The 72,089-nt window shown below is 37.0% G+C and overlaps 3 protein-coding genes across 5 annotated transcripts; all 3 read right to left on the bottom strand.

Annotated features, from left to right (window-relative positions):
- Nucleotides 1-23,781: 23,781 nt before the first annotated feature.
- Nucleotides 23,782-24,219, bottom strand: LOC142178928 (uncharacterized). The gene has a single exon (XM_075248745.1). The coding sequence runs from the start codon at nt 24,217-24,219 to the stop codon at nt 23,782-23,784; it is 438 nt and encodes a 145-aa protein (XP_075104846.1).
- Nucleotides 24,220-33,519: 9,300 nt separating this feature from the next.
- LOC107768941 (uncharacterized) lies at nt 33,520-43,665 on the bottom strand. 2 transcript variants are annotated; one of them, XM_016588115.2, is made up of 8 exons: nt 43,331-43,664; nt 37,403-37,515; nt 36,496-36,545; nt 35,831-36,064; nt 35,545-35,697; nt 34,842-34,937; nt 34,575-34,595; nt 33,520-33,925 (listed from the first exon to the last, which is right to left on the bottom strand). In XM_016588115.2, the coding sequence occupies exons 1-8, from the start codon at nt 43,597-43,599 to the stop codon at nt 33,758-33,760; spliced, it is 1,104 nt and encodes a 367-aa protein (XP_016443601.1). In that variant the 5' UTR covers nt 43,600-43,664; the 3' UTR covers nt 33,520-33,757. The 2 variants fall into 2 exon arrangements, with proteins under 2 accessions (XP_016443601.1, XP_016443602.1); XM_016588116.2 differs by lacking the exon at nt 34,575-34,595 and having other exon boundaries at nt 43,331-43,665.
- A 1,968-nt stretch (nt 43,666-45,633) lies between these two features.
- LOC107768942 (14-3-3 protein 9-like) lies at nt 45,634-50,952 on the bottom strand. 2 transcript variants are annotated; one of them, XM_016588118.2, is made up of 7 exons: nt 50,780-50,952; nt 48,810-49,116; nt 48,617-48,704; nt 47,253-47,362; nt 47,012-47,160; nt 46,086-46,138; nt 45,634-45,965 (listed from the first exon to the last, which is right to left on the bottom strand). In XM_016588118.2, exons 1-7 carry the CDS (start codon nt 50,850-50,852, stop codon nt 45,963-45,965), a joined length of 783 nt encoding a protein of 260 aa, XP_016443604.1. In that variant the 5' UTR covers nt 50,853-50,952; the 3' UTR covers nt 45,634-45,962. The 2 variants fall into 2 exon arrangements, with proteins under 2 accessions (XP_016443604.1, XP_016443603.1); XM_016588117.2 differs by having other exon boundaries at nt 46,086-46,141; nt 50,780-50,950.
- Between the last annotated feature and the right edge of the window lie 21,137 nt (nt 50,953-72,089).

Here is a 72,089-nt window from a genome sequence, read left to right as displayed (position 1 = left end):
ATGCTATTGCTTCAGATGTTGTTATTACAGGTATTGTTTCAGTCTTCCATAGAGATGCCTATATATTATTTGATCCCGGTTCCACCTTTTCTTATGTGTCATCATACTTTGCTCGTTATTTGGGTACGCCCCGTGAGTTTCTTGCTTTACCTGTTCATGTATCTACCCCGATGGATGATACTGTTGTTGTAGACCGTGTGTACCGATCATGTGTGGTGACCATTGGGGGTTTGAAGACCCAAGTTGATCTATTACTATTGAGCATGGTGGATTTTGATGTCATTTTGGGCATGGATTGGTTATCTCTGTGTCATGCTATTCTGGACTGTCATGCTAAGATAGTCACATTGGCTATGCCGGGTGTGCCACGGATCGAGTGACGAGGTGTGACTGATTATGTTCCTAGTAGAGTTATCTCATTCTTGAAAGTTGTCTTTCATATCTAGCGTTTGTGAGGGATGTCAGAGCTGAGGCTCCCAATATTGATTTTGTCCCAGTTCTGAGGGATTTTCCCGATGTGTTTCCTGCAGACCTACAGTCATGCCACCGGACAAGGATATTGATTTTGGTATTGACCTAGTGCCGGGCACTCAGTCCATTTCTATTCCGCCGTATCGTATGGTACCAGCGAAGTTGAAAGAATTAAAAGTGCAACTTCGGGAACTCCTAGATAAATGGTTCATTCGGCCTAGTATGTCACCTTTGGGAAGCGTCAGTTCTATTTGTGAAGAAGAAGGATGGCACAATGAGGATGTGTATTAATTATATGCAATTGAACAAGGTAACAATTAAGAACATGTATCCTTTGCCTCGTATTGATGATTTATTCGACTAGCTTCAGGGAGCGAGAGTGTTCTCCAAGATTGATATCTGTTCAGGTTATCACCAGTTGAAGATCAGGGACTCGAATATTCTTAAGACAACTTTCAGGACCCAATATGGTCATTATGAGTTATTGGTAATGTCTTTTGGGCTGACCAATGCCCCAGCAGCGTTCATACATTTGATGAACAATGTGTTCCGACCTTATCTCGATTCATTCGTCATAGTCTTCATTGGTGATATTCTGGTGTATTTGCGTAGTTAGGAGGAGCACGCGGAGCATTTGAGAGTTGTGTTGCAGAGATTGAGGTAGGAGAAGCTTTATGCAAAATTCTCCAAGTGTGAGTTTTGGCTCAGTTCAGTGGCTTTTTTGGGGCACGTGGTGTCCAGCGAGGGTATTTAGGTTGATCCAACGAAGATAAAGGCAGTTCAGAGTTGGCCCAGACCGTCCTCAGCCATAGAGATTCGCAGTTTTCTTGGTTTGGCAGGCTATTATCACCGGTTTGTTCAGGTATTCTCATCTATCACATCGCCCTTGACCAAGTTGACTCAAATGGGTATTTCATTTGTATGGTCGGACGAGTGTGAGGAGAGCTTTCAGAAGCTCAAGACAGCCTTGACCATAGCTCTAGTGTTAGTTTTGCCATCAACTTCAGGTTCATATACCATGTATTGTGATGCTTCAAGAGTTAGTATTGGTTGCGTATTGTTGCAGGAGGGTAGAGTTATTGCTTATGCTTCTCGTCAGTTGAAGCCCCATGAGAAGAACTACCTCGTTCATGATTTGGACATAGTTCACGTGTTGAAGATTTGGAGGCATTACTTGTATGGCGTATCTTGTGAGGTCTTCACTGATCATCGCAGTCTTCAACATTTGTTCAAGCAAAAGGGATCTTAATTTGAGGCAGCGGAGATGGTCGGAGTTGCTTAAGGATTATGATGTCACTATATTGTATCATTCGGGAAAGGCCAACGTGGTGGCTGATGCTTTGAGCTAAAAGGCAATGAGTCTGGGGAGTTTGGCATATATCCCAATTGGGGAGAGACCTCTTGTAGTTGATGTTTAGGCCTTGGCCAATCGGTTTGTGAGGTTAGATATTTCGGAGCCCAGTCGGGTATTGGTTTGTGTGGTTTCTCGGTCTTCCTTATATGATTGCATCAGAGAGTGTCAGTATGATGATCTGCATTTGCTAGTCCTTAGGGACAGAGTTCAACATGATGATGCTAGAGATGTGACCATTGTGGATGATGGGGTGTTGAGGATGCAGGGCCAGATTTGTGTGCCCAATGTAGATGGGCTTCGGGAGTTGATTCTTGAGGAGGCCCATAGCTCGCGGTATTCCATTCATCCGGGTACCGCGAAGATGTATTAGGATTTGACGCAGCACTACTGGTGGAGAAGAATGAAGAAAGATATTGTGGGATTTGTAGCTTGGTGTCTCAATTGTCAGCAGGTGAAATATGAGCATTAGAGACCAGGTGGTTTGCTACAGCAAATGGATATTCCTGAGTGGAAATGGGAGAGGATCACTATGGACTCTGTTGTTGGACTTCCACGGACTTTGAGAAAGTTCGATGCTATTTGGGTGATTGTGGATCGGCTGACCACGTCTACGCACTTCATTCATATATGTACTACCTATTCTTCAGAGCGGTTGGCAGAGATCTATATCCGAGAGATTGTTCGTTTGCGTGGTGTCCTAGTTTTCATCATTTCAGATAGAGGCACTCAGTTTACATCGCAATTTTGGAGGTCTGTGCAGCGAGAGTTAGGTACTCAAGTTAAGTTGAGCATATCTTTTCACCCTCAGATAGACGGGTAGTCCGAGCGCACTATTCAGATATTGGAGGACATGTTACGTGCTTGTGTTATTGATTTTGGAGGGTCCCGGGATAAGTTTCTACCACTTGTAGAGTTTTCTTATAACAACAGCTACCAGTCAAGTATTCAGATGGCTCCATATGAGGCTTTATATGGGAGGCGGTGTAGATCTCCAGTTGGTTGGTTCGAGCACGGTGAAATTAGGCTATTGGGGACAGATTTGGTGCAGGATGCTTTGGAGAAGGTGAAAGTGATTCAAAAGAGGCTTCGTACAGCGCAATTGAGGCAAAAGAGTTATGCTGACAAGAAGGTTCGAGATGTGTCTTTCATGGTGGGCGAGAAGGTTTTACCCATAAAGGGTGTTATAAGATTTGGGAAGAAAGGGAAATTGAGTCCGCGGTTCATTGGACCTTTTGAGGTGCTTCAGAGGATATGGGGAGGTGGCTTATGAGCTTGCTTTGCCACCCAGCTTGTCGAGTGTGCATCCGGTATTTCATGTTTCTATGCTCCGGAAGTATATTGGGGATCCATCTCATGTTTTGGATTTCAGCACGGTTCAGTTGGATGATGATTTGACCTATGATATGGAGCCAGTAGCTATTTTGGGTCGTCAGGTTCGAAAGTTGAGGTCAAAGGATATAGCTTCAATGAAAGTGCAGTGGAGAGGTTGGCCCATAGAGGAGGCTACCTGGGAGACCGAGTGGGAGAAGCGGAGCAGATATACTCACCTGTTTGAGGCTTCAGGTATGTTTCTTGACTCGTTTGAGGACGAACCTTTGTTTAAGTTGGGGAGGATGTGACGACCCGACCAGTCGTCTCATGAGTTACCACTCCATTTCACCCATTTCTGCTTTTTTATGCTTCGTTATCCGTGTTCTATGGTATCGGGTTGGTCGGATCGAGTCTGGAATGAGTTTGGTGAAGTTGAGACACTTAGTCTCTCTTAGGAAGGCTTAAGTTGGAAAAAGTCAACCATATGTTAACTTATGTGTTAGAGGGCTTGGATGTGAGTTCTAATGGTTCGGTTAGCTTTGGGAGGTGATTTGTGGCTTAGGAGCGCGATCAGAATGAATTTTGGAGGTTCGTAGTAGATTTAGGCTTGAATTGGCGAAGTTGATATTTTGGCGATTTCCGGTTGATAGGCGAGATTTTGATATAGGGGTCGGAATGGAATTCCAAGAGTTGCGGTAGCTTTGTTATGTCATTTGGGATGTGTGTGCAAAATTTTAGGTCATTCAGACGTAGTTTGGTTGGGTTTTTTTATCAAAAGCGTATTTCGGAAGATTTTAGAAACTTAGGATTGAATCTGATATGTTTTGGGTGATTTGATGTTGTTTGAGGTGTTTTGATGATTGGAACCAGTTTGAATAAGGTTTTAGGATATGTTGGTGCTTTTGGTTAAGGTATCGGGGGCCTCGAGTGAGTTTTGGGTGGTCAATCAGACCATTTTGGAGTTTGGAAAATTGCAGAAAAACAGTTCCAGCAGTTGCAGACATTTTTGTCTTTGCATTCGCGAGAGGACCCTCGCGTTCGCGAAGAGTCTGCTGAGGGAGGTGAAGGTTTATCCATCACATTTGCGAGGCAGGTGACACGTTCGTGAAGGGTTGTGAGGTTGTTCATCGCGTTCGCAAGTTAGATGTCACGTTCACATAGAAGGAATGGTGAGGCTGAGCTTCAGTGGATTTAACTCATCGCGTTCGCGAGGGTCTGAACGCGTTCGCGGAGGGTTGACTGGGTAAAGCATCGCATTGCGATGATTGTGTCGCGTTTGCGTAAGAAGATTTTTGGTCAAAGTTAGTATTGTGCTTCGCGTTACGTGAGGGTCTGACCGCGTTCGCGAAAAAGAAAATATGCCTGGGCAGAATGTTTAAAAGGTCGTCTTGTCCGCGAAGGTGGGTCTATTTTCCTCCATAGTTGATCGTTTTTAGAGATTTTTGAAGGAGATTAAAGAGAGATTCAAGTGGGAAACGTTTGGAGATAAGAATTTTGGACTTAAAACTCGATTCTATTGTGAAATTTACCTAGAAAATCATGAAAACTAAGCCTAAAATTGAAGAAATAGGGCTTGAGAAATTGGACTTTGATTGGGAATTTGGAGGACCATTTGGGTCGGATTTGAGAACTTTTGACATGTATGAACTCGTGGGTAGATAAGGAATCTAATGATGTGCAAACTTTTGAGTTTCGAGAAGTGGGTCTGAGGCTCGGGTTTTGCTAATTTTGGGATTTGTGCCCTTTATTGATTATTTTTGCTTGAGCTTTGTTCCCTTAGCATATTTTGACGTCTTCGTTCTAATTTTGGATAGATTCGACATGTGTAGAGGCCGATTCGAGGGGCAAAGGCATCGCGAGCTAGAGATTTAGTCGGTTCGAGGTGAGTAATGATTGTAAATGATGATCTGAGGGTATGAAACCCTGGATTGCACATCGTAGTGCTATCTTGAGGTGAGACACACGCTTGATGACGAGCGTGTGGCCGTGCACTATTGGGGATTGTGCCTTGGTCCGTCTCGATTGATGATTTTATCGCGTATTTGATTGAAACTTATTTTCTATCATCATAAGTTGGGTTGATTGCCATATTTGGGCTTCGTGCCAACTATTTGAATCCTTCGGGGATTTTTATTACTATTTCTTCACTGTTTTGACTTATTACTTGAACTCAGTCATGTTATTTTCCTCTATTTTACTACTCAGCCATTTTTACTCAGTTTTGAGACTTAAATGATATTTGAAATGATGTTTTGGGTTAAGAAATACTGTTTTACTATTGCCCAATGGGCTTGTGATGATTTTCGGACTGAGTAAGGCCGAGGGCCTAGTTGTGAGGATACACTAATACTGATATGAGGCCGAGGGCCTGAGATACATATATACACCACGAGGTGGCTTGATTGATATGAGGCTGAGGGCCTAGATTGATGCTATGAGATGGCTTGATATTGCGCTTGGGCTGTAAGGGGCCCCTTCCAGAGTCTGTACACCCCAGTGAGCGCGAGTACCCATTGTGATGTGAGATTGAGCCAGAGGGGCTGATATTCTTCTATGTGATTGCCCGAGGGGCTGGTATTGTTCTATGTGATTGCCCGAGGAACTGGTAACGATATGAGATGTTGCTCGAGGGGCGGATTTATTGATACTGCGCCCGAGGGGCGAACTTCTATTTGTTTACTTTACCTTAATTACCTGTCAATTTCTTGTTTACTGGTTGAAAGAGGATTTTACTTGACTTTTCACTGTCTTACTACTTTATAATAGTTTTACTGCTTCATTATAGAATGCTTTGTGCCTTACGTATTTTCTTAATTTCAGTCTTTATTTACATTTGTTACTCACTGAGTTGGATTACTCAATTTACTCCCTACACCCTATGTGCAGATTCAGGCGTAGCTGGTCCCGCTCCCGAGTGCTGATTCATTCCAGCTTCTGGCGGATCTTCGAGGAGTCTTTAGATAGTTGTTAACTTTTGCAGCCCGGAACTCCTCCCTATCTATTTCCTTATGTTCTTAGTTCAGTATTTAAAATTTTGTAGTTACATTTGAGGATTTGGTATGGTTAGTCGCTCGTGACTTGTGACACCCAAGTTAGGGCTCTGTTGGGTTGTACTTTCGCATTTTATTAGCATTATTCACTACTTGGTATTTCTATATCATGTTTTAGACAGCTTTTATGTTATTTAACTGTTTAAAAGGTGAATTGGGTTTAATTGGTTGGCCTTGTCTTCACGAGAGGCGCCATCACGACCGGGTTCGGGTTTAGGGTCATGACACCTTCGATGGTTCTCAGAGGTCCACCATTGGAGAGATTGCCCTATGCTTTCAAATGGGACCAACATGGTTCGATGTTGATTTCCAGGTAATAGATGTGCCAACATCTTACAACTTACTGTTGGGACAGCCATGGATTCATGTTGCTGGGGCTGTAGCATCAACACTGCACCAGGCGGTAAAATTTGAATGGAACCACCAAGAGGTGATCATTCACGGCGACAGTAGCAACCCTATTTACAATCGCCAGACCATTCCGGCAATCGAGGGAAGAAAGAAGCTAGGTGGAGAGACTTACCATCACATTGAACGGGTAAATGCTATTGACAAGGACAAATTGTGGGATAACAAAATCGAGAGTATGTTGAATTAGAGTGGGTACGAACCTGGCAAGGGGCTCGGCAAGAACCTCCAAAGAATCGCTAAGCCCATAAAACTCAAGAAGTATGGCACTACCTTCGGTTTGGGATATGATTACACCTGGAAAGGATTCAACAATTGGTCGCCACCATGGCATGGTCCTTATTATCCACTAGAGCAGCCAATACCGCATCTGGAGCAGACTTTCCAACAGGTTGACATTGTTTATGGGTCAGACAAAGAAGAAGCACTTGCAGCGGTGAAGAATTTATTCCTAGAAGACAATGATATGGACTGTTGTGTTGTTCTCAAGGAGGAGGGGGGAAGGCCCTTCCATACAGGCTGTGAGCAAAGAGGCACGCCTCAACAATTGGACCATTAGGACAACCAGAGCCCACGAGCCTCGGATAGCAAGGCTAAAACAAGCATCATTCACTGTTTTATTTACTAAATGATTTTCTTTTCGGATATTTTCAATTCCCGCAATAAGATCTTCAATGTTCAAAATAGTTATGCAATTTATCAAAGCATTTTGACTTTTCTTATGAATCAACACTCATTATCATTTTCTCTCATTACTTTACTTATACAGCATTACTATTACTTATCTTGATGAACCAATGATCGTGGCATGCAATGAGACAACATAACAAACAGACATAAATTCAAAGGAAGATGACATACTTGACGAGATTGTTAGAGAAGTTGAGAGTTTTGAAAACAGACCTAAGACCAACCTGGACGAGACCAAAACTGTTAACCTGGGAGATGCAGAAAACGTCAAGGAAACACGAATCAGCATTCACCTATCGCCATCAGAAAAGAAAGAACACATAGAATTTCTAAATGAATATGAGGACATATTCGCCTGGTCGTATGATGACATGACTGGTCTGAGTACGTCTATTGTGGCTCACAAATTGCCGACCGATCCGACAGTCCGCCGGTAAAGCAAAAGCTCAAAAAGTTCAAGCCTGATATGAGTTTGAAAATCAAGGAAGAAGTCACCAAGCAGATCAACGCTAAGGTTCTCAAGGTAGTAGAATACCTGACATGGTTAGCCAACATCGTGCCAGTGCCAAAGAAAGATGGGAAGGTCAGAGTCTGTGTCGACTACCGGTATCTCAACTGAGCCAGTCCAAAAGACGACTTCCCTTTGCCAAATATACACATCCTGATTGACAATTGCGCCAAGCATGAGTTACAGTCATTCGTAGATTGCTTCGCTGGTTATCATCAGATCTGGATAGATGAGGAAAATGATAGAGAATCACAGACAGTGGCACGAGAAGTTATCATTTGCTCTATTGGGGTATCGCACCACAGTCCGCACATCAACCGGGGCAACCCCTTATATGCTGGTTTATGGTACAAAGGCTGTCATTCCCGCTGAAGTAGAAATTCCTTCCCTAAGGATCATACAAAAAGCTGAGCTCGACGATATAGAGTGGGTAAAAAGTCGTTATGAGCAACTAGCTCTTATAGACGGAAAGAGAATGAATGCAGTTTGCCATGGTCAACTCTATCAAAACAGAATGTGCAGAGCCTTCAACAAAAGAGTCAAGCCAAAACAGTTCACACCGGGTCAGCCAGTGTTAAAGAAATTTTTCCCGCATCAAGATGAAGCCAAAGGGAAGTTCTCTCCCAACTAGCATGGTCCATACATGGTTCATCGGGTTCTGACAAAAGTAGCCCTCATACTTGCGGAAATGGACGGAGAAGTCTGGCCAAAGCCAATCAATTCAGATGCAGTCAAGCGTTACAATGTGTAATCATTATGCTTCCATTTTATGATGTAAATTGAACTACGCCTGATCCGATTCCCATTTAAGATGGGACACGTAGGCAGCCCTATGGGTTCGGTCACAATTCAATAAAAAATTTATTTCCCCCGCAATTGGAAACTGGGGCAGAATTTTGAGGAGGACCCTCAAAATTCCGAAGTAATTTCAGCCGATCGTCGCAAGCAGCCGTCAGAAACGTCAACCCATCAAACTGGTACAGAATTTTGAGGAGTACACTCAAAATTCCATAGCGAGAGAGGTTGCAATATCCTGAACCACGTCACAGTCGTCAGTTCACTAAAAGCTATTCTTAATTATATACTTATATCATATTTTTACAAAATCATGCGTGTTTATTGTCAAAACTGCTTTGTTTAGCAATGCTACCCCAATGACACATACAGTATCACCACATCAAAGCCGAGCAGGCCAAGAAAAGCCAGCCGGGATACAAACTAACCTTCCCCCTTACAAAACTCACAATTTTTCTTATGAGTACGACGTTTTGAACCATTGCACTTGCCAACATTTGCTATCAGCATGCACAAGTAATGATCCACAGTCACAATTCTCCCAGTAACCACAACGCCACAATCTGCTATCAGCTAAGAAAACTCTATTGCCATTTGTTATTTTATTTCTTCCATAAGGCTACCTTTCTGCCTTCTGAGATTAAATGCTATCTCCATCTGCATTTGCATAGGGCTACCTTTCTGCCTTCTGAGACTAAACGCTGTCTCCATCTACATTTGCATAAGGCTACCTTTCTGCCTTCCGAGATTAAACGCTGTCTCCATCTGCATTTCTGGATAAGGCTACCTTTCTGCCTTCCGAGACTAAACGTTGCCTCTATCTGCATTTCTGCATAAGGCTACCTTTCTGCCTTTTGAGACTAAACGTTGTCTCCATCTGCATTTGCATTTCTACATAAGGCTACCTTTCTGCCTTCCGAGACTAAACGATGTCTCCATCTGCATTTGCATTTATATACTATTCTGCCTTCCAATCCGCATAAGGCTACCATTCTATCTTCCGAGGTTAAGCTCTACCTCTCTCTACATTTGCATCTTGCATAAGGCTATCATTTTGCCTTCCGAGGCTAAGCTCTGCCTCCTATATTCTTCGAAACTAAGCACTATTCCAAGCACTATTTACTTTGCTTTTCTTACAGGCTAAGCTCTGCCCTTCAAATTGCAAGACTAAGCTCTGTCTTGTCCGCATCATGCTACTGCATCCTTCATGGGCAGAAATATCTCCAACTCATCCGAAGACGTCATCGTTCGGAGGCACCATCTTCATAGCTTGAGAACACCATGTCATGGTTTAAGGATCCCTTTCAATCTTTTGCATATCATTATTCAAAGGCATCATGGTTTGGAGGCACCATCCTCATAGCTCGAGAGCATTATTTCACGGCCTGCGAATCCTTTATCATACGCTCCATGGCCCAGGACGTCATGGTCTAAAGACGTCATCGTAACCGTCCAAAGACAACATTCATGGTCCGACGAGAATTTGCATCATGTTTAAATTTATGCACAGAATATGCTTGTATTGTTTCATTGCAGGTGAACTGACAAACAACGACCATCCTAGCAGGAGCAATCCCGCTCCAGTTCCCGCGGCCATATCAAACCTAACCATTCTCGTAAACCTTTCACTCACTCAGCCCTAGATATTGAGTACGTTCTTAAAAAGTCTCCATCAGCATACTCCGCCGACAAATCCTGAACTACATATGGCATGATTCCTATAAAGCCACGGATATATAGGTAGCTAAGAAGCCATAGTGCGACCTAAACCTCTTCAAACCGTTTCGCTTGGTCCAAATTGGCCATCATATCTTTACCCGACAATTCTTTCATCCTTTCCGGTAAAAGAGGGGTAGTTGTTGATACCCAATTTTTTCCTATATATTTTCAATCTGTAAAATATCTTCATATATAAGCATATCCAAATGTTTTATTATTTTTTCATAATTTTTGAAGGTTTTTAAATCAATCTATTTCCCTTTTTCATCCGTAAAATCTCAATAATTATTTTCAAAATTAATATATTTTGATGATTCATAATTGGATTCTTATATTTATGCCAAAATATGGCTAAGGTAATTTTTACATATTTTTACAATTTTATTTAGTATTTTTTAAAGTTAATTGCACACAATTGCAATATTAGCCATTTTTTAGGTTTAAATTTGTCTCATTTTTATAAAATAGGATCCTATATTTTTAAATTTTTAATTATATATTATAAATTAATTTAGTACTTTCAATTTATTTCCAGAATTTATTTACTATTTTTTATAAATTTAAAAGGGAAAAATTGGCTATTTAAATTGTAGCCTAAATTTGACCCCAAATTAGACCCAATTTCCCCGGCCAATTTTATTTAAACCCGACCCCTAATCCAGTTTAACCGGCCCAACCAGGATTCCCCACCTACCCTTTTAAATCTAGGTCGTTGATCATTTAGATCAACGACCACCGTTCCCCCTTAAAAATCATTTTAGTGCTTTCAATATATTCTCAGAAATTTATTTACTATTTTACAATTTAAAAAAAGGGAAAATTGGCTATTTAAATAATAGCCCAATTGTATTTAATTTTTAACCTAAAATCAACCCCAAATCAGACCCAATTTCCCCTGCCCATTTTCAATGTAAACCCGACCCCTAACCCGATTAACCAGACCAACCCGAATCCCCTAAAATAAACCTAAACGACCCCTTACCCTAATTCACTTTTCACCAAATGCCGCCTCTGAATCCCTTCCCTCTCAATTCTTTCTGCAATCTCACATGAACCCTAGCCGCCGCCATCTAATTCCACCCAAATCCACCTCAACCCCTGCCTAATCCATGCCATCTCATGGCCATTTGAGATGTGTACCGGCCTCCTATGGCTCCTGGGTGTTTGTTTCCGTGATTTCATCGCCAGACCTCAAAGAGATCTGGTCCAGTCCTAGCTCAATCTTTATCTCTGGTCTTTCTCCGGCCAGCCATGGCCGTTCAAGTCAGATCCTTAACCTTTCCGGCTAGATCGGTAACTTTTCAAGGTCTTTCTCACCTTTTCTAGGTTCTGTGAAACCCTAACTTTAAGATCTTTTGATTTTCTTTCAAATCTATCTCAGATTTGTGCTTACTACAAACTTCTTAAGTGTTTTTTCTGAAGGTTCTTCGATTTCCTTTCAAAATGACTCTTCATTTTTTTAACGATTAGGGTTTCTCTTAACTTCTTTTAAAGATCTCTTCTCTGATTTTTGGTGTTGTTTTAAGATTTTACTATGTTTAAACAACTTGTTATGCTTTCCTTCTACTTGATTCAGCATGATAAAAACCCTAGTTCCTTTTTGGAATCATCCGAGTTCTGAAACTGTTTGTTTAAATGTGTACTTGTTCGATTAAGTTCTTTGTTTCTAACTCTACTCTCCTTTTTTGACTTATCTGATGTGAGTTCTTATCATCTCTTAAACTTGACTACTGTCGAAGCCCTAATTTCTTAAAAGGGATTTTCCTCACTTATTACCACTATGAGACCTTTACTTGTTTTTGACTCTCTTACCTATTACTATGTTCTTCTTCACTGTTGATTCTATGTGATTACTTTACCTACTTGACTACTGTACTTCGAATATTTTTCTTACTGCTAAATCCTAGCTTACCCTACTACTACTGTATGTTTGTGTTGCTTTTTTTTGTCAACATATTTGACCTTACATGCCTGGTCATTCCTTGCTATTTATATGTTGAGGTGCAAAATCATGGCCCTTTCTTGATTGATTCTCACTCCCTCAATCTTACGACTGATTGCAAAGGGTTCCCTTATAAACCCTAATTTTTTACTCATTGTTTTAAAATTAATTGATTCCTTTTCTTTACTGTGATGTTTGATCTTGCTGAATCTTCTCCCAAAACTAAGCATATTTTGTACTTAGACTTGATTATTTACTTCATGCTTTTACTGCCCCATATATGGTAATAATCAATCTGTCTCAAGCTGATTTCTTGCCTTAATTAAACTTGTTAGTATTCGTTAAGCAGTGATTCCTTAATTAAAGAGAATCACTTATGTTAATTGATTATGATTGTAATTATTTCCATGTTTGTGTTAAGACTTTACTTATTTACTTATTCTCCACTTGTTTTCAAAGCTATAAATACCCACACTCTCTTCTTTAAAAAAATACAAACAATTAGAGTTTAGTACACACACTTACACTCAAAAATTTTCTCTTTCTTTACTGCTACTTGTTCGGCTGCTCTGTCTAGCCAGCTGAAAGTCAAGGCTAGACTGTGGAATCTTGCTTACCTTTCCTTTCTGCACTTTGCTTCTCTACTGGTATGTCCTAATTAGTTTTCAAGCCTCAACAACAACATGCTTTCTTTAATTGCTCCAATTTCTTTCATTCTTGTCTACTCCTGTTTATGTTTCTGTAGTCAAGCTATATTACTAGCATGCTTTAATATGCTCACTTCCCTTTTTAAATTAATGTCTTCCTATGTGTGTACTCTGTTAGTCACTTGTTATGTGTTTGCTGACTCATGAATCCCAAACCCCATATCCCCTCTATGTGTTTGTATTCTCCGGCTGGTTTATGGGCATGCCAGCATCAGCTATTGCTTTGCATGACCAAACCTGACCCCTACTGGGGTTATATGCTTCATTCAATGTATTCCTAAAACCCCTTGACCCCCTTGGTGTGATTACTAATTCTGTGTGTTTGAGTTTGCTCATCACCCCAACTGATTTCAAACACTTCTGCTATTGATTACTTTCAAAAAATGGATTTGCCAGTCCAGTTTTAAACACACTCCTTTTCAACTATGTTCTGCACTTCCACTATACTCCTAGAACTTAGGTTCTGCCCCTCTTGTGTGAGCCTTGCCTTGGGACCCTTGAGCTTCCTCTAAACTTGGACACATAAGGGATGGCCCTTCCACACTGCACTCATTTATGTCTGGTTAAGCAAACCTGGGTGTAAGCACTGTCCGGGATCCCATGAGGTCCTTAGGGAACTTTGTCACACCCAAGTATGAGAAAGGCTTTGAAATTCTAGCACTGAAGTGGTTCATTACATAACTCAAAGAGGAAGTCAAGATCAGGCTTTCCTTTGGTTGTAATTTTCTTATTTTTGCACTTCTTTTGTAATTCAATCATTTGGGATGTAATAATTTGTAAACAATATTAGGGTTGGCTATTGAAAAGGGATGGGGTCATTCTGCATGCTTCAGCTATTAGAAAGGTAGATAACATGTCTATAGGGTGTATTTCGATATGATCTGTTAGAAATCATGCCCATAGGATCTGCTTTGGTTTAATAAAATTTTGCATGCTTCACATAATTCTGTTACTTCTAAATAGACTTTTAATAGAAATCCTGCCTATAGGAACTTCGCTTTGATCAAATAAATCCCGCCTACTCCATTTTATGTTCAAATTAGATATCATGCATGTAGGACTAAAATCAGCCTTTAATACTTAGATACCATGTCTGTAGGAATTAAAATTAGCTATAATAGAGATCATGCCTATAGGATATAAAACTAGTTTAGTTAAAAATCAGTTTGGCTTGTCCTTATCTGTTCTGAATCAGTTTGAATAACCTGCTCTTTTTTAAATTAATACGGGTAGAAAGCATGCCTATAGGATCCAAACCGCTCGTTTAAAAATTGTTTACTGTTTTACTACACTCTCAATCAGTAATAGACATCATGCTCATAGGACATCACTACTACACCTAGGCAAGCCTTAGGTAATTATTTAAATAAAAACTGGAACTGCCTTTATTAACTATCAACTGCTACAATCAGCAGGCAGGCCTGATTCGGACTTTTTTTCTGAGTTATATAATGAATCTGGTTCTGACTCAAACTCTGCCTTAGGATTTTAAAATTTAAACCTTAATTGTGTTTAAGTCATGTACGTGTTTTGCATGTCACCTTAGCCTTTTTACCTTTAAACCTAAGAGTCGGCCTAAATTCTCCCTCTTATAGGAATAGTAGTCCTAAATTCCTCTGGGACTGATAGGAATGGAACGGGTAATAGCATGCAATAGAGGTCGAGACCAATCCACGCTTTAATACCTTAACGGGGCGGGAAGGGTAGATATGGATATGATGACCGGTGTGCTAATACCATGTGTATCCCCTCTTTTGAGGAGTGTCATACCGGGTGTTGCATTGAGGTGATCCATATTATAAACAAACCCCCCCCCCCCATTTTTATTTTTCTACAAACATGTCAAGCTTATAACCCTTTCATACCTTGTCTTTTAATAATTGTTTTCAAACGTCTGTGTGTTTAACTTAAATCCCCTCTTACTTGAGCCTTATTTGTTTACTTGGTAATTGCACAAATTCACAAAAGAACTATCTGGCCGGGAACTACACTAGTGGATCCTGAGGGGTGCCTAACACCTTTCCCTTGGGATAATTTCAAGCCCTTACCCAATCTTTGGTTATCAAACCTAGTTGTAAATAAACTCTATAGATGTATTAATACTCCTTAAATCATTAGGTGGTGACTCTTCAAAATACCCAATTCCCCAAAAAAGGGAAAATGAGTCATTACACCCCATGAATGTTGAAACCCGAAAACTCCTCTCCTAGCGAAAAAGGGGGAAAAAGGGGGGGCGACACTGGGCACTGGCGAGGGCTATCAGTGGGGTGATATAGGCACATGCGCGTTTGTCACTTTGCGTGGCCAAGACCATGGGGCCATCCATGGAGCTAGGAATTGGGAGGATTGCCAGGATGTTATGGGGCATGTCTAAGGGATTATGGGGCATGGCTGGAAAGCCTCCCATGACATTCTCCCCCACTTGAATTGGCGACGTTCTCGGCTCCTTACTTGCAAGATAATCATTGATCAGGCTTTTTTAGGCTTTGAGGTTTGTTTCCCTCTCCCAAGTATTCTCCTCTATTTCACAAGCCTGCTATCTCATCAAGAACTCTTGGTGATCTTTACTTGAAGCATGAACTAATCTATCATCGAGAATAGCTTCTACACGTCTTTCCTAGTTGAATTAGGTCCTCGAATACTGGGTATTGTGAGTTGGCTCAGTGAAGTATCCTCCATGTCTTTCCGAAAAAGTTTCATAAGGCTGACATGGAAGACTAGATGAATCTTCCACATGGCTGAGGTATCCACCTAGTATGCAACTTTCCCAATGCGCTTCTCAGTGGACAAGGTTCCAATGACTTTTACAAGAAGAGAGGGTCATGGACCCTTGAAAACAAGTACTGCTTTGGGATTTTCACCATCACCTTGTCTCCTACTTGGTATTCAAAAAAGTGATGATTTTGATCAGTGTGCTTTTTCATCCGGTTTTAGATTTTCACAAGATAGCTCTGCACTATCTCCAAATTTCACTTCCATTCCTTTAAGAAGCTAACAGTTCGAGGGTATTTCGACATGTTTAAGGCATTCACAGTGTGTGGGAGTAGCGGTTTCTATCCGGTAACAATTTCAAAAGTATTTTTGTTTTTACTAGAGCTCTTTTCTGAATTAAAACATAGTTGAGTAGCATCCAGAAACTTTACCCAATTTTTCTAGAATACGGTAACAAAATGGTGGAGATATTCCTCTAACATGCCATTGAACTGCTCTGTTTGGCCATCCGATTGCGGATGAAAACTTTAATTGTGGATCAATTTAGATTCGAGACACTTAAAGAGCTGAGTCCAAATTTTCCAGTGAAGCGAGAGTAGCGATCACTAACGATGTCTTTAGGAACACTCCTATATTTGAAAACATCAGAGAAGAAGAGTTAAGTTATATCCTCTGATGATATATATTTTGGGGCTGTTATAAATATAGCACACTTGGGAAACCGATCTACCACAACCAAGATAGTTGTAATATCTCCGACCTTAGGCAATCCGGTGATGAAAAGGTCTCTTTGGAACAGGCAATGGCTCCAAATGTCCCACTTGTGTCAAGCGGTCTCATTTGTCTTTCTAACATACCTTCGCATATTAAGAAACATAATCAACCATTATAGGACAATAATAAGCACGGCGCAACAACGCTATGGTGCATTCTTCGGTGGGTGGCCGGCCCACAAAGTATCATGGTATTCCATCAAAAGAGTCATTCGTAGGTCTCCTCTTTTAGGAACATAAATCGGTTCCATTTCACCTTTAGGAACCCATCTTCCATGTAGAACTGGCGAGTCTTGCCATGTCCTACCAAATCGACCAAATACTATGTAGCAAGATCCTTGGGAGTATATCTTGTATCTGGTCTCTTATAATAGTGGCCACTTTGCTCCCCCTTAAGGTGGTGAGTAGGCACATCGATGCTAAGTTAGCCCTCCAACTGAGTGCATCAACAACTTGGTTAGTCTTCCCTCTTTGGTACTCTAGGTTGAAGTAAAATTCTCTAGGAGTTTCTTCCATCTGGCCTGGCGACCATTCAGCTTTGGCTGGGTCATGAAATGGCTAACGGTTGGGTTGTTTGTCTTAACCACGAACGGTGTTCCCAACAGATAGTGCCTCCAAAGGTGTAAGCAATGGATGACAGCCAATAATTCATTTTCGTGGGCGGCATAGCGTCATTCTGCATCCTTCAACTTTCGGCTCTCATACGCAACTGGATGCCCCTCTTTTAGCAAGACTCTACCTAGAGCATAGTCAGAGGCATCTGTTTGTACTTTGAATGGCTTTTGCAAATCATGAAGGGCAAGACAGGGCTACTAGACATAGCCGCTTTCAATGTGTTGGAGGCCTTCACATGCTTGGGACCCCAATCACAAGGAGTGACTTTGTTTAGGGGTTTTGTCAATGACACTGCAATGAGAGAGTAATTTGTTACAATTCGCCAACAAAAATTGCATAGGACAAGGAACGCACTCAAGGTGTGGATATCCTTAGGGACAGCTTGAAATTTTTGTTGGTCCATCTTGATCAACCCTTCCTCGATGACTTGTCCGAGGAAGTCAATATGCTTTAGAGCGAATGAACACTTATAATAGAAACTAAGCATCCAACAGACTGTATAGAGAACCAGATTCTCTATTAGTTTCCACTATAAGCAACAGATTGTAAAACCAAACAGTATAAGGAATCAGGTTCTCTAATTGTTCCCACGGTAACTAGGCAATAAATGAAGAAAACAAAGGATTTTTACGTGGAAAAATACCAACTCAAGAGAACAAAACCACAACCTACACTTGTAGGCTTTCAACTTCACTAACTTGTAAACACACTATTACAAGCCACTTTGTAATGACTATATTACAAAGACTTCAACTCAACTAACTTGTGATATACTAACCACAAGCCACTTTGTCACTCACTAGTTACAAAGACTTCAACTCAACTAACTTGTGATACACTTAGCACAAGCCACTTTGCCACTCACTAGTTACAAAGACTTCAACTTATGACTAACTCTAGTCACAACACAAACTCAGAAAGTTTACAATTTTACAAAGGGATTCCTACACAATGCTTCTAAATAAGCTAAGTAGGAGTTACAAATGAAGAACAAATAACAAAGACTCAACAAACCTAAGGACTTAAGATATCTTCAATCTTTGGATCTGGTCCTTAAGGTTGCAGCAGCTTTGTTCTTGAGAGAGGTTGCGGCAAGCACTTGAGAGAATATTTTCTTTTGATTTTGCAAGTGTTAGAGAGATCAAATCCCTTGCCTCATGTTTATAATATATGTGTGTGATATAATCAAGGATGATGCAATAAAGTGCCCTTTAGTTTGGCCTTAGCAAGCTACAGCTGTGCTACTGTACTGCTGCAGACAATACAGTGCAGTAGTCTATCAGACGGTACAGTGTAGAAGCTTTTACATCTGTAGAGTTGATTGTACAACGAAGAGGGAAACTGATTCCTATCTGGTCCATCTGTTGTTTCCTTATCTGATTTCATTGAGAATTGAACCAGACATCTAACTGGTTATTCTAAATGCAAGGGAACTTAATTGTATTAGATTCCTTATCTTGTTCTCTCATGAAGTAAGTTTTTTAGCTTCCTTGATCGTATTTATACATGTGTCACATCACTTACAATGATGTGAGCAAGGTAGGTAAAAAGCCTTCTACAGAAAATTGACTTTTGCATTGTTCCTGTACAGTAGCGTGTGTAGGCAGCAACTTTCTAGCTGGAGAGTTGACTTCATACAGTCTCCTCAGAATTGGTAGGGACCTATTCCCTCAATTGTTCCTTCCACTGTGAAGAGTTGATTTATATCCCACGTTGGATCCCAAACTGGAACTTTGTGATCTTAAGTTCTTGTAAATGTATAACAGGTTCCTTATCTGTTTCTAGATGGTAAGTTTGTTAGATCATCAAAACATAAAGTAAAGTACTTATGCCCAAAGTACTTGTAACCTATCAATTTTCCCCTTTTTGATGATGACAAACTTAGAATTGATATTCCTTATGAGAACCAAATCTCCACATTATTCCCCCTACGAATCAGCCATATTCCCCATGAGAACCAAACCTAAGGAGTTGATCACAACTAGTTCCTCAAGACTATTTGGCAAATCATCAAAACTCAAAATACCATAACTTATCAATTTTTCCATTTTTGATGATGACAAACCCAAAATTAATATTCCCTTTTAGAACCAGATTCCTCACATGTTTCCCTGCGGATCAGACCTATAATCAACATATTATCAGCAACGTTCCCCCTGCGAAGCAGAGCTATCTTTCATGAACAACACAACATATCAATTCGATTATGTTCCTCCCCCATGTTGACACCTATATAACTTCCCCCTTTTGGCATCATCGAAAGGAATAACAGAAGAAGCATAGCCAAAAATAAGTTCAGCAATATTAACTCATGCCACTTGGGAAACACAACATAAACAATAATAAGAACAACAAGTGAATGTCATTGCACAAAATAGAGTGATTGCCCATAGTAGAGTAATTATAACAAAATCATAGTAGTTTCAACAATACAGAGTATGAGAATTTAAACAACTAAGTACCAATGTCATCAAATATAGGGATCAAAAGAAGATAGGAATTCGAGGGAATTTGGAATGAGTGAAAGACATGGATCACTGGGCAGGAGGAAAAGTAATGGGCTAAGGCCTTGATGAGCTTCTCCATTCATTAATTCACTCTCTTTTGATCAATGATCATCTGCTCTCTCAGTTCCTCCACATGTTTTCTCACCCTTCAACTTAGCATTCTATTCTGTCAAGGGTCCACGAGGACCTGGTTCTCAACCTATCTGAGTAGGCTGAACCATCAATCAGATCACCAAGAATCTCTCCAAGCTTCTTCTCATCAAGAACAAACTCAGTCTCATGTACATATAGCATCAGAGTATCACATAAAACATAGAAGTTTTTACTTCTTCTTCATAAATGTTGGGACTTGAAGGAACAAAGAGGTGATTCTATTTTTGGAACTCAACAATGTCAAGAGGTTCCTCCATTTTTTTACACAATATCAGAGTCAACACTCTGCCTAACAACACTTTTTAAGACTTTAGAGTCTTCTACCTCTCCAATCTTGATAACTCAACCATTTGCTTCTGTAAGGAACCAAGTTCCTCATTTACACTACCCTTTCTATCTCTGAGCAGTCATGTCTCCCTCTTTTTCTTCTCAATCTATTTACCCTTATCATCTACTTCATCTTTCTCAGTCAACTTTATTTTCCCCATTTTTTTTAAAATTCCCTCTTTCAGTTAAACTTCCATCAAAATCTACCAAAGACTTCTTGGGATTTCAATTCAGATGGAGTTAGGATTTTGGAAAGTGACAGAGTTGGTTTCACTTCTGGTATATTTGGAGAGAAAGACTCTTTTGAGACAAGGTTGATTTTAGTTTTGAATAAAAGAATCGGTTTTGGTTGGGTGTAAGTTAGAGAAGTGGTTTTTTAGGGCAATGGGTCAGTTCAGAAGAGGTTTAACATTTTGGACTTCAAAAATCAAGAGAGAGGCAGGAGAAAGGTGGGAATAAATTAATGACATGACACTTCAGTAGCTTAAAAAGGCATATAAGTATTAAAGAGACCACTAACCCGAGTCGCATGAACTAGGTTCCTTGACAGTTTTTTGAAAATTTGAGCAAAGACTTCTAGAAGTGCAATGTCACTCTTACTTGTTTTTGTCCTAAAACTGCCATATGTGTATACCTGTAACAGTATAGATTTGAGTTAGATGTCGCCGAAAAATACTTTTTAGCATTGTACCTTTCCTTCTTAACATAGCCAATCATCAAGGGACCAGGTCCTTAGTTGAGCTTGATCAACCCCAACTCCAGAAGATTTCTTTCAAAATGTTCCCTGCTCAGCGCCTTGGTGAAGATGTTTGCTACCTGGTCCTCCATCTTCCAGTACTTCATACAAATCAGAATCTTTTATATCTCTTAAAAAGTAATGTCACACATCAATGAGTTTTGTCCTCTTGTGTTGTACCGGGTTCAAGCTGTAAATACACCAAATTCTTTAAGATATTGCTTGATCTGTAGTAGTTGAGCACAACAAGAAGCATCAACCACGTATTCAACTCCAGCAGTAGAAAGAGCCACACAATTTGTTTCTTTATACCCCAAGAGATCAAGTATGACCCTAGAAAATGTGTCATTCCAGAAGTGTTTTTTCTCAAACTTCCCTTGGAAGCCTTCAAGTGAGAGTGTTTTAGGCCAGTTTCCAATCACTATTCTGTGTGAAGGCCTAGGGACCAAGGGCCACACTTGGTTCTTCTCAACTGATGGAGTTCTTCTTGCATAGCAGCTATCCAGTTTGCATTTTTCAATGCTTCTTTGATGTTCTTAGGCTCAATTTAAGATAAGAATGTTGAGACGGAAAACATGTTCCTTACCTTAGAACTAGGTTGAACACCAGAGTCTAAGGATGTGATTACATTTTGAAGGGATGTGAACTCTTTTACTTCTAGTTGGATACTTGAACTTCAAAATTTGAAGGACCGGGTTCTTCCATATGTGAATCGTCATTGACATCAATAAAATTATGACTTCCACTATTTTGTTCTGCATCAGGAGTACCTAATACTACATCAACAATCCTATGTTCAGCTTAAGTCGAGGTGATAAAGGGACCAGGTTCCTTTATGCCTTTTGGAGATTCTACTACATCTCTTTCATCTTTCTGCTTGACTTGACTCATCAAATCAGTCTTTCCATTTGCAATATCTATAGTTTCACCAGGAGAATTTGTGAATTCTCCATCTTTATCTTCTTTGTTATGTGACCCTTTTGCCACCATTGTTAAGAACAAAATATTTTGCTTCCAAAGGCTTCCGGGTAAGTCAACTTGGCTTTTTTCCCATTGAGTAGTTCATAGATAGACTTCTCGAGAATGGACCTGATCATACACTTGTTAATCAAGTAGCAAGCAGTATTGACTACTTCAGCCCATGAACCAGGTCCTCCATAACCAACTTGTTCAACAAGTAGTCATCTTCTCCAAAACTCAGCATCATCATCAATGACACTTAGGCATGTTAGATAACCACCATGCAAGGACTTAAAATCAGCAATGTAAACATTCTTGTATCTTTTGGCCATAAGCACCACCTCACCAGTCACAAGATTTGTGACTCTGCATATTTTGGACAAGAATTCCACTTTATTTGCCTTGTCACATATCTGAGAAACACTTAAGAGACTATACTTCAGGCCATTGACATAGTACACATTCTCAATTGAGTGAGTGGGTGAATTCACAATCCTTCCTACTCCTAGAATGTACCCCTTTTAGCTATTTCCAAAGGGTACACTCTCTCCTTACAGAGCCTTAAGTGAACGGAAATCATTTGTACTTCTAGTCAAATGCTTTGAGCAGCCGCTATCAATGTACCATTGTAGGCTGCTCCCTTTAATTGTTCCCTGCACAAGAAAATCAGGAGTTAGACTTAGGAACCCAAACGAGTTTGGGTCCCTCATAATGAGAAAAGGGGTGAATGAGGGCTCTTTTGGTCTAAGCAGGCATTATACGTTTTTTATGTGAAGGACCAGGTTCTGTAGCAGTAGTTACTTTTTCAGCAAAAACTTTGTTTTTCTGTTGAGACTGAATTCTGGCCTTACAATTTTCTTTAAAGTGCCTAGTGTTGCCACAGTGAGTGCAAAGCTAATTGCCAGGTACAGTAACGTACTTGCTATAAGGGTTGTAGGGAGTCTTTTCCCTTTGGAACCGATTCCCTTCCTGTTTCCTCCATTGTTTGTGTACAAGGCAGTGCTAGCATCATAGGACCAGGTCCACTTAAGTGATTTTTCAAGATCACTTTTCACTCTTCCTAGTTCTTCCTAAAGTTGTTTGTTTTTCTCAAGCTCAGCATATAGACTAGACTTCACTGAATTTAACTCACTTTCAAGCTTAATGTGTGCCTCACTTGTAACTTTCTTTCCTTTTAAGAATTCTCATGCCTACTTTTCATTTTAAGTTCCCCAATTATTTCCTTTAAGTTTACAACCACCACTAATAGGTCATCTCTCTCATGCTCAATGTTAGCATTACTCTCAGTAAAACCTCTTTTCTTTCTTCAGACTCTCAATGGTTTCCTCTAAGTCTACAATGGAAACTACTATTTAATCCCTCTGTTGTTCAATACCACCAATTTCTTCTATTAAAGAATTTTTCTCATTAATGAGGCTATGATAGGCATCAATCAACACATTTACTAAGGACATCAATTTTTTCTTAGAGTAAGTTTTCAAATTTCTTTGAACATAAAGAAAACTTATCTCATCTTTCTCCTTGTCCTTATCATCATCATATTTGGCCATAAGTGCAAAGATTGACTCATATTCTGAAGATCCATTGTCAGCAACCATCATATTTTCACCTTCAGATTTACTAGAGGAATTTCCCCAATCAACCAGGGCTTGCTTCACCATGTTGTCAGCAGCATCTCTTCTTTTGAACTTTCTGTCAAGGACTTCCTTGTAGTGGCATTTTAAGTGTTGATTTTGTAATGATCCTACTTATGAAGAGGACAGTCTTTAATGAAGTGTCCAAAATTTCTACACTTATGGCAGCAATCATTTTCTTCGAAATTCCTGCTGGAACTTCTTTCTTTGGAATCCCACCATTTTTCAGAATCATCTTTTGGAATCTTCAAGTGAGATACTCCATGTCAGATTCATCACTACTTGAATCTTTGTTGGCAGCCTTGAGAACCAGGTTCTTCTCCTTCTCGGGTTCTCTTCTTTCAAGATCCTTATTTCTCTTCATCTCATAAGTTTTGAGATATCCAATGAGTTCATCAATGGTCAGCTTCTACAAATCCTTGGCTTCAGTGATAACATTCACTTTACTTTCCCAAGAACCTGGTAAAACACTGAGTATTTTCCGGACCAGCTTGTTTCTTGGGATGACTTCACCAAGGGAGTGAAGCTCATTAATAATGGAGGTGAAACGTGTGTGTATATCTTGAATAAACTCATCCTCCTTCATCTTAAAAAGCTCATACTCAGTAGTAAGCATATCAATTTTGGACTGTTTAACCTGAGTATTTCCCTCATGGGCAGTTTGAAGAGCTTCCAAAATCTCCTTAGCAGACTGACAAGCTGAGATGCGGTTGTAATCATCTGGCCCGATACCACAAACAAAAATCTTCTTTGCCCTAAAATTCTTCCCAATAGCGTTTCTATCAGCATCGTTGTACTCTTTTCTTGTTTTTGGGACTGTAAATGTTCCCTCACCAACAGTTTTCATGGGAATAAAAGGTCAATCATAGATTACATCCCACGGCTCTAAGTCCTCAGCCATAATAAAGTCATGCATTCTTGTTTTCCACCAACCATAGTATTGGCCGTTAAATCTTGGTGGTATATATGTTGATTGTCCTTCCTCAAAGTTTGGTGGAGCAGCCATGAAGATCCTTTCTAGGTGTTAACCTTTTAGAAAGAACCTTCTCTGATACTAGAAACTAGGTGTCCACCAGACTGTATAGAGAACCAGATTCTCTATCAGTTCCCACTGTAAGCAACAGACTGTAAAACCAAACAGTGTAGGGAATCAGGTTCTCTAATTGTTCCCACAGTAACTCAGCAGTAAATGAAGAACACAAAGGATTTTTACGTGGAAAAATTCCAACTCAAGGGGACAAAAACCATGACTTACACTTGTAGGCTTTCAACTTCACTAGCTTGTAAACACACTATTACAAGCCACTTTGTAATGACTCTATTACAAAAACTTCAACTTAACTAACTTGTGATAGACTTACCATAAGCCACTTTGTCACTCACTAGTTACAAAGACTTCAACTTATGACTAACTCTAGTCACAACACAAACTCAGAAAGTTTATGGTTTTACAAAGGAGTTACTAGACAATGCTTCTAACTAAGGTAAGTAAGAGTTAAAAATGAAGAACAAATAACAAAGACTCAACAAACCTAAGGATTTAAGATATCTTCAATCTTTGGATCAGGTCCTTGAGGTTGCAGCAGCTTTGTTCTTGAGAGAGGTTGTGGCTAGCACTTGAGAGAATATTTTCTTTTGATTTTGCAAGTGTTAGAAAGATCAAATCTCTTGCCTCATGTTGATAATATATGTGTGTGATGTCATCAAGGATGATGCAATAAAGTTCCCTTTAGTTTGGCCTTAGCAAGCTACAGCTGTGTTGCTGTACTGCTGCAGACGGTACAGTGCAGCAGCCTGTCAGACGATACAGTGCAACAACTTTTACAACTGTAGAGTTGACTGTACAATGACGAGGGAAACTGATCCCTATCTAGTCCCTCTACTATTTCCTTATCTGATTTCATTGAGAATTGAACCAGACATCTGACTGGTTATTTTGAATGCAATGGAACTTAATTGTATCAGATTCCTTATCTTGTTCTCTCATGAAGTAAGTTGTTTTAACCTCCTTGATTGTATTTATACATGTGTGACATCACTTACAATGATGTAAGCAAGGTAGGTAAAAAGCCTTCCACAGAAAGTTGACTGTCGCACTATTCTTGTACAGTGTAGTGTGTGCAGGCAGCAACTTTCCAACTGGAGAGTTGACTTCATACAGTCTCCTTGGGAACTTGTAGAGACCTGTTCCCTCAGTTATTCCTTCCACTCTGAAAAGTTGAGTTATATCCCACGTTGGATCCCAAACTGGAACTTTGTGATCTTAAGGTTTTGTAAATGTATAACAGATTCCTTATCTTGTTCTGGATAGTATGTTTGTTAGATCATCAAAACATAAAGTAAAGTACTTATGATCAAAGTACTTATAACATATCAATTTCTCCCTTTTTGATGATGACAAATTTAGAATTGATTATCGATAGCTTCACATATAGTTTGTGCTCCCACATTCGGGCTAGGATCTTCCGCAGGTGCTCCAGGTGTTCCTCCAATGTTTTGATATATACCACAATATCGTCCAAGTAAACCACTACGAATTTGTCAATGTACTCTCGGAAGACTTGGTTCATCAAGATGCAAAATGTGGCTGGAGCATTAGTCAAACCAAATGGCATGACCAGGAAGTACGACTTATATCTTGTCACACAGGTTGACTTGTGTTCATCTCCCTCAGCAATTCGAACTTGGCAGTAACCCGTCTTCAGGTCTATTTTGGTGAACGTTGTAGCACCACCCAATCTATCGAATAAGTCTGTCATTAGCAGTATAGGGTACTTGTTTTTTATTGTGTTTTTGTTTAGGGCCTGATAATCCATACAGAGTCATAGGGTGTCATCATGTTTCTTTTGAAATAGCATAGGGGACCCATAAGGGGACATGGAGGGCACAATGATCCCCATGTCTAGCAAGGCTCCCGGGTGGGGGGCTCTACACCTGGCACTAACTCAATCTCTTGGTCTACATTGTGCCTAGGTGGGAATCATTTTGGCATGTCTTGTGGCATGATGTCTTCAAACTCCTTTAACAACTCCTTCACGGGTGTAGGAATAGGACCCGAAGAGCATTCTATATCTTCATTACAGAGGGTAGCCAAGAACGTAGGTTCATGTCTTTTGACTCCCTTCTTCAACTGCAAGGTCGAAATGTTCTCAACGATCATCTTTATGATTGTACATGGGATAATACAAGGCTTTGCCCCGTTTGCTCCCATCACCAGTAGCATGTCGGCATAAGGTATAGGAATGGTGTTGGTTTGCCTCATGAATTCCAAACCAACTATCAACTCGAAGTCATCTATGACTACCACGTGCAAGTTGACTTTTCCTTCATAAGGCCCAAGCTTCACTAGCACCCCTTTGTCTATTCCACCACTGGCTGAGGCGGTGTGTTGATATCCTTGACACGGCCTCTGCCATTTTCCCACAACTAGACCAAGGCGTTGTACTTGAGTTGAGGCTAAGTAGTTATGATTAGCGCTCGTGTTTATCATTGCCCAAATAGGCTTGCCATTAACTTTCATCCCGATAATCATCAAGGTCTTCTCTTGGTTAAGAGGATACCACTCATCCGCCTTCGCTTTCCTTTTCTTGGTGGTTGGGCATGTGTCCTCTTCTTACGAATGTCAACACTGGTCCCGGCTATGGCCTCAGAAATAGAACAAACGAGTGTGTTGAAGGCGCCTATTGGTTCTGTCTGGTTAGCATCGTATGTGTTGTCATCCGTCCCATCATCAAAAGTTTGATGGACATTCATTTGTGCTTGTGGGCATTCATTGTTCCTAATGAAGCCCGCCGCAATGATGGAATTCTTAAGAAGGCTTTCTTCCCCGATCGTTGTTGTGAGATGCAACATTATTGCTACCTAAGGAAGAAGCCTTAGATTTGGTTGCACTCCGGTCTCCTCCACTTCCGCTAGGGCCACCATTGCTGGGATAGCCCCTTTGTATCCTCCTCGGACGGGAAATTGAGGCCTATCCTTCCGAGCTTCTACTTAGTAGTCCCCAAGGCATTCTGCTGCTTGGATTGCCTTGGGTAAGGTGTCTACCCTTTGTCTTTGCAGCTCCATACGGGCATAATATTTCAAACCTTCCAGGAATGTGAAAAGTTTGTCTTTGTCCGATTTTCGCACGTAATCCCGTAGTGACTTGGTATGGCGGAGCTCCCGGAGCTTTCTCCGTGCATTGTACACAACATTTTCGAGGAAGAACTATAGGCGTATGGATGCCTTCAGGTTTGCCCATGTCTCAAAAGCATCCTCGCTGACCCTGATGGCTTCGTTCGTCATCAGAGTTTAGCATCACCTGAAGATACATGGCAGCAGTTGCTACCTTTTTTGCTTCTTATAACTCACTCACGGTATCTAAGTATTGTTCGATGTCGAAGATGAAGTTCTCCACTTACTTGGCATTCCAAGCCCATTGTAGGGTTTTGGATCAGGAATCATCAGCCTTTGTGGCACAAGAGCGAGGTTCACAGCACCCCCGATCTGGTTTTCGCCTCCTCAAAGTAAGCCTTGTAGTGCAGCATTGACAACATTGAGTTGGCCCGTCAAGTTTTCTATGATTTGCTGCATGGCAGTCACCTTGTCTGCCTTTTGTGCCCTATAGGCTAAATCCTCAATCTGCTCTTGTTGGAGGCCCTCGAATTTACCAAAAATTTCGACTGCCTCAGCGGCTGCCGTTTGTCGGTCTCCTTCAGAGTCGCGACTGATATTCGCGATGTCACCTTCGGCCTGCCGCATCTTGCGGTCCATGTCATCCAACCTTTGCACTAGACTGGTTCTTAGATAGGGCACCTATTCATGATGGGTTGTACTACATCAACCGTCTCTTCAAGGGCCGCAATGTGGTCCCCATGATTCACCATGGTCAGAAATGGTGATAATGGCAATGTATTCCCTTGTCCAATATCGAGCGTAGGCTCTGGTACCAACTGTTACGCGGCGCCTTCTTGAGATTCCTAAAGGGTGACATAAGGATAAGCAACGATGTCCTTGTAGTTACTATCCGTCAACTGGGATCCCCTCCGTACAGTGGACGAGATTGTCAGTACCGTACGAAAAAATAAATGTCAAGAGCACTTGAGAGAACAGAAAAGAGAATTGAGAATGAAAGAAAGCTTGATTGCATTAATGAAAGCTATAACAGAAAAGCAACACGTTGTCGAGGGAAAGAGATGCCAGTACAAAGAATTGTTTGCTTGCTTGAAAGTTTGATTGCTTGATCCCCCTAATAATGCTTAAAAAAATAAAATAAATCAAAGTTACAGGACTTGACCTAACTAAGCTACAGAGACATAATGGAAATACATGAAGTAAAACTACTCTAGCATCAAAGTCTACGTGCACGCGACACTGTTGGCATCTCCTGTGGATGGGCGCTTGTCATTTTGCGCGGCTAAAACCACGGAACCGTCCATGGCACTAGATGTTGGGAGACTTGCTAAGACACCATGAGACACGTGCAAGGGGTCATGAGACATGGCTGGAAAGCCGCCCACAATAGTAATGATATTATTCATCCCATCACACCTTTAGGCGGTACTGACTCACTCCTTTAACACATATTTACACTACGCAACTCACTTTGAGCTAGCAGCCCGTTCATCGCGTCCATCCATTTTAACTCACTGAAATTCGATAAATTGTTCATTTTGACCCCCCCCCCCCCCCTAACTCATGCATTAACAAGTTGACATCAAAAATTATGTATGTGTGTTACCCCCATACACACACAAAAAAAAAAGGAAGCAAAGTGGAAAAACAATGTGAAACCTTAAAAGAAAAGTTACCCAATTAATATTCTGTGATGGGCCATTTTTCGTCAATGGCTGGCCCACTGATTTGGTTTTATATGTAATCCTAAACAACAGACCACCTTACAACAACTTTTGGAATGAAGCGTTTGTACGTTCACGGAAATCTCAATTTTAAAAGATAGTGACACCAGCCACTGTTCCCTCGTCTCATTCTATATGATGTATTTTGACTGGACATATATTTTAAAAAGAAGGGAGCAGTAAAGTAACGATAAAATTTTCTTTGTGTGATATATAGGTCATGAATTCGAGTCATGGAAGCAACTACTAGTACTTGCATTATGTTAGGTTGTCCACATAACAAGCTTTGGGGTACAACCCTTTCTCGAATCCTACGTAAATATGGAATACCTTGTACACGGGCTACCATTTTATATATTTTAGAAAGAAAAAAAAAGCCTTTTAAAAATATTATTCTTTTTATAACAAGGGAAAAAGGGAAGTGCACTACATAAGTTTGGGACAGAAGGAGTATATATTTGGTTTGAATTGGATGTATTTACCTAACTCTTTGCATAAGCGTCAAGATTCAAGTGCACGTACTAATAATTAGCTGCCAAAATTCATAATGGATTATTAGTAAGTGCAATCCTAAGTTTACGCAAAGGATCTCAACATCAGATTTTTGTGATTGGACACTTTTTTTTTTTTTTTTTTGGTGATAATGTAATCCTAAGCTCGAGCTAGGTTATACCCCTTTTGATAACAGATCACAATACTATAACTGCATGTTAGCTCCTATTCCATTTTTGCTACTCCATCCATTATCCACATTGATTTTTACCTCCTATAGCAAAGGTTAACACCTTATTTATTTTATATAAATACCATTTAAAAAAATTATATTCTATAGATACATTTTAATGTTTATAGCAAAATATCTAATTTTGGTTACCTTCTATCCCTAAGCTACTAAATACGTTATTCAGTTACACTATTTTTTTTTTCTCTCTACTTTGATACATGCCTTTCTCTTCCCCCATTCCCTGAAAACACGATGCTCAATCTCAAAATTTCTCTCACCCACGTCACCTACGTTCTTTCCGATCCCAATTTCTCCAATCCCATCGGACATTGCTTTGGCTCTTCTTCGCCATTGTAATTGATTCACTTTCCATAATGCCTCCTCATTTAACGATTTTGAAGTTTACAATCGAACAATTCTTGCCTCTTGCTAGATTGCTCTTGGTCTAGATTATGCTGCCAATCAAGGCCCAGCTTCAAGCGCGAATCCCAATTACCAATGAATTGGATTGACAGAGGAATGCCTTGATCTTCATATTGACGAATAAACTGAAGTGAAGCCATGTCATTTAGAAAGTTATAATTCTTTGGAAATCATGACGCTTGATAGTATATGATATATGTTGTAAGTAAGAAGAGCAAAATTCAACAAATGGCTTTTTACATCTCTTTAACAGAGTCCTTATTCTGCCACCATTGCTCGACGGCGGATTCGCTGGAAATTAGGGTTTGTTCTTGAACAAAGACGACGGAATTTGGGGCTGAGCAACTTGAATTTTTTGTTAATATATTTCAATATATCTCGTTGTATTTTCATGCATTTCATTGTATTCATTGTCTTTTTTTTATTGTACTTCAATGTATCTCGTTGTATTCCATGTATTTCATTGTATTCACTGTCTCGTTGTATTTCATGAATATATTCATATATATTTTTTAATTAATATAATTTATGTATTCAGATGTATTATATAATTTCTCAGAAGATTGCTATGCTTTTGGGGTGTTTTTTGGTTGAGAAATTTTTTATAACTGAAAATACAAAATTTGTGTTATAATTGAGTTTGTTGAGCTATATTAGGGGTTTATTATGTTAATTGATTCACTTACCATTTAAAAACAGTGTAACCCCCTGTTTCACGCCGTGAATACAGTCAAATACAATAATTTGTCCAGCTGTAATTTCATATTTCACGCTATGAATACAGTCGAATACACCCGAATACAATAACTGATTAGCTGGACTTCCCTGATTCACGCCTATTTTTGCTATTGTATTCATGAATACAGTAGCTTAAATACATCTAATACATTTTATAACAACAGAAAACGTATCTACGAACCATAATATAGCAAATGATATCTATAGATAGCTAATTACCACTAAAAGATAATGCTTTATGAAAATTTCTCATTCGAATTCTCACTGCTTAAGGCCCATTAAATAGGAAATACCCTCTAATTATCAGGATCTTTTCATCTGGTTAACGATAGAGATCCTATCCGTGTCACCATATTCTTTAGTAATCGTATCAGGAAATATGTACTTTCATTTGCAATTTGAGGCTTCAGCTAAAGTTTCAGCTTTTCATTAAAAATTTAAAATAGAGTAACTTGCACTTTTGGTACCTAGTTTATAGGGGTTGTGTATTTCTGTCATACTTTTGGAACTATACACACGAATATATACCATAACTTTAAAATAACGTGCAAATATGTGACCTTATATTAATAATGTTAATTTTTTGGATGAGAAAAGTCGTGGACCTTGCACATCTAATATTTTTGTAAAAATTGCATGGGGCGCCCTATTTGGTCGTCTCTATTTAACCTATACCATTTTTTTTAAAAAGTTTTAACTTGTACCCATTTTTTAAACAACTCCAGCCTCCTTTTTCCTCCTCCTCCTTCTCCTCCTCAAAGTTATATCCGCCCTCAATCCGATAGTTCCATTAGAAGAAATTCAAAGCTTCCTTATCAAATGTTTTTTGGTGATGCTGTCAAACTGTTTTATAATTCCAAAAGACCTGAGAAAAATAAGGTATTCAAGACCCATAGTAAGTCAATAGGACTGAAAAAGGTTAAACATGAACAAATAAATAAGAAGAAATTAAATGGGCAACCAGTGGCAGTGAAAAAGTATCCAACAGAGAAACTTCCTAGCTTCTAGGTTTAAAGGATATTGTCTTTGAATATCAAGTTAACACCATTTGAAGGAGGCAATCTAATCAAACCAAATTGACATCTAATCATATGGAAAGTCAGTTAAAACTTCAACTCTAAGAAGGCTGAAGTTCGCCAGTTACAAACAATAACTTCGCCAGTTACAAAAACAAAAACTTCAGCTCTAGAGCTGAAGTTCGTCAGTTACAAAAACAAAAACTTCAGCAATTACAAACAAAAACTTCAGCAAATAGAGAACAAAACTTCAGCTACTATGCTTAAGTTCAACAATTACAAATAAAAACTTCAGCACACTTGGTTCAGCACACTTGCTACTTCAGTCCCGTCTACTGGAATGCTGATGTTTTGCGTGATTGTCTTTGCTACTTCAGCCCCGTATGCTGAAGTTACGCGAAAAGTGGGTACGCTTGTAATTTTTTTTGCAAAGCGAGCACAAGTTAAAACGTGACCCAAAAAGCGGGTATAGATGCAAATGCCCCAATATTTTTTTTGGATGACCCGCTTACTATCACCTCTAATATGCATACACGTTCAAGTCCTCTTAGTATATAAGTTGGATATCATTTGTTTTAACCGTATTTTTAAAATGAAATAATACAAGTAATTTTTAGTATATATAGAATAAAATATAAAGCAGGTAATGCTCTCGTGAACTGATTAGTTGTCTTTTATTTCATTTTATAAGAGAAATATTTCACGAAAATTTGTATTCCACCCGGGAGTCAACTGAAAAAAAAATCATTTTTTTGGGGAAAATTATAGTCAAAAAACTCTTTGACTCGCTAAATAGCATGAGTGTCACGTAAAACGGGACAGAGAGTATTAGAGTTTGAAAGTTAGAAGTTCACGTATTTAAGTTGAAAAGCACTGCAACCATTCCCTTACTGTGCAAATTTAGTTCCAACATCTTCACGAAAAGCTTAAGTAGCTATCACTTGAGTATTGTCCACAGAGAAATTCTTTAGTCTTCACAAACCTCTAGGATTGGACAAATTCATGGAAAATTTTAGTTATGTCAAAGAGTCATTTCCACACCACTACTGATGCTGGACTTGTCAAAGCCTGGGCTATCTACTTGTCAAGGAGGGATGTTGGGTATATAAGTTAACAAGCCTTAGACCCTAGTGACGCGTTTTAAATCCGTGAGGGTCTAGGCCCAGAACGGACAATATCACTAGCGGGCTGGACTGTTACATTTCTTTTACCGAATAGATGTGGAGACAGGCAGTGCAATGTGGGAGCCATGCTACAACTAGACCCTTAACTAATAAGGTTGAGTGACTTATAATATCGGATGTAGGTAAATATTTTCCGAAAGAAGAGTACCCAAAAGCAGAAAGGTAGCTATGTTACAACCCTTCTAAATGATAAAGCGAATATATAACACTACCAGAAAATCACTATTTTCCAACCACAAATTCCGACTAAAGAAAAAGTAATACAATTTCATGTTTACAAAAGTGGCAGCATATTTTCTTTTCTTCTGACAAATTATTGAGTTGTACAAGGTGGCTCCTTGAGAAAATGATGGATCAGGACACAAAAAATCTGCTCCAAACTTTACAGATCAATAGTATATGTTTTCTTTTCCAATTTCCTGAGCAGATGGCTAACAAACATGTCTCAGCAAGTAAAGGAAAGTTAGTAAGGCACGGTGGCAGTAACAGTTCTGTGTCTAGGATCAGTGAGAACAGTTTGTACATTGGCAAAACCAGTTTCCTTCATTACTCTTTCAAGATCAGTCAAGTAGTATTCATCCAGAAAAGGTTCTGTGCTCTTCATTAATGTAAACAACACTGGCGGTAATTCCTGTACATTGGAAATCCGAAGAGAAGTTGGGACTTATAAATATTTTGTTCATACTCTATGTTTGAAATTGTTGGAGAAAATGATAAAAGCGGTCCCTAATTTTGGTGGTAGGTCTATGATAGTCCCTTGAATATACCCTGAGCAATTTTGGTCCTTCAAGTTTGCCAAAGTTGAGCACTTTTGGTTTTCGTCAAATATTTAAGAAACTCTAGTAATTAGATTTAATGAGAGCTCACATTTGGATGTGTAGTTTCGGTTATTTTTTGTCTACTTTTGGTGTCTGGAGCGCTTTTTGCTATTTTTAGTCTATTTCTGGTGTTTGGTGTGATTTTTGGTAATGCAGATTCTAGGATTTGACGGTACTCTCCTGGTGTTTCCGGGTAAATCTTTTCTTTCACAGTTCTCCCTAATCTAACCATCAAAGTTTGTTGAATAATAGAAGGGGGACAAAATATGCTTACTTTAGGCAAACTACAAGGATCAATACTGCTTAAGAGTATATTTAAGGGACTATGTTAATCTATCTCCAAATATAAGGGATCATTTTTGTCATTTTCTCGAAATTGTTGAGTAAAGCAGACCAGCCAATTTGAAACTTTATCTTGAATAGTTTGTGTTTGAAATGTGTAAGTGAAAGAATTGGACATACCTGAAGAATCTTGGACTTTGGCTGCAGAAGAAAAGCAAGATAAGACTGATGTAAAATGGTATTCCCTCCGTTTCAATTTATGGGAACATATTTAACTGGATACGGAGTTTAAGAAAACTTTTGAACTTGAGGTGTAAAATGAGGTACATATAAATTGTGTGGCTATAAATTATTGCATAAAGGTAAACTGTTTCCAAATATGAATAGGTTCACATAAATTAAAAGGAGGGAGTAATAACAATAGTTATCAGTTAATTAGATAATTACCGAGTTATCAGTTATAGCAACAGTTCCTCCAGGTCGAAGTATCCGAAATGACTCCTTCACTAAATTTCTTATTGCTCTTTCAGGACATTCATGAAACTGCACAAACAGTAGAGAGTCAAAAGTTTAGTGAATATTAACTTCAATAAAATCGGGAACGGTTCAAATTTGCTTCTGTACTATCCGAAATCGCTCAATCTTGCTCTCTGTTAAACTTTTGTTCTGTTCATATCCTTGCTGTTAGCAAATTTTCTCATATTTGCCTTTACCATTAATAGAGCTATAGCATGAAATGAGAGGACTCCAATTGTCCAAATTCTCCGAGAAAAAATGTCCATATTTACCCCTTAATTTTTGACTCTGGCTTTAAAATATCTCAGATTGGAACTCGGTTATGGTCAATGGCAAAAATGAGACTTTTCCTAGCGGCAGGGGTAAGATTAGACCAAAAATTCAACGAAAGGCAAAGTTTCTCGATTTTGGATAGTACAGGGGCTGCATCCTTTCTTTTTATTTGACCAATTGCGATCACTTATCGAACAACTAATGTCGCTTTGAACAGTCACAAATACCATAATGCTGGGAAAAAAAGTATGTTATCTAGAGAATTTGCTACTAATCGGATACTAAGTGCAGGGAAGGATGCAAAGGTAATTCGATCTTGTAAAGAAAGTGATTTATCTGTGTAGTGTGCTAGACAACATACCACATAAGCAATTGAAACAAGGTCAAATGATTTGGAAGGCAAGCCAGTGTTTTCACCGTTTGCATGTATCCAGCTTAGAGGATTCTTTCTCTGGTTTCTTTTCTTTTCTTTATACTGAGCAACAGCAAGAAAATATGGTGAAAGATCCAGACCCTGCACAAGAAATCAAGAATCAGAAGTATTTAAGATTGGAAATGTTATTTCAGAAGTTATTACTGCATTTGCCATTCTCCAGCCTTCTTTTTCTCCTAAACAGATGAAATTATAAATGTTTGTTCGTACTCACAGTCACTTTAGCAGAAGGATATCTGTCCGCAAGATATCCCGTGCTCACACCAACCGAGCATCCAATGTCAAGAATGTCTCTGATTGAGAAGTCTGCGGAATATTGTTGATGATGTTTTTCGATTGCATCAAGCCAATTTCCGCGTACTATCTGGTTTGCTTCTTCAAGTGAAGAAGCATTAGGTATTGCACGTCTCACCATAGACATAGTTGCAGCCTCTGCTTCAGCTGCAGCCTACAGTAGTTAATTAAGTTGATGTAAATTTCTAACCAGCTTCATAACCAAATAATCATAAGCACATAACAAAAAGGATATATCATATCCTCTATTACTTGATCACCAGAGACCAAAGAACCAACAGAAGCACAAAACCAATGAAGTACAAAAGGCAGCCCGATGCACTAAGCTCCCGCTATGCACGGGGTCCGGGGGAAGGGCCAGACCACAAGGGTCTATTGTACGCAGCCTTACCCTGCATTTCTGCAAGAGACTGTTTCTACGGCTCGAACCCGTGACCAACCAATGAAGTACAAATCAAACATAAATATAATATAACTTGAAATTATGCACGAAACTGAAGAAATCTGATAAGAAAAGATTGAAACTTTCAATGTGCCGCTTTTAGGGGCTCAAAAGACATGTTTGGGATCTATTTTAACTCTTACCAGCCAGGAGAGGTTGCCTTCATCATACGCGTGGAAGGGATTTAGATAATCTGGAACAAGCAATCACTGTGTCAACCAGTTTGTGTTTCGGGAAGGGTGATCCATTACAATAAAAAATTTAAAAGAAAAAGTGGTCTTTCAGTCCTTAAGTACATAATGTAAAAGGATGACACGCACAAATTGAGAAATGTCATAATGTAACAGGAGTTTACATTAAACGGACAATGGTTTCGACCCCTGCACTTGTAATAATATTTCAAGCTAATAAATATATCATGGTTTCGACCTTTGAATGTCATGGCGCTCGGCGCTCCATATTACAGTCAAGTTTTCACCATTAATAGATAAAGTAGTGCATAACTTTAAGATATAAGCCTTCTCTGTAACATTAGTTTCCTTTAAATACCTAGTGGTTAGTCCACCAGAGCAAATTTGCTTTGATATAAATAGTTCCCATCTGCATTTATCCCATTCTCTTCTAACACCTCAAACAAATTACACAATGCAAAAACACTTCATCTCTTAGATACTCAAAAAATCAACTTCTGCTTATTTGCCATCTCCATTACTAGGACTACAAGCACTAGCCTGGCTAACTGAGTATTTTCAGCCTCTGAAACTAAATTCAAGTTACTTTATTACTCCCTCTATCCCGGTTTATATGTCAATACTTTCCTTTTTAATCTGTCACAAATATTTATAATTTATTTTAGACCACAAGTTTACTCCATGCCTGCCATATAAATTAGGACGTTTTTCTTTTTTTTTTTTTTTTGGGGGGGGGGGGGGGGGGGCGGGGTTGATTGCATATTGAATATAGATCCATGTCTTTCTTGTTCCACGGTCTAAGACTAAATTCGGTGGGATAAAGAAGAAAAAATATAAAAAAGTTTGATAAGAAACTCACAATCAGGATATGCAATGGCAGGATTCTGGATGCTCTCTAACTCTTTGTAAACATCAGAATCCAGTATCTCCTTTGTCATCTCCCTCCATGGAATATTAGTTTTCTCAGCTGTACTGTTCAAACCCCACAAAATCAGATCAAACTTGAGGCAATTTAAACATTTCAATATAGTAGCGGAGCAAGTAAAATTCTATGATCAAGTTTGTCCCTACCTACTAACAAAAAATATTTACACGTAGTTGGCTAGCTTATTACAAACTTAAAATATAAGGAAAAGATCCAAATTTACCCATCTGCTCTAAGAAATATGCTAATACTTTGACGCCATTCATACTCTTGCAATTAGCTAATTGTCTCTTTGATCTTGACTTTAACGGAGCTCCGGTATGGATTGAGTAGATTCCACATGTCACACAAAGAAATTTGGACATAGAACTTAAGAAAAGTAAGGAAGACTTTTATATCTTGTGGTCCTAAATAAGTTATGTGGAACATTGGAGTTAAATAGTTATGGTACAAAATATAAAAAAAAAAGATATTTTTCTGAAGCAGACTAAAAAAAGAAAGTAAGACACATAAATTGAAACAAAGAGTATACTCTAAATAGAAACAATTTCCTTCTTAACCAACAAAGGTTACGGTGGAGCGATAAGTACTCCTTCATCCTTAATCAGATGCCAAGGATTCGAGCCGGAGTATGGAGTCGCCTTTGTTAGGGAGCGTTCTACCCCCCAATAGGGTGTTGAATTTGATAAGATTAATGTGAACTAGTGTGAACATTTAAAGCCTCCTTTTTGGGAGAAATTGGTAGATGCATTTTTCATGCATTTACATTGCATGATCACACTTAATATGATGTCTTGTATGACATTATTAAGGCAATTTTCCTTCTATAAATAGCAAGGGTTTTGTTCATTTATAAACATCTCTCACTTGCCTTCTTATCTCCTGCGGCGTTTGAATATTCTTTCTCTCTTGTAGTATTTCACTTATATTTTTGGAGCGAAATAAAGTTTGAGTTGATTGTGTTCGAGGACTAGGCAAAAATTAAATTTTGTCGAACCTCGTTAATTTCTTGTGTTCTTTTAATTATTGTCTCATTTACTATTTATTAGCTACATTTAGATATAGTAGTTGTGATTTAATCACTCTCTATATATTCAGCTTCCGTAATAATTGGTATCAGAGCCAAGGTTCTATCTTAGTATGCTCTGTGGTTACAACATAGTTTGAACTTCCACATTAGAAAAGAATTACTTTGGTGTTCTGTACTATCAGCAAATAAATAGTATCTGTAGTAAAAATGGGAGATAATAAAAATGAAGAGTCCACATCGGGTGTCAATAATACGTCGTCGGCATCTTCGCTTATGACAAAAATTATGTCAAATGCGAAATTTGCAGTTGAGATTTTTGACGGGTCAGGACATTTGGGATGTGGCAAACTGAGGTTCTTGATGTCCTTTTTCAATAAGGGCTAGATATTGCCATAGAAGAAAAGAAACCAAACAATATCGGAGAAGGAGATTGGAAGATTATCAACCGCGTTGCTTGATCTTACCTCGCAAGAGAACAGAAGTATCCATACAGAAAAGAAACTTCTGTAAGTAAATTGTGGAATGCATTGGAAGATTATTGAAGAAAAACAGTCAAAATAAACTTTACATGAAAAAAAGACTGTTACGCTTCACATATGTTCCTGGTACGACAATGAATGATCATATCACCAGCTTTAATAAGTTGACAACAGATTTGCAGAATATAGACGCGACTTTTAGTGATGGAGATATGCCTTTAATGTTATTAAGTTCACTTCCCGATGAGTACGAGCACCTCGAAACTATTCTACTCCATGAGAATGATGAAGTATCTCTCGAAGAAGTTTGTTGTGTCTTGTACTGCTATGAACAAAGAAAGAGAGAAAAACAAAAAAAGTGGAGAAGGAGAAGCATTGGTCGGGAGAGGTCATTCTCAAAATCATATGAGAACGAAGAAAGGAAGATCCAAGTCAAGATCCAGACCCAACAAAGATGAATGCGCCTTTTGCCGAGAAAAGGGGCACTGGAAGAAAGATTGTCCAAAGTTGAAAAACAAGGTCAAACCTAACAATGGGAAGGTTGTCATGGATTCAAATGTAGTTGATTGTGACGACTCTGATTTCTCACTAGTTACAACTGAGCCATTCAAACCATGTGACATATGGTTGTTGGATTCAACTTGTAGCTATCATATGTATCCCAACCGGGATTGGTTCGTTGATTTTCAAGAAGGATAATGTGGAGTTATTCACACCACAAATAACAATCCTCTTACCACATATGGTGTTGGTTCAATCCGATTAAGAAACCATGATGGATTGATCAGAACATTAACAAATGTTCGATACGTACCAGAATTGAAGAAAAATCTCATTTCTGTAGGAGCCCTAGAGTCAAAGGGGTTCAAAGTCATTGCAGAAAATAGGATAATGAGAATATGCTCTGGTGCACTAGTGGTAATGAAGGGAATTCGGCGAAATAATAACATGTACCACTATCACGGTAGTACAGTTATTGGGACAGCAACAGTGACATCCAGTGATGACAAGGAGGCAGAAGCAACCAAGCTATGGCACATGCGCTTGGGACATGCTGAGGAAAATCCTTGAAAATTTATCACATCAAGGAATGTTAAAAGGAGTAAAGACTTGCAATTTGGAATTTTGTGAGCATTGTGTCAAGGAAAAACAGACAAGGGTTAAATTTGGAATAGATATCCATCATACTAAAGATATTTTGGATTATGTTCACTCTGATGTTTGGGGTGCTTCCAAAACACCTTCATTAGGTGGGAAACACTAGTTTGTAACCTTTATTGATGATTTTTCCCGAAATGTGTGGGTGTATACTATGAAAACCAAAGATGAGGTACTGGGAATTTTTCTCAAATGGAAGGCGATGATGGAGACTAAAACAGGCAGAAAGATAAAGTGTCTCCGCACAGATAACGGTGGAGAACACAAAAATGATCTTTACAATAAGCTTTGTGAAGATGATGGCATTTTGAGACACTTCACTGTCAGAAATACACCACAACAGAATGGAGTGGCAGAACGCATAAACCGAACTTTGCTGGAGAAGGTTCGGCGTATGTTGTCCAATGCTGGCTTGGGCAAAGAATTTTGGGTTGAGGCAATAACATATGCATGTCACCTCATTAATCGTCTATCATCTGCCGCTATTGGAGGCAAGACACCATTTGAAAAATGGTATGGAAAACCTACTGAAGATTATAATTTTTTGCATGTATTTGGCTCAATTGCATACTATCATGTGAAAGAGTCAAAATTGGATCCGAGAGCAAAGAAAGCTATATTTATGGTAATTATTTCTGGAGTCAAAGGATACCGCTTATGGTGTTTAGAGACAAGGAAAATTATATTCAGCAGAGATGTTACCTTTGACGAATCTGCCGTAACAGATAAGTGACAGTTGAAGATGTCAAACAAATTGATGATGTTTCAAAGCAGGTGGTTTGAGGGAAAATTAATTTTCCCAACACAGGGAGAAAACAAGGAAACAACAAAAGATTTTCCTCTGAAAGTAGAGCCAGTAGAGGGGGAGATTCCAACTCAGGAACCTCAACAGCAACTTGAATCAATAGCAACTAGCAAGCCAAAAAGAACAATAAAGAAACCTGTTCGTCTCATAGAGACGGTGGCTTGTGCAGCCTCAATTGTAGCTGATGGTATTCCTACCACTTATAAAGACGCAGTCCAAAGTTCAGAAGAAGATAAATGAAGCATAGCCATGAATGAAGAAATGCAGTCCCTTCATCAGAATCGCACATGGAAATTGGCCAATCTCCCGAAGGAAAAGAAAGCAATTGGGTGCAAATGGGTATTTACAAAGAAAGAAGGATTTCCTAACCAAGAAGATGTTCGCTACAAAGCAAGATTGTTGGCCAAAGGATACGCTCAAAGGGAATTGATTATAATGAGGTGTTTTCTCAGTCGTGAAACACTCCTCCACTAGAGTTTTGTTGGCTTTGGTAGCACAGTTGAATTTGGAACTAGTTCAGTTAGATGTAAAAACTGCATTTTTACATGGAGACTTGGAAGAAGAAATCTATATAACTCAGCCTGAAGGATTTAAAGTTGCTGGAAAGGAAAATATGGTGTGCAAACTTGAAAAATTGTTGTACGGATTGAAACAATCTTCTAGACAATAGTACAAACTATTTGACAAGTTTATGTTGCGACAGAAGTACAGAAGAAGCAAATACAATCATTGTGTGTAATTGCGCAAGCTTGAAGATGGATCCTTCATATATCTTCTCCTATACGTTGATGATATGTTGATAGCTTCCAAAAGTCAAGAAGAAATTGAGAAGTTGAAGATTCAACTAAGAAAGGAGTTTGAGATAAAGGATTTGGGTGAGGCGAAGAAAATTCTTGGCATAAAGATAAAAAGAGATAGACATTCAAAGAAACTCTATCTATCTCGGAAAGAATACTTGAAGAGAGTAATAGATCGATTTGGCATGAACGAGAACAGGAAGTCGGTTAGCACTTCTCTTGCTCCTCGCTTTAAGCTTAGTGCTGCTACGTCGCCGAAGAATGAAACTGAACGAGAATATATGTCAAGAGTGCCATATGTGAATGTCGTTGGTAGCTTAATGCATGCAATGGTTTGCACAAGACCTGATATTTCACATGCTATCGGAGTTGTAAGCAGGTATATGCATGATCTAGGAAAGGAGCAATGGCAAGCTGTGAAATGGATTCTACGGTATATTCGTAATATTGTAGATGTTGGATTGATATTTGAGCAGGAAGATATCTGGTTGGATATTGTGACTCGGATTATGCAGGTGATTTGGACAAGTGTAGATCAACTACTGGTTATGTTTTCACTTTTGCAAATGCACCAGTTAGTTGGAAATCTACTTTGCAGTCAACGGTTGCTTTGTCTACTACTGAGGCAGAGTACATGACAATTACGGAGGCTATAAAGGAGGCAATTTGGCTTCAAGGGTTGCTTAGAGAGCTTAGTATTGGTCAAGAAAACATCACACTATTTTGTGATAGTCAGAGTGTTATCCAATTAGCAAAGAACCAAGTTTATCATGCAAGGACGAAGCACATTGATGTTCGATATCACTTTGTACGAGATATTATAGAAGAAGGTGGAGTCATGGTGCAGAAAATTCGGACTACAGACAAACCTGCAGATATGCTAACAAAAGTAGTGACTGTAATCAAGTTTCAACATTGTTGAACTTTGAAGATTGAAGTTGAAGACACAATCAAAATTTATTACTGAGAGAAAATTGAAAAGTTGGAATCTTGCCAAGGTGGATTTGTTGAATTTGACAACATTAATGCGAACTAGTGTGAACATTTGAAGCCCCTTTTTTGGAAGAAATTGGTAAATGCATTTTTCATGCATTTACATTGCATGATCACACTTAATATGATGTCTTGTATGACATTATTAAGGCAATTTCTCTTCTATAAATAGCAAGGGTTTTGTTCATTTGTAAACATCTCTCACTTGCCTTCTTATCTCATCCTGAGGCATTTGAATCTTATTTCTCTCTTGTAGTATTTCACTTATATTTTTGGAGTGAAATAAAGTTTGAGTTGATTGTGTCCGAGGACTAGGCAAAAATCAAATTTTGCTGAACCTCGTTAATTTCTGGTGTTCTTTTTATTATTGTCTCATTTACTATTTATTAGATATAGTAGTTGTGATTTAATCACTCTCTATATATTCAGCTTTCACAACATGGGGGACTTCTTAGTGCAAATCCGAACATAGTCGCACCCCAGGTACCCAATACCGGGTGGAAAACCAAAAGAAAAAACTGTCCTTCTTGAACGGATTAAATTTTAAGATAATTCACAAAAATTCAACAAAAGAAATAGCGAATGTAAAAGTGGGAGGACCTTATAAAAACTTGTCTGGCACCAAGTTTGAGTATAGAGAAGAGCGGTTTGAAGGAAATAAGAGCTCCAACTAGACGTGAAAGTGGGGTTTCCCCTGTCCAACGAGGCCTTTCAAGTTGTCCTTCCTCAAATGCCTCTGCAATTTGTGCATTTCCACTTGAAGAAGCTGACAACTTAAAGGCCAACACACTACGGTTTCTTCTTATTGGAGATTTAGTTATGGTGAAGAAAATGGGATTCACAGTGTCAAGCTTGAAGCTGAATGCCATTTGCTAATTCTTGGTGCGAGCGCGAAAGAGAGTTTTGGTTGAAAATTATTGCCATTTCTTCTTTGTGGTTTGAATTGAAAGAGTATCAAAATCTCAAAATCCTACTGGACCAACGGGAAGTGAACACGTGTACGTTCTATATTTCTAGTGATAAACGTCTACTCTGTCTTTTCTGAGGTTTGTTAACTACTTAATATCCTGTTTGGCCAAGAAAAAAATCACTTTAGTTTGAAACATATTTTTTCTTAAAATTACTTTTGGTTAGAAATAGTTTATGTTTGACTAATTAATTTGAAAAACACTTCTGAGCAGTAATTAATGTTTGGTCAAGCTTTTAAAAATTACTTCTAAGTGTATTTTTCTCAAAAGTGTTTTTCAAAAAAGTGTTTTTAAAGAGAAGCTATCTTTTTCTGATTCTCCTTAAAAGTACTTTTTTTCTTCCAAAAGATTGGCCAAACACTTCAACTTTGGAAAAAAAACTAATTTTCTTTGAAAAAAAAGTACTTCTAGAATTGGAAAAGCTTGGCGAAACATGCTATAAGTCTAATGCATGATGCCAAATGTTCGACGAAATTATTTTTGTGAAAACATGTACATGGCACGAATTATTATATGTAATGAATAAAATGTATATATTATTAGGATAAATAAACAATTTAGAAATTATTAGAGGTATGTTGTTGTAACAAATAATTTTATATTGCAAATCAATATTGTATTAGTTATGAGGATTTTTTTTTTATTTCCTTATGCGGCCAAGTAAAAAAGACTCATTAGGTATGCTGAGTATTATACCTAAATTAAATGTTGTATTAGTTATACCAAATTTTATGCTGGAATTATATTTCCTTATACGACCATCTATTTATCACCAGGATAAGCTTGGCTGGAACTAACTCAAAGTCCTAATTTGAGAATCAACGAATAAGTTGTGGCTAAGAATAAAATGTCATTCAAAGCCCGAGATAGTTTTTTGCAACTAGGTTGTTCACTCGAAGATTGATTAAGGCGCAGCAATTGACCGTTTCATTCCGGGTTGAGCTGCGTAAACAGGGAAAATAAAAATAGTCACAGCTTCAAAAGTAATCGAAATTTAATCACTTTTCATGTAAAGATAAATTTGAACGAAAACACTGTTCAAAATCAGAAAAAAATACTCCAGTATAAGTTCCAATATATTATACCGATCCAGCATAATATACCGGAGATTGGAGCATCAGAACTTTCCGCGTGTTAGAGTTCCAGCATAATATGCTGAAAGTTCATACACAGGTGAATCGATCTCCAATATATTATGTTAGAACTTTTCGTGTTGCAGCAAAATAGTGGCTATTTTTCAATGACTTTACAAACGTTGGCTATTTTTGAATGATCAGTCTGAAAACTGACTAGCCCATGCTATTTTTACTGTAAACAACCTCTTGCAAAAATGCAGGGTAAGGTTGCATACAATAGACCCTTGTGGTCCAGCTCTTTCCCGGACCCCACGCATAGCGAGAGCTTAATGCACCGAGCTGCTCTTTTTATTTTGCCGAATGTTATCGGCCAAGATAACTAGGATATCTAATCGTATTTGCTTCCCTCGCAGTGCGACTGTTGATCCAGCTGGCCAAAACTCCCATTTACGAGCAAAGAGCTTGATCGAAAAAACCATTATGAATCTGCTTTCCCGTGGTTATCTTCGTATCTCAAACAACTTGTCCTCGTTTGCATTTTAAAAACTTGGAACTCGTCTTCCATCGTTATTCCTTTTGTTAATGAAGTAGGAAGGGAGGGCCAACGGGACCCCAGGTGGTTTAACACAAGCAAGGAGCTTACACCAAATGACCAAATCAACATTCAACAATTCACCAACTTGTTGACGTGAAATATTTTGGCTAATGTCCTGTCAACTCAATTCAGAGATTTCGAATTGAATAGAAGCTGCCGCAGTGGCAAATAGAGACCCATAGAAACGCCAGCAACCTTCATTCTACGACATTTGAGAAGAAGTCAATAGCCTATGCACCAACTAAACTAAAAAGGCAAGATATATATTAAAAATTTGGTGAAATTTAGATAACGAAGGTTGAGAGGACAAACAAACACCGAATCCTCCATTTGGCTGCGGCAGTCATCTGAAAAATAAAACCACCTATAGACCAAACCAATCAACTAAAAGACTGAACACCTCACGATTAGGGGAGGAAATAGCACTGGGATGCAAAATCTGACCACATAAAGACTTCAAACTGATATGTAAACAAACTATAACAAGACACGCCCATAAAATAAGTATTTATAAGGACCCTAATGAACAAGCATCCCCTGGGTGATCATCCTCCTCCCTTAAATAACATAGTAGGCTCTAATATGTTGTCCCGTCACTGCAAAAGTATAAGAAAAGATATGGTTCGGAATGGGTCGGAAAGTCAACTACTCAAAGAGTGGTGAAAAACAAATATTTATTTGAATGAAGGACCAGAAAGATGTACGAAGAAACCCACCTCGGCACCCTCGCCTCCTGCTTTGCTTGTGGCTGCATCTCCCTTTTGGGCATCTTCTGTTGAGAAGGGAAAACAGAAAATACAACAAGAATAATTAGAAAGCCAATATCTTCTAAATGTTAGAAAAGGCATTGTATTCTTCTAACCGAGTTTCTATACTGTCATAGAGAACCTATTTGTTATGGCCTTATCAGCATCAAAATATCGGTTGCGCTGTGATTATAATCCCTCTTCAAAGTCATTTCGGTTGAAGAATGTTAAAACAAAAAGATGACAACTCACCACCTCAATACAAGCAGGAACATCTGTGACATTTAAGCTGAAGCCTTGCAAAGAATACAATTGGCGAATCCTAGAACATTGAAAGTCTTAACCTACTAGTTGCAGTAATCCCAATCTCACTTTTTTTTTTTTGAGAAAGAGAAGTATCTCATCCCATCCTCGATCAAAAGATAACAAAAGTATGAAACATTTGTACAATCCCTTTCCCACTAGATTATCCTATGTCCGACAAATCATTGGATGTAGCATGAAAAAGAAAATCCTCAAACTTTCATCTCAAAAAAAATCCTCAAACTTTTTAGACTGGTTGGATTCCTTTTTCCCCGAAAATAAACAACAGCACTCCAAAATTCTGAAATGTCATGTTGAAAATGAATTGGTATTCCTGACGATATCTGATATCTTTGATTGACAAGTTACTGTCCATAATATTCAACAACTATGGCAAATATACCAGAAAGGGCTGTCAGAAAGTTCAAACAAAACCCAATGAAAGTAGTTTCAGCCTTAAACAGAAAATTAAAAATAAAAGAGAGAAGAGTGCATTATGCTAGCAATCATAACAAGCCAACTGAATCCGCACCCACAAGTTGTAGACTATACAAAAATATCAAGGCAAATTGAGAATATGACTTGACGTATACCTGAATCCTCTGGAATATCAGAAGTCCACAAGGTGAGATTGTCCCTAAGAAGCTGCATAATCAAGGTGCTATCTTTGTAGGAATCCTCATTCAGGCTATCCAACTCTGATATTGCTTCATCAAAAGCCTGCTTTGCAAGGTGGCATGCCCTGGAGAAAACAGATTATTAATCAGCTGAGATTACATATAGATTGCGAATAGACTTCAAGAAAGTGATAATTCAGAAAGACGAAAGACAGACCTCTCAGGAGAGTTCAGGATCTCATAGTAGAAAACAGAGAAATTCAAAGCCAAACCCAACCTAATGGGATGTGTAGGTGGTAATTCAGCCTCAGCAGTTGTTGTAGCTGACTGCACACGAGATTTAGTAGGAATAATAAGTAGAACTAGATAAACATAGATTCACGTGTTATGTAATCATAACCAACTATAATCAAACATGGAGAGATGAAAAGGTAGAAAAGGATGAGAAAAGAGGCTACGCATCATGTTTGTAATGTTAAGAACTTGAAATAACAACATTAAGTAGACTCCTACAATGACATCATACTTTTATGCAAAAGATGTTTGCTTTGCAACACCCAAGTACCAAAACATGGGATACAAAATGTACTTGTCCGTGAAAGAGATTAAAGATTACAAAACAGGAAGGGGGTATCACTTTTATGCTGTGTGCTGCATCGTGAAGTCAAAAGAAACAAGAATATATAAAGGAGCATTTGCTCATGTGGCAACGGTTAATGCCCAAAGTTGTAGGCTGTAACCAATATGTCACATTCTAGATTCTCATCAATGGTATTGGATTGTATATCTGTTAGCTTCTCCGCTAGCACTGTTATCATTACCAAATAACTCGAAGTTAAAACTTATCATTGCACAGCAGGAAACAACCAATCACTAAAGGATTTCACCATAGCTAAACCACAAGAACAATAATTAGCTCTATGTCATAAACTAATTCGTTGAAGCAAACTCTCTGTGTGCAAATCAAGTTTTAATTCAACCAACAAAAACAACCTCCTCTCCCCTCAACCGTCTACACATATATGCTTTTAGTGAAAAGTGAGTAAAAACAACTAAACTAACAAGTAAATCAAACAATGTTCAGATCAAGTAAAAGTGAAAGGTATTCCACTGAATAACAGTAAGGCCAAAAACAAATTTTAAATATTTCTAAAAAAATAACCCCCTCGTCCAGGATCCTCCTAAACCCTCATTGCATCCAGGAAGAACAAACAAAAGGATATTTATCATGTGTAGTACAATCCAACTAAAGGTACTTCTACCAATAACACCCATCCAACTTTGACATCCGTGAAGTTTGCCGCTCAAAAGAGTCCACAGTCTCTCTTGCATTAAAGAACTCAATCTCCAGTCAGAGGATACAGCTCTATATATGAGTGATCCATTTAATGCAGTTTTAAAGAAAATAGCAAGCTACTTTAAAGGTCAAAAGCCTGAATTTAAGTCTTCCAATATGGACAAGCAAGCAGGAGATGTGATCGGTTCTTGCATAAAAAGCAATTAGCCCAAAGCAAAAGGGGAGAACACAGGTCTCTTATATGTACCAACATATTTGAGAAGCTAAGTGCAAGCAATTATTACCTGATACGCCTTCAATGAAAGATCAGACACCTCTTTCTTATCGGTACCAGTTTTGAACTCTGCAAGATAGCGATAATAATCCCCTTTCCTGTATGCAAAGATAAACCAAATGAACAAACACTGAAGTTTAGGACTTCCCATGTCACCAAATACAATATTTTCCACTCAAACTGATTAATGCAAAAGCCCTCACATCTTGTAGTAAAACACAGATGATTCACCAGCAGGACATGAGGGAATTAGATGCTCATCGATAACAGTCATGATATCACTGCAAATGTCAGTTAGCTCCTTCTCAACCTTATGCCGGTACTCCTTGATCCGTTTAGCACTCAGCTCGTTTCCTCTTGACTCTTCCTTCTGCTCAATAGAGGATAAGATCCTCCATGATGCTCTCCTCGAACCAACAACATTCTTATATCCAACAGAAAGCAAATTCCTCTCCTCCACAGTCAATTCAACATCCATATTTGCAACCTTTTTCATTGCATCAACCATCTCTGTAGAATGGTGTAAAGATATAAAACTCTATCCATTTTTTAACAATAAAGAGGACACGCATAGCAGGAGCTTAGTGCAACAGCTGCCCTTTTTCTTAACAATAAAGAGGAACCTAATTCCATTTTAATTGCCGAGGAGAAGAAGGAAGGAGGAAAACAGAATTAAACAACGCCGCGAATTATTCAAATTTAATATAAGTAACCTCTTGGTATAATCCACAGGTTTATTTCACATGCATTATAAAGCAGTAAAAGTTCTAGGAAGAACCAAAATGTCAGATCCAGTAATGGACGAGTAAATATTTTTTTCATCCATTTTTATCCAATCAAGAAAGACTTTTTTTCGAAATCTTTTTATAGCTTTCTGGATTTGATGAATCATGAGAAAAAAAATGCATTTTTTTCAATTATCAATATTAGTAATACATCAGTAGGAAATATAGAAAACTTCTAGTACTTTTCATTTTTATTTTTATTTTGTAAAATGTTGGCCTGAGATGAATTTAAATGGGAAACATGGTTAGTGAGGATTCCAATATGGCCAATTCCAATTTCCAACTTGTTTACGGGTGAAGCATAGTTGTTGTTGGAGTATCAATATTAGTAGTACCAACTTTAGTATTTGGTTATCATCGTACGATCTTTAAATTCTTAAAGCATGCCTCTTTGCCTCCTTTTTGTCTAAGATAAAAATGGGTAATATTCCAATCAAAATATTTCCTCCAGAAATTTCTATGTATAGTGTATTGTCTTTTCTTAAATAATTATTGACATGAATACTGCTAAAATAATCTAGTTTAATCTGCAGAGGTCAAAAAACAATTCATCACCAAATTGAAAATCACAAACTGTATAAGGTCAGCCAAAATTTAGGATTTTGAAGAACTTAAATTTGATCTCTGATTTTGAAGGTTATATGAATAACCAGATACACAATTAGTGTAATTAAACAGATATAAAGCTCAAACACATTAATTGAGATATATAATTAGACAAAAACCAACACTAAATTAGAAGTAAAGAAGGAAATAACAGCACATAAATTGGGACGGAGAGAGTGTAAATTTTGAAGAAATTAAGTTTGATATTCGATTTTGAAGGTTGTCTTAGTAATCAGATATAAAATTAGTCTAAAATTGAACATACATTAAAGGAAAAAAATAATTAATTGAGATCAAAACTACTGACACGAATAACTATTGTCTTTTCTTAAATAACTATTGACACGAATACTGCTAAAATTAAACTGCAGAGGTCCAAAACAATTCATTGACAAATTAAAATCACAAATAGTATAAGCTCAGCCAAAATTTAGAATTTTGAAGAACTGAAATTTGATTTCCGATTTTGAAGTTTATATGAATAACCAGATAAAAAATTAGTGTAATTAAGCAGATATGAAGCTCAAAAACATTAAATACATAATTAGGCAAAAACAAATACTAATTCTGAAGAAGTGAAGTTTCATTTTCGATTTTAAAGGTTGTCGAATAAACAGATACAGAATAGCATCACATAAATTGGGACAGATAGAGTATAAATTTAGAAGAGATGAAGTTTGATATTCGATTTTGAAGGTTGTCTTAGCAATCAGATATAAAAACATTCTAATTAAACATATAAATCAAAGAAAAAAATAATTAATTGAGATCAAAACCCTAACCGTCGTATCGTTCAGCTTGCTCGGCGAGTTTGGCGATGTAGACGCAGTTCTCGCGTTCTTTTGAGGAAGCCATGTCCAATTTCTGTGAGCCAAAGGAGATTCTTCTCTTTTCACTTTCCCCTTTCTTTTTGGTTCTCTGGCTCTGACGATTTTGTTTACTCTACCACGATTTTTTGAATAAGAGAAGAGAAAGTGAGTGGAAATGTTAAACAAAGGGCTTAGAAAAAGGGGTAATTGCAATACTTCCCCTTGAGCTCTTCGCTTTTGATAGATAACCCCCAACAAAGTTTCTTTAGGTAATATTATCCCCCTTGAAAATTTAATGAAAATTTTTGAAAGACAAAAGAATATTTAATGAAAACTTTATCTATTATTCATCTATTTCTCACTCCCAAATTAACGTTAAATTGGGGACACATGGTGAAATATTATGCTAATTAGAGACATTAGTCTTAAAGTGTAGTCTATTAGTGAATAATATAATATTTTAGAGTCGATTTAATAACGGCTAGAATATAGATGGCCTTCACTACTAACCGAAGGAAAAATTAGATAAATTTACATAATTCAGGAGCAAATTTGACTCTTTGCTAATAACTTGGGTCGAGAAAAGAGATAATATGACTTGCGGATTGATCCATGCATGAATTTAACCCACTAAAATTTTCTGATTCGACACCATATGTCAACAAAATTGGAGTAAATTCAAGATTATGAAAAGGGATAGAACTTCAACATGATCATTGAATAACAGAATTTCGAATTTGTTGTTACTTTTAAGCTATTAATATTTTGCGCCAGGAGCAGCACATCAAATATTATCAGTTTTTAGTAGAGTTGTTTAATTAGGACTTGATAATGATAGCTTCCTCAGTCATGAAATGTGACACATTGTTTGTATAAAATAAAATATCGTTTTTATTAGAGTATAGAGCTAAAGAAAGTTCAATAATTTCAAGCTTATAACTAGCAAAAAGTATGCTAGAAGTATGGTTAATTCTTCTTTTCACATAAATGATCAACATTCTTACGCCCCTTGAAGAGTTAACCAGATGGGAGCACATCATATTTTTCATAATTAATTTGAATATTTTTAGGGGGGTTTATTTTTAGCCCGTGCAAGAAACTATTTAGATTCGGTAGCCGAAAGAATCTATAAAAATTGTATAAATTTTGTTTGTAACATACAAAATATAGATGTATACAAAATATTTATTTTCTCAGCTATTATTTTAAAAACAGCTACACAATACCATTTTTCCAATATTTCTTCAAAATCAAGTTTTTCGTCAGTTAACAAATTCAATACTAACTGATATTGTCCAGTAGCTTTTTCTCTTTTAAATATTACTGGTCTTCTGGTACGCGTGTTGCGCGTGTACCCAATCTCTATGAATATAAGATTTTAAAAGATCATAGTTATTATATTATGTTTGAGTCATGTATTACTTAAAAGTTAAACAAACAAGTGTAAGTTCTTAAAATTAATGGTTGTTGATCACATTTAGATAACTCAATAAAAGAAGAAACTATGTGGATGTTCTTAATCATCTCTATCAATATACTCAACTAAATATTCAACTTAATTAATATAAATCACTATCGTAAAAGTAGAATCCAGAAAGTACATTTTGATTAATTTTTATTTTTATTTTTCATTTTGGAGTGAGCCTTTTATCTGTCCAAACTTATAAGCATGCATCCAGATGTAAAATTTATTCTTTCATCAGTGTTCAATTGATGTTTAGGTTCCATATGTGTCTATAGCCAGTTCTAAGTCTGGTTTGATTAAAAATTATTTAATGGTTTATAATCTATAAAATAATTCTATAAGAAAACAAAATAATTTGTTTAAATAAGAAACTGAGTATTTTAGTTTTTCATTTCTATTGTGAATTTAATATTTGGATTTAAAAAAATAAAAATGTTGAGAAGAGATTTTTGGGTGACTTGGATAAAATAACTACACATTTACTATTTGCATATGAGATAATAACTCTAACTATTTAATAAAGCACATGTATTTTTAAATTTCTAATTATACAATTAAAGTTATTTTTCACAAGAAATTTGGCAAAGACAATAAGTATAAATTCCTTACTTAACTTTTATGTTACAATTGTCAAAATATGTTATATAAGGAGTTTGCTATTTATTAGCACATTACGGTTATATATAAGATGAATATTGCTTAGCTTATTACATAGGAACTTTGAGTTGTGATAAAAAATTCTTTGTGATTTTTTGTTGTTGTCTAGTTGTTTTCGGAATTGTAAGAGTTTTATTTTACCTGGGATTGGGGGAATGTCCAGCTCTCAGTCAATTTTATTTTTATTTCTTGTACAAAATGTTTACTTCGTAATAAAATATTATAATTACCAAAAAATAAATTAAATAGACATAACAAATCGTCCGAGAATAATTACAATATGCTCAAAATAATTTTCAATTTTATTAGGAATATATAATAAATACTCTTCCAATTCAAATTTAATTCTCCTATCAAAAAGTCTATAGTGTTGACACAGATAAGAAAAAAAATTAACAACTAAAATTTTAGTTGATCTCAAAATTTTAAATATTAAAAAAAATATTAAATGATTATTTTGTCTAGTAAAAATTAGGCAAAATCTTAATTACAAAAAAATCTCCTAAACTTAAAATGATAAAAGGGAAATTTTAATAATCCAAAATATAAATGGAGTTGAACGACAAACTTTCCTAGTTTAGGCAAATTTAATTAGCTAAAAAAGGAAGTCTCCTAAATCTAAGAAGGAGAATGGAGAAATTTAGTACTCCAAAGTATAAATGGAATTAGAAAGCATTCTTTCCCAGCGTGTAGTGAACGTTTAGGCAAAAAGTTTATTAACAATAAATGACTATTCCTAAATTGTAGGAAAATTAATTAAATAATTAGTATCCAAAATTAATGAAATACTCAAATTACTGTATTACGTGTTTTAAGAGATAAAAAAGGCGAACGACATTTCGCTAATGGCCTTCGTGCTTTTAATATAGTATAAATTAAATAGATATAGATAGTGGCCTACACTTTAGAATTGGACCAAGGATATTAGCAGTATTGGGCTGGGTTATACTTTAGAATTGGACCCTCACAAGCCCAAAAACCAACAAACGCTCGTGAATCGTTTTCTTAATAGGTTTAGTTTGAAATAAGTGTGGGATAACAAATCTCTTAAGAAGAATTAACTTAAATAGCCGTCTACTCAATTGCTTAAGCTAAAAATAATTGGTGATATATAATATATGTATAACCAGAGTATAATGAATCAATTAGTTCTCATCCTTATTCTCTCTCCCTCATGTGCTCTCTCTCTACCCCCCCCCTCTCTACGTCTCTTTGTATCTCTCAATCCCTAATTCTAGTAATGTAGAGCAAAGGAAAAACGAGCAGCAATTCCACCATTGACAGTTATTAAAAAGTTTTGAATTCGAATTTGAGTTTTCAAAAACCATTATTTTTTTTAGAGGGGGTGTTGTTGCAAACAACTAAAAATATTGTTTGGAGTTTATATCTCAATTTCGAAGGTGTTTTGGTGAAGGTTATACTTGATTTTGCTGAAATTCATATTGAAACTCGAAGACATGACATACATTATACTTACAAAATTGTAGTAAAGTTGTAGGAAAATTATAGAAAAATATATTCTGTTGTTTATATATATTTTTTTATTTAAATATTGTATGAATGTTGTATAAATTTATATAAAAATTGTATTTAAGTTGTATGATATTGTAGTTGTATATAACTGGATGAAAATAATGTAGGAAAGTTATAGATAAGTGGTAGATAAGTTGTATAATATATAATTAGTTGTATGAAATTTATTTTTACTATGTATAAATCAGATACAAAATATACAAAAGACATACTGTATAAATTTTGTATAAAAATATATTTAAGTGGTATGGTATTGTACTTGTATATAACTGGGTAGAAATAATATATGAAAGTTTTAGATAAATTGTAGATAAGTTGTATAATATATAATTAATTGTATGAAATTTATTTTTATTATGATTTGCCATGACATTTCTTTTTGCATGTTATCTTTGAATACTATTTCCTGGTTGTGCTAAAGAATGGGTTATGGATAGATATTTTTTTTAAATTTCCAGCTGTTTCTGGTAGACAAGAATGCAAGGGACTTAGTTAATGTTTTGGAAAAAACAATCAGGGGTGGATCTGTTAATAATCGCTGAAGACTTCTAGCCACTCTGGTTGTGAACAAACTTAGAGGAGCACTGAAAATTGCTGCACTCAAAGCCCCTGGTTTTGGGGAGCGTAAAAGCCAATATCCTTACCTATCCCTTATTTCTTTCCTCTGAACGTGAGAAATACCAAGGATTCGGTTACACGAGTTTAATTGATTACCGTATATTGAGGCACTAATAATGGATTATATACCTTTTAAGGTGGAATATATATATTTTGTAAATAAAAATTTATTTATGTCGCTAATTAACTAAATATGGACATTTTTTATAATAAAGTTTCAAATAGTGTATATGAATATAAAAATCCTTTTTCCTAATAGGTTTAGTTTGAAATAAGTGTGGGATAACAAATCCCTCATGAAGAATTAACTTAAATAGTCGTCTACCCAACCGGTTAAGCTAAAAATAATTGGTGAATATGTAATATATGTATAATCCATGTATATATATTTATAACCAGAGTATAATCTATATATACCGACTAGAAAAAATAAACAGTAAATTAAAATAGTTATTTGTATAGAGATCCAATAACTCAATGTTGCACAAAATGTCAAAGTGATCTAATATAGTCAAAATAGTATGGGTTGATGAGTTTTCGAATGATAATTGAAAAATAGTCTGTTTTTCAAAGTAATTAAAAAATAGTACCCTCCATTTCATATTAGATAAGGTACTTTCTTTTTTAGTCTGTTCCAAAACAAATGATACATTTCTAAATTTGGAAATAATTCAACTTTAAACTCTTCATTTTACCCATTTACTCTTAATGAAAAACTTTTATAGTCACACAAATGTCATGGTCCCACAAACCTTTTACCTCATAAGCTTTTAAGACCACAAGTTTTAAAAATCTTCTTCTTTTTTCTTAAACTCTGTGTCGAGTCAAACTACATCATCTAATATGAAACGGAGGGAGTAACTATTTAGTGTTGAGATAAAATTTAGACAAAATACCCTTAGCTAAAACACACACACAAAAAAATCTAACATAATATACTGAATTATGAAACTCCTGCATATAAAACTTCAGTGCATTGTGCTGGAATTCGATACCTTGTATGTAAATTTTAGCATATTATGCTGGAGTTCAAACTTTAAGAAGTTAAATTCCAGCATATTGTGTTTGAATTCTATGAAAAAATGTTAGAACTCAAATAAAACACTATGTATGTGAATTCCAATATATTATGCTTGTCACGACCCTAACCCCGAACCCGATCGTGATGACAACGCCAACCAATTTACACAATTCACCCTCTTAAACAGTTAAATAACATAAAGATACTTCAAACATGATTCAATAGCAATATTTAGCGAAAATAGAGATAACAAAATGGAAACCCAACCCGACACATCCCTAACCGGGGTGTCACAAGTCACGAGCATCTATTAGAGTATAAATACAACTACAAGGTCTGAAATGTACAAAAACAGGATTGATGAACAAAAAGGGAGAAAAGCGGTGCTGCGAACGCTGACAGCCACCTCGTTAAACTCCAATAACCATGCCTCCGATCAGCCAAAACCCGCTACCGGGTGTATAAATACCTGCATTTGCACACAAGGGCAGGGAGTAAAGTGAGTACTCCAACTCAGTGAGTAATAAAGGTAAATAAAAACTGAGCAGTAAGAAATCACGTAAAGCAAATCAACATTTTGTATAGAAGCAGTGTAAAACTTTTTGAGAAAAAGCAATGAAGCTGTAAAATCTTTAGAAATATCTTAGCTCAATTTAAAACTTTTCTGAAAATGACTTTTTCAACAGTTACACAAATGAATGCAAAACAGTTAGTGCCGATAAGCACAGATCTGCCCCTCAGGCACAAATACCATAGTATAACATGTAAAATGACAAGTAAATATGAAAGATGAACACATAAAGGTTTGACCTTCGGGCAATCTCTCAGAACAGTACAAGCCCCTCGGGCTCACTCTCAGAATAATATCAGCCCTTCGGGCTCACTCTGAGATCATGATGGGTACTCGCGCTCACTGTGGGTGTGCAGACTCCGGAGGGACCCCTTACGGCCCAAGCGCTATATCAATCCACCTCGTGGCATCATCTCTCGGCACTCGGCCTCACATCACTCGGCACTCGGCCTCACATCACTCAAGCCACCTCGTGGTATATAAAGTATCTCAGGCTCTCGGCCTCATATCACTCAGCATATCCTCACATATGGCCCCCGGCCTCACTCAATCCGAAAATCATCACAAGCCCCTCGAGCATTAGTAAAACAGTAGTTCTCAGCTCAAAACATCATTTAGAAATATCATATAAGTTTCAAATCTGAGTAAAAGTGGCTGAGTTTGTAAAATAGTAGATATCAACAAGATTGAGTTCAAATAATAAGTCAAAGCAGCGAGGAAATAGTGATAAAAATCCCCGAAGGGTTTAAATAGTTGGCACGAAGCCCAAATGTGACAATCAGCCCAAATCATGATGATAACAAATAAATTTCAGTCAAATACGCGGTAAAATCGTCAATCGGGACGGACCAAGTCACAATCCCCAGTAGTAAAAGACCTCACACTCATCATCCAGCGCGTGTCTCACCTCAATATAGCACTACTGTCACACCTCCTTTTTCGCCCGCGCCGCCCGCGAGGGACACAGAAGGGAGTTTTTTCCAATTAAAGGACAATCGAAAAGGGATTTGTTTATTTATTTCAGAGTCGCCACTTGGGAGATTTAGGGTGTCCCAAGTCACCAATTTTTAATCCCGAATCGAGGAAAAGAATGACTCTGTTTACAGTCCGCGAACCAGAAATCCGGATAAGGAATTCTGTTAACTCGGGAGAAGGTGTTAGGCATTCCCGAGTTCCGTGGTTCTAGCACGGTCGCTCAACTGTTATATTTGGCTTGATTATCTAATATAATACATATTATAAACTTATGTGAAAATTTTATCCTTTAGCCGCTTTTATTATTTTTATTTATTGTTATTATTTTACGGAGAATTGCAACATTGTGAAAACGTATTTCAAACCACGTCGCAATCAATGCACCCGTGGTTATCAAAACATTTCGACTCCGTTGAGATTTGGATTTGGGTTACATAAATGCACACCCATATTTAAGAAAATAATTTGTTAAAGGCGCGCCTAGAGCGACTAGCGTATTGTTGTTTTGGGAAAGGCCGTAAAATTTCACTAGACGGCCAACTCCGATGTTCTAAATAATTAATGCATACATTTGTGAGGGCCCCGCAATCTATATATTTTACTAGGCGAGGCTCATCTCATTTATTTTAAATGGACAAATCTTAAAGCGACTACATTTTTCTATTAAAATTAGTCTCTAAAATAAAGAAAGAAATCCTAATTAATTACGAGCTTTTTATTTATTTAAGAAAGCATGGCATACTAATTGCTAGATTAATACAAATATTGATGAAAAGGAATTTCACTTCAAAATTTCGAAATTATAAATAAAATAAAAATTCGACAACTAATATTCAAAAGAATCAAATATAGTTAGATTAAAACTCGCATTGTTATAAAAAAAACTATTGAGATTAATTATTCACAACTATTTGAAACTAGATTTAACCATAATTACTAAAGCTTATTAGAAAGTTTATTAAACTTAAACGCTCTTCTAATCTTGTTTGAACTCAAATCATGCCTTAATGCCTAATTCACGAAATTTAGTTTAAATTCATGTCTTAGCTAAATTTAGCTACTTGTTCACAATTAACCTACTGTTGATAATCTTAAAACCTTCATAACTAATGAATTAACCCGTTTTGTCAAACCGATTCATTAAAGACTAACTTATGTTATTTTCTCTTATTCCAATTATTATTCAGTAATACATGAAATAGCCTAAATACAATCAATAAAATGAACAAAGAAAAAGCGAAATTAACACTTCAAAATTCCATTCTTCATATGTATTCATGCTTCCACATTATTAGCTTGCAATAGCTAGTATTACAGTCGTGTATCGGATCGGAACGATGATGAACTCGAACGAAAACAAATCTGCCCGGAAACAGATATAGCACCAAAATAACTCGACGACGAAGACGATCCGAATAAGAAGCAACTGTAGGTCAGCTGGACGTGAAGCAGAAGCTCGCAGCCACGCAGCAGTGAAGCAGTAACAGCTGCTACTGCTGAACATTGGAGCTTGACTGAAGCAGAAGCTCGTCGAGGCAGCTGGAAGTCGACTGGGCAGTGTCGACTAGGTTGGACGAAGAAGAAAGCAGCAACGATGGAGAAGAAGAAGGAGACGCGGCCATGGCAGAAGGAAGAGAAGCAACAGCGTCGGGGTGGAGCTGGGTTTCGACGAAGGTTTTCCGGCGACGTGACGACGACAAAGAAGGTGAAGACGAAGAAGATGAAGATGGGGCAGCCATGGAAGCTGCTTCACGTCGTCCATGGCCGAGCTTCAAGGGTGTTGGAGAAGATGAAGCTGAAAGGGAGGTCGTTTATGGCGTGGGCTTCGTGGGTGTTGGAGGACGATGGTGGACTGCTGGTGGATGATGGGTGAGGAGGGCAGGAGCAACGAGGGAAGCCATGGGAGGGGAGCTTGGGGTGTTTTTCTTGGAGAAGAAGAAGATGAGGAGGAGGGGGGGATGTTATTGTTTTTTAGGTTAGGGAAATGAAAAATGAAAAAAATGAAGAAAAGGGGTTGTGCGGATAGTTTAGTTATGGGGCGGACCGGGTCGACCCGTGTTGAAATGGACCGGGTCATGGGGAAGGTTGGTATTTTTTGGGCCTGTGGTTTGAAATTTGGAGAAGAGGCCCAATTCCGATTTTCTTTATATTTTTGCTCTATTTTCTTCTACTTTCTAACTAATAAAACTAAAATTCTAAATTAAGTTATAAACTAAATTAACTTATCAAAAATACTAATTAATTCCAAATAACTATTATCGCACATTTAAATAGCAATTAACGATAGAATCGCACAATTTAGACGTTAAATGCTAAAAATGCAACGTACATTATTTTTTATGATTTTCTCATTTTTGTAAAACAAACTTAAATAAATACAAAATAAAAATACGACATATTTTATATTTTTATTAATTTAAACAAATAAACATGCACAGACAAAAATATAAATAATTATACAAAAATACCACAAAAATTCAAAAATTGCACACCAAGGAAAAATCGTTTTATTTTGAATTTTTTTGGGAGTAATTCTTTCATAGGGCAAAAATCATGTGCTTACAACTACGATGTGCAAATCCGGGGTTTCAAACCCTTAGAGTATTATTTACAGTCATTACTCACCTCGAACCGGCGAAATCTCTAGCTCGTGACGTCTTTGCCCTTCAAGTTGGCCTCCTCGCGTGTCAAATCTATCCAAAATCAGAATGAATACATCATAATATGCTAAGGGAGCAAAGCCCAAGCGAAAACAATCGAAAAATATCGAAAATCCCGAAAGTAGCAAAACTCGAGCCTCGTGCCCACTTCTCGAAACTCAGAAATTTTTACATCATTAGATTCCTTGTCTCCCCACGAGTTCATACATATCAACAACATCAAAATCGGAGTTCAAATGACCCCTCAAATCCTCCATCAAAGACCTCTTAAACTCAAGCCTTAATCCTCTATTTTTAGCCCTTTAAACCCATTAATTACGGCCTTAATTCATGAAATTCTACCATAGGAATGTGTTTTAAGTCCAAAATCCTTACCTCCACGAAGTCTCTTTGATTCCCCTCTTCAAAATCGCTCAAAGCTCCCAATTCCGAGTGCAAAAATGGTTAAACCCTTCAAAAATGGGGAAGGAAGACATATATACATTCTGCCCAGACATAATCGCATCTGCGGTCCAAAATCCGTTTTTGCGGTACCGCATATGTCGTCAACACATCCGCTTCTGCGGAGTTCATTAAACCGGCCTAAGCCGCATCTGCGAACCTCTTCCGCATCTACCTTCCGCAGATGCGATCCCTTTAGCCGCTTCTGCGGTCCAGCTCACCTGACCCATTTTCGCTTCTGCGAAGAAACACCCGCATCTGCGGCGCAACATCTGCGGTCCACAAACCGCAAATGCGGAAATACCAGAAGCAGCAAATCTGAAGCTGCAACACAAATTCCAATTTCCCCGCTAACCATCCGAAATCACCCCGAGGCCCTCGAGACCTCCACCAAAAACACCAACATGACCCAATATCTTATTCAAACTTGTTCCAATCATCAAAACACTTCAAACAACATCAAATCTACCAAATCACATCGAATTCAAGCCCAAATTTCTAAAATCCTACGAAATACGCTTTCGATCAAAATCCCAACCAAATCACGTCCGAATGACCAGAAATTTTACACACACATCCCAAATGACAACACGAAGCTACTACAACTCTCGGAATTTCATTCCGATCTATATATCAAAATCTCACCTATCAACCGGAAAACGCCGAAATCTCAATTTCGCCAATTCAAGCCTAAACCTTCCATGAACTTCCAAAAATGCATTCCGATCACGCTCTTAATTCCCAAATCACCTAACAGAGCTAACCAAATCATAAAAATCCCGATCTGAGATCATATACAAATAAGTCAAATCTTGGTTAAACCTTTCAAATTTTAAGCTTTAAACTGGGAACTGTTCTTCCAATTTCATTCCGATTACCCTGAAAACCAAAACCAACGATTAACATAAGTCGTAATACATCACACGGGGCAAGTCATGCTCGAGAACTGGCGATCAAAAGTGCAAAAGCTCGAAACGACCGGTCGGATCGTTACAATGCTGGAGTTCATACTCTTAGAAGTTAAATTCTACCATATTGTGGTGGAACTCTAGAACTCAAATGAGACATAGTCCTATAATTTTAGTTTTAGCTTTAGATGGAGTTCGAAGAACGTAAAAAAGATAAAGAAGCGAGTACTCTTACCACTCTTTTAAGTTAGGTATTCTTGTCCAAATATTACTCCCACACGAAAAAAGTGATTAAATTTTAATTAGTTTTGAAAAGTATGACTTACTTTCAGTTACTAGTTATAATTGTGACTAATTCTAAATTTCTCCCTTTAGTCTTTCTACTAAAGGGATACATTGCCTCTAAGAGAGCAGCTCACTAGTGAGTAAATTATCAATGGCCAAAGACAATTGTTTAGTTAATTAGACATGCACACTCCTTTACTGGCTATTCAAAAAAAGAGTTAAATGAAAAAAAATTAAATTATATATGCTGACAATATAATTTTTTTAATTATCAGTTCACTTTAATCAATTATAACATATTATTTTTTTCAAGTTACTCCATTATGCTTGCTATGAAGAATTATTTATCATTATAGGTCAACTTAGTGGGCTTTTGGACATAAGAATTGCAATATTTCGGAAAAAGTAAAAAAAAAAATCAAGTGGAATGGTACTTTGAAAACAAGAGTTATACTTGGACATGGATACAATTTGGAGCTGTTTTTGAATTTTTGTGAGTGATTTGAAGAGAAAATTTTGAAAAATAACTTTTTGGAGTTTCTCAAATTTTCGAAATTCAATTTCAAGTGAAATTATTTCGAAATTTTCATACACAAACACATATTCCCAAAAAGTGAAAAAATTTCAATAAAAAGGTGAAAAAATTTGTATGGCCAAACGGGCCCTTAATATGATGATCTTAAAAGAGTTGGAAAAATGATACTGTATAATCGCTGTAAAAATAATAGCCGAAAAATGTATAAAATTTGTATATATATATATATATATATATATTATACAAGTTTTGTATACTTTGACAATCAAATATAATTAGATTCTGGAGCGAGCTAAAAATAATAATACCCGTATGATTTTGTAAACTCCAAAGAGAGGAAAAAAGAAAGCACAATGCTTTAAAGACAGAGTGAAATGAAAATTAGTGGGTACGGTAGTACACACCCGTGCAGAAGAACTTTGGAATTAACTTCACTGTTCTACAAAAGCAACATAAAAATAGCCATGTCTTTTTCTTCAACTTTTTGTTAAAAAAAGTAAAGTAATTTGCTTCAATAAAAGAGCCCACTTAGATATTGGGACAGAGTTACTGTTGATTAGTTTCAGTCGGTAAAAAGACGACAAAGCGAGTAGTCCAAAAATCTATTAGCAAGTGAGTATATTTTTTGAAAAATAATTAGCAAATTGTGATAGAGTCGTAAATATTGCTTTATTCTTAATTAGAGATATCGGATTCAAGTGCTAGATATTGAATTGTCTTTAGTAGGGAGTAAATTAATTATCTTCTCATTAAAGTAGACCGCGAATTCAGATTAATCGAGCCTTAAAGCGGACACTGTGGTAACCATGGGCGAAACTACACTATGGTAAGGATCGTCGGAAAATTACACTGCGTATATAGGTAAAATATTAGGTTTTAGAGGTATAGCCCTTTGTCAGAGATTATTTTTAGTTCTTTCAACTTTGAACACCCTAAGGAAAATTCCTAGTTTCGCCACTGATGGTAACTCAAGAGAATGATTTTTGGAGAGGGACCAATCATTGAGAATGATATTTTCACGGGCGTTCAGACTTAAAATAAGTAAATAAAATTTTCCGACAAAGGGTATTCAATATATATTTTATACATCTAAAATTAATATTTTATTTATATATATAATACAATTTTTCATAATATTTCGGTAAATGGTGATCAGTTGACTACCCTTTACAATAGTTGGCCTCGCCCCCGGGACCAACCTTAATGTGAGTACGTAAAAAAGAGGTTGCTGATCTAGGTTAAAACCAGCTTTCTACTGTGACGTTTGAGTCCATAAGTATCTTGAGATACTCATTCTCCCCCCTCTTCTAACAACTAGTTTTAGTTTCTTTACGATTTGGGTGAATGATGAAATTTTAATTTCTCCCAACTATAAAAGTCCGTTTTTGCTAGTGGGTGTGAAGTCAAATCGTTCTTCTTTTTTGGTTCATATATCTTAGTGCCATCTGAGCGTGTTTTCACTAATTACTGATATGAATGTAATTTGACTTAATGGTAAACAGTATCAAATGTAATTATTATGTTTTTTATACAGTACGAATAAAAAAGTGGTGACCACTTATTAACCTCGTAATAATACAGTTTAGATTATTTTTTTATTTACTAGAGAACTGTTCCGATTTTCCGAAGCATAAAGTACTTGCTTACCGCCAAAGTTTTTTAAAGCAAAGAATATTCCTTATCTCAATTGCATTATCCTAATCGTACCAATGAATTATTGAATTTTTACATGTATCTGGAACAAACTAATATTCTACAGTTAAAAATCTTTTTTTCTAACTTAAACGGGAATTAATACGCTTTTAAAACCTAAAATAGAGGAACAATTAGTATGTTAAACATCACTTAGCTCGGTTTGCATCATCAAGATGACACAATTGATCTCTGCAGTTATAAATATTTAACTTTACCAAATTACAAACCTTTTACGATATTATGTTCTAGTTGAGTGCATGTAATTATGCATGAAAATCTAACTGGAAAAGAACAATATGGAGTTTAGAAGAAAGGAAGGAAATGAATAGAGTATTGTAATTTCTCTAAGTACTAATGTTATAATCTGCATTTAACCAAAACTCTTGATTAATTTTTGCTCATCATCAACATGGAAAATATGGCATTTCATGCCTCCATTATTTGACATGGAGATCAAAGAACTGAATACACATTGGCCCTCTTCGATTGTTCACCCCTAGACATAAGACATCATTTCTAAAAAGTGAATTGAGTTGTACAAAAGTAGTGCTAGTGCTAGAAAAAGATATATACCAACAAAAATGATTATCTTTAGGCTTGCATGAAGGTTTTGTAGTACCCTATGGCGTCTCCTGCTCTCGTTCAGGGGCGGAGGTAGAAGCCGAGCTACGAGTTCAGCTGAATCCAGTAACTTTTACTTAAACTGTGTAATTGTGTTAAGAAATTTATTAAATATAAATATATTAAATTTAAAACTCAGTACAAAACGTCGTTGTTCTAGAATCTAGAACCCATAAAATTGAAATTTTGGCTCCGCCTCTGCTCCCATTGTCTAACGTAAAAGATCAGTAAAAATTCAAAGAGAAAATGGTCCCAGATCTCTTCAAATCAAGCCAAATGGAACCAATATCATCAAATCCATCCAAATAGTAAGCAGAGAGATTTGTGAAAAGGTACATATATAGACGTTCTGTTCTCAACCTGGAGAGGTAGAAAAGTTAACTTGTCTCCCCTACAACTACAAGTAGAATGGTAGTATACTTCGTGAAACTTCTCTAATACATTAGCCTAATACGGAAATTTTGCAGCGCTCTAAAACACTCTTTGATGCTACTGATGATGCTTGAATAGCGCAATATATCTCGGGCCATTATTGAAAGTGTTGGAAATGCCTTGCCACGCTTCCTCCACCATGCCAAAAGTTGTTTCTTGAATTGCTAAATTCTCATAAATTTTATGAAAAAGTCCCTTTGCACCTCTTAATTTTAAAAATGAATTAAGTAGAGTAGAAATTAAATAAACTTGGAGAATTGGGAAAAATACTTTTAAATTTTTCAATCATTTCACTAATGACCGTTTATAGTCGTTTATAGCCATTGGGAACGACTAAATTTGCAAACAAGGCCGTTGCCCAACGGCTCTATTTCAAAAAAAAAATTGAAAATTCATGTGGGACAGGACGGGACGGGATAAATGGGACGAGATGGGCAGCACGTCCCATCCCGTATACTGTTTATATGGGCCCATCCCGTTTAGAACTAAGCGGGTCGGGACAGTCATAATATTAGGGAAGGGGAAAGGAGAAGGAAGAGTGAGAATTAAACTCACACATGTTGTACATGTAAGAGACTTCCATCGGTATCTATATTAGTATACTACTATACTTAGGGATGGGTCCAGCCCTTTTGGTACTGGATTCATCTGAATTCAATACTTTCAGTGTAAAATATAAATTTATGTGTAAAATAAAATTGTAATATATAGTATATATGAACCCATAGCTTAAAAAAATATAATTATTTCAAAGAGAAAAACCTTAAAAGTTGAACCTATATAGTTTAAGTTTTGATAGTCCTACAAGTAATATTCAAGTATTCTTCATATGACAAACCATATGGTCATTGTTCCCCTAGTTTAGATCTTGACCAAGCTATCATAGCCTAAGCCTAACTTTGAGGGGTCGTTTGGTTCGAAAATAAGTTATACATAGAGTAATAATACAGTTCAGCTTCAAATGAATGCAGGTGGTTAATGCATAAGCTAGAGATCTGTAGTCAAGCATAATTACAGAGAACAAAACTGGATAGCAAACCTACTTATAACAAAAAGAGCAAGGATGAAGCTATTTGAAAAATTATTTTAATTTATCTAGCAGTTCTTCATGTAAACCCCTACATACAAGCTATATTGGTAAATACGACTTTGTTAAATAAGTTTAGAGTAGTACTAATTTTGTAGGGGGCACAATTAATTATTCTCCCATTTTCAATCTACGTGAAACTCTTTTCTTTTTATCTCAGTTAAAAAAAGAATGTCACCTTTCTATATTTAGAAACAATTCAACTTTAAATTTCTCTTTGAACCTAATGAAAGGATTCCTAGCCACACAAATTTTTATGATTTATTTTAGACCGCAAATTTTAAAAGTTTCTTTTATTTTTTAAACTGCATGCTCAGCCAAATACTTTCACATAAATTGGAGCGGAGAAAGTAATAATTTGCAAGGAAATGCATTCCGTATGTAACTAACTCAGTATTTTGTTATGATGTACATTAGCTAATATTTATATCGTTTGGACCAAAACGGGTACTACCCAAAATACTTAGGGAACTAAAATTTAGTAGATTTTATTCTTTCTCTACCATTAAAAGCTCATGTTCGAATCTAGTGTTTGTTAATATTTACAAGTTCCTCTCTGGATCGTATCTACTTCTTTTGTTCCTTTTATTTTTTTATTTTAAACCTTTTGTTAGAGGGATTTTACTTTTTATATTGAACACAAAAGGAATTCTTTTTTCTATTTTCTTTTTAGGTAGAGGGACAAGGTATCTTTTTGTTTCTTGTTATCTTCCTAATACTTCTGTGTAATTCAAGTGATCCAAATTCTACTATATATCTGTTTTGTTCAATGAAATAAAAGAATCTGATATATCTAATCTGATTTTTTTGTTGAACAACACATGTAAGATGTCTAGCGTTAAATTAGGTCCCCTCATCGTTAATCTCTCTTTTACATCAAAACATACTCCTATCCCTAGTAGCTATAATAATAGAACTTTGGAATAATGTCCTATAGGAATATGTCTACCAACTATCACTTCATAATTAAGCAAACTTTCATTTGGTACAAATTAATGTCAATAATGGTGGCTCGTCGGTTAAACTGTCAATTCTTAAGATACTGTGTCATAATAATGGAATCTCTAAAAAAGCGCAAACGTCTTATCATATTATATATGTCTTGAAATTAATAAGTTGATTCTTAAGATACTGTGTCATAATATAGTGAGGTCTCTCAAAAAGAGCGAACATCACACTACCTCCAACAACAATGATAAAACCACATAGTTTTGTGCTGGAAGCATTTTATAGGTACCCTTTTATTAGGGGTTTTATCATTTAATTTAATTTTCAAAAAATCAAAACAATTACACAGAAAGATACTATTTCTAGTCTCCTCATTAAACTACTAATTATGAATGTTATGACACTCTCCTTGTTTCGATTAGCATTAGAACCTCAAAAGAAAGGGAAAAAAAATACTGTAATAATTAATGAGATGCTGAAAACTTATTAAACTATAGTTCATATTCATGAGAAACACTCCCTTTTTCTCCTTTTTTTTGGGTGGGCGGGGGGAAGGGGGGGGGGGGGTGGTTTGAAAAGACTAATAGGGGATTTGTGGGATGAATTTAGAAGCATATTGAAGCAATGACATGTGGAGTTGTCAAAAACAATGACAAGCAAACTAACGAACCCTAATTTCAATATATAGATCCTTACACAAACAATATAGCCTAAGTTATAACCTATTTAAAATTCATCTCATATAAACATTACAAAAAAATTGAAATAAAAATAAAAAGTACTGGGAGTTCTTTATATTTTTTGCTGGCATAAGTATCTCTAATCGGGTTAAAAGACTTCTAAAAAATTATTGGATCTAAAGTAAGCATACGAGCATGATTAAAATATATGCAACTAATTGATTTCGCCTATATAAATCTTTTTTTTTTCATTGTATTATGACTTTTGCCAAGTAGTGGCTCTTTTAAAATAACTCCTTCCATAAGATTTTAGGTTTATCTTGTCCGTTTTTAATATCTCATCTAACAATGGTTTCATACCTATGGATTGATATTATATCATTTTTTGCTTTTTACGTACTATTAGGTTAAATTAACCTACAACAACAAGTAGTATTCAGATCATCATGTATCTCATGATTTCCAAAATTGAGTGTAAGATTATTCACACGCAGATATACTATGTATTTCGTAACTGTTGATCTTCATTAAAATAACATTTCTTCATTTTCCTATTCATAATATAGTAATAAAGGGTTTGAAAAAGAAAAGCTTTCACAAGATGGTGATGAAATAAACTACAATACTCTTAATGAGAGGTACTTTAGCTCAATCTATTAGCCAAAGCAAGATTTTGACACCACATAATAGCTTGTTTGGTTAATCTTCTAAAATCAATTTATTTTGAAAAGTGATTTTAAAAAAATACTTTCGCTGATCAAATGCAATCTGTATTTGATTATGTTGTGGAAGATCGTGAGTTAACTAGCACACAATCACACACAAAGTAAATACAGAAGAAAAATCAACACAAGGATTTAATGAGATTCGGCCAAGCCTAATCCTCGGGGCAGAAGCAGAGAGAGTTTTCCACTATGAATGAGAAGAAAACACAGTACAATATATACAATCCCCAACTATAACCCTATATATAGATCCCAAATAGTCCCAAACCTATAAGAGAACGGTTTCCCAATTTGACAAGGACAATAGTTTTTCCTTTCTCAAATTTGTTAGGACAATAGGTTTTCCTAAACCTATAGGGATTATGAGTTTCCTAAAAATACAAGAAAATAATTCAAGCCATAAAACAACAAATCTTCCCCTTGGCTTGAATTCTCTTCATCAACAGGAACAACGTTTCTCCATCTTGCCCTCAGCCCTCGCAAGGGCTCTACCCATTGCCGCACACATCAACCAAGTCTAGGCAATGCCTAAACTTGTTAAGAGACTCAATCTCTTCAGCCATAGCACTAATCCATCGATTTGGTTTTGTACCCGGAATAGCTTCTAGATAGCTATAACACTCAAACGCATCAACGATCTCTGCAACTGTCAAAGCAAATCCCACATGATTCGTATATCCAAGAAGATTCCCATCAACTACGTTTGCAAACCTTTGCGGTCGGTTGATCACTCTGTTCTCTCTGCATGTTGCAATATTTTATGGTTGTTGTTGCGCAAGTGCATCAACATTATCATCTTGATCAATATTTTGCACCTTCTCCACTTTTTTTACTTTAGAACTACTGGGTTGAGCTAGTGCAGATCCAATTTCTAGCTCTATGCGGTCACTGACACCACGATCTGTTTCTGCTATTGCCTTCTCCCTCTGACTGTCCAGTGAGGCAGATTCATTGAATGTTACATCCCTACTGATAATTAGCCCTAGAATCTTTTGATTTGTGCACCACAACCTATAATTTTTCACTCCAGTTGCATACCCTAGAAATATGCACTTTTTTGTCCTCGACTCAAGTTTTCCATCCCTCACATGAGCATAAGCAGGACAACCAAATATCCTTAAATTTGAATAATCAGCAGGCAAACCTGACCATATCTCAAAAGGAGTTTTGAACTCAATAGTTATGGATGGAGATCTGTTGACCAAATAACAACCTGTATTGATTGCTTCAGACCAAAAAACCTTGCTAACACATGAGTGTGAAAGCATGTTTCGTGCGCTATCACAAAGCGTTCTGTTCATATGTTCTGCAACACTATTTTGTTGCGGTGTTCTGACATAAGTATGATGTCTCACTATGCCCTTTTTGCTGCAGAAATTATCGTACTCAAAATTGCAAAATTCCAACCCATTGTCAGTTCGAAGATGCTTAACTTTTCTTTCTGTCTTCCTCTCAACCATCGTTTTTCATTTAACAAATGTCGAAAATGCCTCATCTTTTGTTTTCAGAAAAACACCCACACCATCCCTTGAGTAATCATCAATCAAAGTCATAAAATACCTTGCACCACTCTTGGAAGGAACTCTGTTTGGACCCACAAGTCCGAATGTATATAATCTAACTTGTCTCAAGTCTTGTGCTCTACCTTCTTGCTGAACTTTACCCTTGTATGTCTACCAAAAATACATTGATCACAAAAATTCAAAACTTAATTTTTGTACCCATTCAACAAATTCTGGCGACTCAACAAAGACACTCCCTTATCACTCATATGACCAAGTCGCAAATGCCACAACAAAGTGACTCAGATCACTTTTCCCAAAAGCTACTGCAGCTTCCGCTTCAACTACATTAGCCTGAAGATGATACAATTTAGAATGTAGTTTACCCTTCATGAGTACCATGAAACCTTTACACACTTTAAGTATTCCAGTCTCGGACTGAAACTTATACCCTTGATCATCCAAAGTCTAAATAGAAATCAAGTTCTCTTTATCCGAGGAACATGCCAACACTCAATGTTTCTGATAATTCCATCGAACATTCTCAATTTGATGTCACCAATCCCCTCTACTGGTGATGGATTATCATCTCCCATGTATACAGTCTCATTCATTTGCTTGTAAGTTGTAAATCAATTCTTGTGGGGACACATGTGGAAAGTAGCACCAGAATCAAGAACCCAAGAATTCTGCCCATGACTAGAACTCACAGCATAGACTTTTCCTACATAGTCACTATCATTGGAATTATTGCCAGTGTAAATAATATTTGCCGAATTATCTATTTTCTGCTTCCCTCCTTTCTCCTTCAGCTTAGGACAATCTCTCTTGTAGTGACCTTGCTCCCCGCACTCATAACAATGTTGCTTCCTTGCTCTAGACTTTGATCTGGCGGTTGACTTTTTTCTCTTAAAGTCTTTTTGTTGTATTCTTCCTCTAATCACAAGACCTTCGCCCTCAATTATGCTGTTTGGAAAGCTCTTTTTCAATTCTTTAGATTTTAGTGCATTACTAACATCTTCCAGTGAAATGTTGTCTTTTCCATATAGCAGCATATCGCCAAAAGTATCATAAGATTGTAGTAAAAAACATAACATAATAAAGGCCTGATCCTCACTCTCAATTTTGATATCCATATTCTTCAGGTCCATTACAATTGAATTAAACTCATGAACGTGAGTTTTAACAGGTGTTCCTTAGTTCATATAGAGATTATATAACCTCTTTTTCAGGTAGATGCGGTTTGTTAGTGATTTCTTAGAATACAGATCTTCCAGCTTCTTCCATATCGTTGCTGTAGAAGTTTCTTCAGTAATTTCCAGAAGAACTCTATCTTTAACGCTAACAAAGAACGCACTCAAAGCCTTCTCCTTTAGGCCTGCCTTCTCTGTCTCTTTCATCTATTTAGAAAAATCCTCATCAATTGCCTTCCATAACCCTTGTAACACCAGGGACAATTTCATCTTAATCTTCCATAGACTGAAACTAGAACCCTCGTCAAATTTCTCTACTTCTTACTTTATTGAAGATGATGAAGACATCTTAATCCTAGATTATATGTAGAAATCTGAACCTTGCTCTGATACTAATTGTTGCGAAATATCGTGGGTTAACTAGCACACAATCACACACAAAAGCAAATAGAGAAGAAAAATCAATACAAGGATTTAATGATGTTCGGCCAAGCCTAATCCTCTGGGCGGAAGCAGAGAGAGTTTTCTGCTATGAATGATAAGAAAAGTACAGTACAATCTATAAAATCCCCAACTACAACCCCTATATATAGATCCCAGATAGTCTCAAACCTATAAGAGAAATGTTTTCCAATTTGACAAGGACAATAGTTTTTCCTTTCCCAAATCTATTACGACAATGAGTTTTTCCTAAACCAATAGGGATTATGAGTTTCCTAAAAATACAAGGA

This window comes from Nicotiana tabacum, unplaced genomic scaffold (genome assembly GCF_000715075.1).
Source record: "Nicotiana tabacum cultivar K326 unplaced genomic scaffold, ASM71507v2 Un00073, whole genome shotgun sequence".
Lineage (NCBI taxonomy): Eukaryota > Viridiplantae > Streptophyta > Magnoliopsida > Solanales > Solanaceae > Nicotiana > Nicotiana tabacum.
The sequence above is the reverse complement of the archived record's forward strand: the minus strand, read 5'-3'. Positions and strand labels throughout refer to the sequence as shown.

Bases quoted from the DNA above. Each gene is read 5' to 3' on its own strand.
- LOC142178928 (XM_075248745.1), bottom strand. From the start codon at position 24,219: ATGAAAACTGTTGGTGAGGGAACATTTACAGTCCCAAAAACAAGAAAA.
- LOC107768941 (XM_016588115.2), bottom strand. From the start codon at position 43,599: ATGGCATTCAGCTTCAAGCTTGACACTGTGAATCCCATTTTCTTCACC. The intron at 37,516-43,330 runs GTCCTCCCACTT...GGGTTTGAACAG, and splicing joins GCCAGACAAGTTTTTATAAG to TACAGCTGAGAAAACTAATA. The intron at 34,596-34,841 runs GTAATTATCTAA...TTTCTTCTGCAG, and splicing joins TTGCTATAACTGATAACTCG to CCAAAGTCCAAGATTCTTCA.
- LOC107768942 (XM_016588117.2), bottom strand. From the start codon at position 50,852: ATGGCTTCCTCAAAAGAACGCGAGAACTGCGTCTACATCGCCAAACTC. The intron at 47,363-48,616 runs GTAATAATTGCT...TCTCGTGTGCAG, and splicing joins TTTCATTGAAGGCGTATCAG to TCAGCTACAACAACTGCTGA. The intron at 46,142-47,011 runs GTATACGTCAAG...CCTTCTCAACAG, and splicing joins TGATATTCCAGAGGATTCAG to AAGATGCCCAAAAGGGAGAT.